Source organism: Lathyrus oleraceus, chromosome 7 (assembly GCF_024323335.1).
Source record: "Lathyrus oleraceus cultivar Zhongwan6 chromosome 7, CAAS_Psat_ZW6_1.0, whole genome shotgun sequence".
Lineage (NCBI taxonomy): Eukaryota > Viridiplantae > Streptophyta > Magnoliopsida > Fabales > Fabaceae > Lathyrus > Lathyrus oleraceus.
In genome coordinates, this window is record NC_066585.1 from 84,166,070 (window position 1) to 84,238,158 (window position 72,089).

Below are 72,089 nucleotides of genomic sequence, written 5' to 3' on the forward strand. Positions count from 1 at the left end.
CTGCTTTGACTGACAGTTGACTTTCTTTGACTTTTGACTGTCTGTGTGTGAACTGCCGACCTCTGAGCCTTCAACCCTTGACTTGAACACTTCAAATAGACCTCCAAGCCATGTGAACTTGTTGGACAAACCTCAAGGCCTTGATTCAATGAGAAATTCCTTTGCTTGCTTGGTTGACTGATCAGGAGATTAGTTTGACCTGATTCTTGATTGCTTGCTCTTGAGGCAACTGAGGGACGATGCAAATGCTATGCAATGGACCATGATATGCTATGACCTAGTATGAAAATGTATGTATAATGGTAGGTGCAAATTTGAGGTGCTACAATGTGCTTTATTTTATGGGGATTTTTAATAATATTGTGCACGGGTAGATTTTGAAAATGCTTAGGGTTTGCTTTGACATGTCATTTTGTGCACCATGCTCACTTTTTTGATCATAAAATGATGATGCTTCATTAGAAATTCATGAAATTTTTTGTGCTTAAACTAGACTTGTTCCTGGTCATTTTGGTATGTGGTTTGTATTTTTTGAGTTCCTGGATTGAGAGATCTGATGTAATCTTTGTGAGTGTGACAATGTGTGTCACATTAAGTTTTGTGCAACTTCTTGATTTTAATTACCATGCTTATTGAACTCAAAATGGTTTGAATTTTTACATGAGGATACTTATGAATGTTGGGAATGAATGTGAATTTTTCTGGAATTTTTGAATGCATTTTCTATTTTATTGAGATTTTCTCCTCTGCTTGACCAATTGTTGACTTCTTGTGAGACATGTTTTTATTTGATTTGTGAAATTCTGGTTATTAATTGGATGGACTTGGAATTTCGCATGTGTATTGTATACATTTTGAAGTTCACCATAGCTTTGGTCTCATTCATTTATCATGTTTGATTGCTGTTTTATGATTGGTTGAAGTTGATGCTTGTTTTGATGCCATGAATGAGCTTGCTTGAACTTGTGTTGACTTTATGAATTTCATTGACTTGCTTCCATTGACCCAAATGAGCTGAAATTTGGTATGATTGACATGTTATGGGTGATGTTTGATCATGAATTTTTTGAAGATTTATTGAAATGCTTTGGTATTGATTTGATTGTGATCATTCTGTTTGGTCCTTTGAGGTTGCAAATTGCATGTGTTGTGCCTTTTCCTTCATGAAATGATAATGATGAATGATATGAATGTGAAACCACTTGGTTTTGTTTCCTAATTGTTTGATATTAATTTTGGATAAGTTTCATGTTCTGTTTTGACCTTTTGATATCATTTTGACCCTAGTCTTGTACTAGTGGTTTGTGCTCTCACATTTGAGCTGTGTTTCAGGTTAATAGCACAATGGCCTATGCTTGATGATGCTTACTCAATTGGAGTTGACTTGTTGCTTGTTCATGACTAACTTTGACTTTGTTTTGTAGGTTTTAAAAATTGAGTTTGTGCCATATGGCTTGCACCCTTTGTGCATTGTGATTATTGTTTGCCTGTACAGATTAACTGTTGATCTTTGCTGTTTGGTTTTGGTTTGTCTGAGTACTGATTGTATTTGATTGATTTCAGGTACATTAGTTGCTTTAGTTCCATTGAGAACTTGCTTTGCTTTGCTTAAGAGCATTTGCATTGAGGTATAATATCCTAACTCCATGTAGTCTGGAAGACCTGGCCTGTTACTTGGCCAGGCACCTGTCTGAAGTCCTCCTTAAGAGGCAATGTTTGTGTTTGTTTACATTTGTCCTTGTACATATCCAAAGACCTCCTAAGTGAAGAGGCATTGGCAGATACCAGGGATGTGCAATCCATCCCCTGTTATTCTGTGTGTCATCTGCTTTGCTCACACTACTGTGTTGATGCATTGCAGATACTAGCCCAAGATCATTGTACATTGTGTCAGTCATATGTGTAGAAGGGTTCCCACCTTCTGAACCCACACATTCATGTCTTAAGCTATCCCAGGCCAGGGATAAGAGCTGTGAAGTCTCATCTTCACTCACCTTTCATCTGCTTCACCTTGACTCTCAATGTCAAGGTTAAGAGCTAACCTCACCCTGTTACAGTGGTTTGTTTGTCGAGGTTGACATGACCCCTCGACTAAAACCTAACCTTGATTGAGCCAACTGATTGCATATAGTGTGTGCTATTTGTGCTTGTGTGTTTGTTTTAGCTTGCTTCCTGTGCAAGTTAGGTTTAGTTTGGCTTGCTTCCTGTGCAAGTCATGTTTAGGATAGCTTGCTTCCTGTGCAAGTTAGCTAGAAACCTTAAATTAGGGATGATTTTGCATGATAACATCTAGGCTCGAGTCGTAGTCTCCCTAGTTGTGTCTCCCTCTGTTATCTGGTTAGGCTAGTCCTGTGTCCCTCCGTAGGGGAACTACGTCGCCCTGATCCTCATACCAGATGAGGTACGTAGGCAGGAGATGAGCTGATCTCTCCGGGCGCCCTTTTGTTTTGTCTTTGTGTGTGTCAGGAGATGGATGTAAGCCCAGCGATTGGCATTCCGTATCCTCTTGTTGTGTGCTTGGAGTCCGGTATAAGTCCATCAAGTGGCATCTGGTTTCCAGTGTGGGTGTGTTTGGTTCGGAATCTGATGTAAGTCCAGCGATTGGCATTCGGATTCCATGTTTGCCTTTGTGGTTTTGTGTGTGTGTTAGCCGAGCTACGGATGCTCTGATTCTTCTTTGTCCGAGAAGATACGTATGCATAGGATGCGACATCCTAGCGAGCATGTGTCCTCCCCAGGTCAAACTACTTTGACTCTGATGTCTATGCCTGATAGACTAAGTAGGCCCAGGATGCGAGATCCTGCCGAGTCAGTCTTGTTTGTTTTCTTGTGTCTCTTTCAGCCAGTTTGTTTGTTTGTGAGCAGTGTTTTAGCAACCATTTTCCTTCCTTTTGTGCGTGGATCCCGTCGAGTACGACGGATGCGTAGGGGTGCTAATACCTTCCCTTCGCATAACCGACTCCCGATCCCATTCTCTTTGGTCGCGAGACCATGTTTTTTTTCAGGTTTACTCTGAGCGTTTCCTTTCCTTTTTTTGGGATAAATAACGCACGGTGGCGGCTTTGTTGTTCTTGTTTCCCGCCGGTTTTTCGCGTAATGCGACAATCACCACCTTCACGTTCGAGGTTTTGGTATCCTTGATCGAGCCACTTCTCGTAATTTTAGTTTGACTTCTCATAAGGGGGATATACAAAATTGTACGAATTATAGGAGGATTAAATTTATGAGTTATACCACGGAGTTATGAGAAATAATGATTGAACGGAGACTAAAAAAATAGACTCAAGTCACTGAGAAACAATTTAGTTTTATTATTGGAAAATTGACCATGGAAGTAATCTATCTACTACGACGTGTGATGAAGTAATATCGGATGAACCGACAGAGTTTGCACGTAATTTTTATTGACTTGGAGAAAATGTATGATAGAGTACCTGAAGAGATTTTTTGAAAAGCTCTAGAGAAGAAAAAGTTTAATATTGCATATATTTGAGCTATCCAAGATATGTATGAATAAGTATCGACTAGTGTGCGAATATTGGATGACAAGACAAACAATTTTCCCATTACAATAGATTTGCATCAAGTTTCAACTCTAAGCCACCATCTTTTTACTTTAATTTTGAATGTATTCACAGAGCATCCAAGAACTAGCTCAAAGATGAAATCTTTTTGTAGATGATATATTTCTACTTGGAGATCCGAAGAAGAATTTAAATGAGAGGTTGGTGACGAGCTTTAGAAACACAAGACTTTCGTTTAAGCAGAAGTAAGACAAATAAGTGTTTCTAATTTAAATGTGAAAGTTCGAGAGCACGTTATCCTGTCACGCGGTTTAAGTTTGTTGGGTTAGTAAAACAAAACAACAAAGTAATAAAATTGGATGTAAACTATTGAATTCAAACTGAGTGACTGAAATGAAGGAGGACTTCAAAGATTTTATGTGACACAAAAATACCACTCAAATTGAAGGAAAAATTTATCGAACATCGATAAGTCTTGCGATGTTGTACAAGACAAATGTTGGACGGTTAAAAATCAACACAAAAATAAAGTGTAAAATTGATAAGGATGTTGTGTTGAATGTGTGATAACACTAGACATAATAAGATTAAAAATGACAATATTAAAGAGAGAATTTGTCTAACATTTATAATCGAAAAGATGATGAAAAATAAATCTAGGTGATTTAGACGTATAAAAAAAAGACTTACATATTTTATGGTAAAGAAGATAGATAAGATGGAGACGATTCAAACGGTAAAAGATAGAGAAAAATTTAGAAAAACTATGCAAAAAGTTATTAAAAAAGATATTAATATTGACTATTTAGATAGAAATATGATCTTGGTAGAACATCATCATGCAAATTAAATATATGTAACCAACCTAATTATTAAGATAGACTTAATTGTTATTGGTATCCTCTCATTTTTAAAATAAGAATTCATTAATTTAAAAGAAAACATTTTCTTTTATTTTAATAAAACATTAACTATTTTTATTTTCATATATATCATCTACTTAATGCAAGAACCATTATTTTTATGTTAATACATTTTACTTTTGTATGATAATAATATTTTAGTAAAATTACTATTATCATCCTCTTTCATTTATACTATTTCTTTGATATATACGGATTCATTATCTAAATCAACTATTTTAGGATAAAAGAAGTACAATTTTATCTCTTCTCATGTTTGTTTTTTATTAAAAAATTTAGTAATAAAATATAACTCACATACTATAAATTGAATAGTAATAGTTAATTAAATTTGAAATTGAATAATTAATTTATATTTAATTGTTTAATATAAATTTAATGAGTGAATAGTAAGAAGAAACCGACTTCAATAATCCATGAGAACCAATCGTGATTTGTTTTGTTGACTGAAAAGGAAAAGTTACCCATCTACACATAATGGTAGATTCTACTATAAATAAGAAAGTTTTTTTTACCAATAAAAGAGAAAGAAACGATTGAGAAGAAGATAGGAATATGTAATTAACAGTAATTAAAATCGTAAACGAAACAGCCACAATGATCCGTGTGTAGTCGAGTGTCACCAATTTCTTCATCTCGCCTCTTCCAATTCACTGTAAGACCCAAATTCTTCTCAACTCAATGTCATTATTCACTTTTGTTATTAACTTATTATCAATTCAATCTACGTTTTCGTTTTTGTTCAACTCAAATTCATGATTTCTCTTCAATTTTGTTCTTTTTATGGTCATTTAATAAAGGATTCTGTAATGTTCAATTAACATTCATGATTCAGGTTTATCAAGAACTAAATCTGCATTGCAGTGTTGTGCATTCTGTATTCTGCTGGAGAATGTGTGAACTCTGAATTCACCCTTCTAGAACTTTGATTGAAAGGCGTGCGGGTTTTTTGTTTCGTAATTCTTAGTGTAAAATCTTATTGGAACAGAATCTGTCAATAATCTGGAAGCTTAAATTGTTTGGTTGAGTGTAAATATATAATTGATCAGATGGGCAAGGAAAATGAGCCAGATATGAAAAAGGAAGAAGTTGGGGATGATGGTTCCTCGCGTGTGGAGACCGGGGATTTAGAATCTCGTTCTCGACTTAGTCTAGAGAGGGAAATGGGATTGCCGTGTTGTCGCGTGTGCCAGTGTGCTGAGTCTGATAAGCGGGGAGATGCTGCCCTAGAGTTTTTGGGCATTACACCGGTTATAGAAAGTAAGCGGGAAGTAAAGTTTGACGACAAGGGAATTCCAAAAGATACGGATCTTAACAGAAACTTCGAAAGCAAAGCGGGGACGATGGAATTTGTTGGCCCTGATGGGGAGGTTTTCGTATGTAAGAACGATTTGGAAAATGGTTTATCTCATGAAGATACGTTACTAGAACTTGGTTGTTCTTGTAAAAATGACCTTGCTTTGGTACACTATGCTTGTGCACTCAAGTGGTTTATCAACCATGGATCTACCATTTGTGAAATATGTGGACATGTAGCAAATAATATCAAAATATCTGACTTCAACAAGGTTGTTGGTTCTTTGAAAGAGTATGAAGCATTGAGGGAAAGAACTGTCAATGGAGATCCTGGTCCTGCACAAGATCGTCCAAATGCTAGTGTGGATCCTGATGCCGTGGCTGCTATCCGGAGGCAACGATTGAGTGAAATTGCACTATGGTTTTGTCCTCATAATAGCAGTAACTTTAACGACAATAGCAATGCGGACTCAGTTTCACAGCTTGTTTCTCAACAGCCTTTGAATATTTTTATCGAAGAAGCTGGACCCGAACAGAACACTGCAACTAAGTGGGCTGTAGAAGGTACCGGGATCCTGCTTGCTACAGGGCTGCTTACCATCACCCTTGCATGGCTTATAGCTCCTCGTGTTGGGAAGGTACATAAAATCAAATATTAATTAGGATATTTAACCAAACTTGCTAATATTTTCATATGAAGGGTTTTGCTTAGATAATCTTTCTCTTCCTACATGTGCCCTATTATGCATGCATGGACCTATAACAGCTTAAATTTTCAGAACATTATGATGATAGCGATACAGGCATTGAGCTAGGCGTGATGTTTTAAATCACTATCCTTCATTTTCCTACCCATTTCAACAAACTCCTTGACAAGGGGGGTCATTTACTAACACTTTCCTCCATCTAATTCTAACCACACCCTTAAGATTCGATCTAGAGCCTTATTTATGTATACTACGAAAGGGTTGATCATATTGAAATTGAATGGTCCGATCATGGTTGTGGTGTAGATTATGAAATATGTTCATTTTTATGCTTGCTACTACAAGGCATTCATTCATGTACCGTCTGAGTGATATCAACTAAAACAGATCTTGATTTCTGTTTTGTAACTTGCAAGAATGAGCTAGAGAAATTGATGCCATGCCAATCTAGCAATCATTAACTTACTCTAACTCTTGAGTATTTATTTCTTTTGTATTTGGTGATATAGTGGATTACATTTTGGGAGAACATTTTGGCTGGGAATGTTTATTCTTCGGAGGCCTTTCCTCCCCTTTATATTCCTCTACTTTGCTTTGCATTACCCTCCATTAGCTGCTTCTGTTCTATTCTATTCAGGGGTATGCTTTTCTAAGGATATCTGAATGACAGGGAAAATTGTGAACTTCATTCGTCTTTGTTCCTACTAGATTTTGTCTTTCAGTCAATTATGATAGGAGAGCTAAACTTTGGACTTCTATGCAGAGTTACTTCTTCAAGAGATACACATTTTATCCTTTCAAATTTTCCCTTTTGACAACCCTATTTGGAAGCCCAAATCTTCTATGAAGATAAGTCTTTTGATTGGACGGCAGTTCATATTAAATTAATACAAACACTTGCAATTTTGTTGGCCCGACATCCTTTTTTTGTGATATGTGCAAATCTAGTTAAGAAAAAATATGTCACTTGTTTCTGCAATGCAAGGCATGTTACTTTCCTTTGGAACTGCCTTTTTAAGCTTTGCGGGGCAGCGAATGTGGGGCTCAACCACAAAAGGCTAAAACAATTTTTTAATAGTTAACAATCAACTATAAAAGGTTGTTAATATTGCAAAGAATAAAAGTCTGAAGCGTGTCTTATTGGACTATCATTTAGTTTGTGTTGTAGGAGCAAAATGCTTGTATGTTTAAGGGTGTTTCTGACTCCAGAACAAGAGAGTTACTGTTTTGGACTGGAAAAGTGATCGCATGCTCATTCCCTATAGATTGTGTTTATAAGCACGTGCCTAATACTACTGCTTATATTTGTTGTCCAGAAAACTGCAAGAAGTGGTCTTCATATCCTACTTGGAGGTGTTTGTGCTTTAACAGTGGTGATTTTTTTCCGCTTCGTAAGTACTTCATGTACCTTTCTTTTGAGGCCCCTTGTTATACTTTTTGAAAGACGTTTGATTCAAATTGTTTTTGTTTAGCTGGATTAAAACTTGACCACGCTTTTAAAAATAGTTGAACATAAAAGAAGACTGTGATTATCTGTATCGGTTCATTGTTCAGTTTCAACCAGCACGAAACTTTTAATAATCAAATGAATCATTTTCAAAATTATGACAGCAGAAACTAGGAAACAAATACAGAAGATGCTCACATAATTGATCTGCAAATTTTTTCTTTCAATTCTCTGCTGCCAATCAAAATCTAATTGTTTCTCTCATGTAATTGGTTATTGCAGTTTGTGCTTACCAGAATCAAGTATGGACCTGCACGATATTGGGCAATATTGTTTGTTTTCTGGTTTCTTGTCTTTGGAATATGGGCTTCTCGGGCACACAGTGCCAATACAACATGATCCCTTGGTACAAAGCTTTACCATATTTGTTTAATTCTATCTCCCTATTTTCCCTCGGTACTCCCGGCTCCTGCCATTTGTTTTTTAACTCTTGTTTTATTTCCTCGCCGTCTTAAATTTTGTGATTATAGATATTCACTATGAAACTACTAAAGAGTCTATTTGGTAGATTTTCATTTTTGTGCAATGTAAAATAATAGTTATGTGTTCCTTAGCTAGATTTCAGGTCGTACATACACTCATAAATGGCTGAACATATGTATACTCTGTAAGTACGATTATGAAAAATATCCAGACCCAATTAATGGCAAACCACTGGTAAAATGAGTAGAGCAATGTAATCACTTGCCATTTGCCAATGTAACGAGCATCATGATACTGTGGCTGGGCCAGTGGATTAGAGACTAACGAGAATGATAAATTCCATGACATTTCTATCGAATGGCAGGTAATAAAGTGTCATTTGATAAGATTTATTGAATATACCAATGTATAAAATGATACATACATGGTGAGATTGAGTGTAAATTATGAATGTTAATACAAGCACCTGTGCTATGGCATGGTTCCATGAGCCTCATATAGAGATGATTTTTTTTTCTTATGGTTTTCATTAAAGTCGTACTTGAGATGGGCGACTTTCATCAAATCAGGTAGACCATCATTCTGTTCTAATCAGGTAGACCATATCACTGTGTACTGAATCATGACAAAACCTCCCTTAAATATAAATCTCCTACCTAAAGAGATAAAAAACTCTAAAAGTTCCTCAGCTTATAAATCTCCTACCTAAAGAGATAAAAAACTCTAAAAGTTCCTCAGCTTCTAGGAATAGGCAATTGAATCCCTAACCACTTAAGCATTCCATACTAAACACTAGAAGTTAGGCTACATGTAGTTCTTTTTATTTATAAAAAGAAACCTACTATTTATTTGTTTATTTGTTGTTGTTACAAATTATTATTTTTTATATTTTTTTTGGCTGAATTAAGAGCATCATAAAATCATTTAGAGATAAAGCTTCTCAACCTATAAATATACAAATAAAAGAAAATATGACAAGGGGAGACTACCTTATCTTGAACCAAAGAAACCTTTTTCATAAAAGGAGGAACAATATCTTACCACGCGGAAGATGCAATCGATTGATTATAATTCTCTAACTTGTCAGCACAAGAATTACATTCATGGTATATATGTGAGTGAAAAATATTTATCCAAAGCATCAAAAAGATTTTCAATTATTCCAAGGTATTATATTTCCCTCACGTTTCAAAACTTCAGCATGACATATGAGACGGGACACCACTTGAATGAGTATTATAAGGTTGATGACACTTCTTGATAATTTAGAATTTTTCTCTTTTTGTTACTTAGATACGTATGACGTAAAATTTTGCTCTTGTTTTTCCATTACCTTTCAAGCTTGTCTGATAGTTTGAATATCATTTTGTACTTCCAAAGGAAATTGAATATTATGCGTATATCAAATTATTATTTTCTCACTAGGATGGATGTTCAAAATTAAACTACCCTCTGATCTCTTGCTAACATTGGATGAACTCACTCCAAAAATTTCATTCAAATCTTCCATATGATTATCAGTATGTGAAGTATTTTAAATAACAAAAGTCTTAACATAATAAAAATCTTCGCTCCTATTATCCATGCCTATCACCCCAGTTTCACCATTTTCTAGATGTTTAAGAATTTGATCAACTTGTCTTTCTTCCTCATGAATATGAGCAACTTACTTAGGTGAAATAATTTGCTCCCCTCAAGGTGATTTGTTCAACTCTTCCTGCAATTTCTTATCTTGTTATTCTTATATACCACATTCTCCTTATGCAAAGTAAATGTGTTTTCCTTGATAATAGGCGTGCCCTTCTTCATAATAGGTGTGATTTTCTCGATAATAAGTGTGCTTTTCTTGTTAATATGTGTATTTTTCTTGATAATAGACGTGTCATCCTTGATAATAGGCGTGGCTTCCTTGATAATAGGATGACTTTGAAGAATTTGAATTCCTCCTATTTTCAATATACTTTATTTTGATTTGTGGCTTGCACTCATCATTTTATAGTTCGATTCACCTCCACATTATTCTTAGGGATCAACTTTTGCAAAGAGTTGACATAATGACCAATGGATTTACAATGAGCACACTATTCTGACACCTTCTCATACATTATCTCCATATAAAAAGCACATCCTTCTTGTTCCATCATGATTCCATCAAATAAGTGTTAAGAAAGATCAATGTCCATCAAAACCCTCGCATAGTGACCAAATGAACAATTTTTTATAGCTTCATCTAGCATGAGTGGTGTGCTTGCTCCTCCCGCAATCTTAAACAAAGCATGCAATCTCTAATACTCTTGAGGAAGCTCATAAATACACATCCATGATTGTACATGGGTTTGTCTTTGAGTATGAGCAAAAAAATTGATTCATAGTTTGATAATCGAAGGAAACCTAGTTTTAGGTTGTAAGTCCTTACCAAACGGGACAAGCTTTTAAGCTGTAAAATTCTTTCAAATCATTCTCATCTTAATCGATAAATCTTTGGTTGTCACTGACTTATTTCCTTTTCTCATGACTAATCATCAATGAAAATGGTTCTTGCAGTCTTCGATACCCTTTTGATACTCTTCTTGTGTGATTTTTATGTTAATTGAACCCCCATTTAAAATGAGGTTTCAGAAATTAACTGACAAACACTTCTTCTTCAGCGTTGCTTGCACATATGATTTCAGCGTAAATACGATGATCAAAGTAATTGTGGTTGTCATGCAACGTCATACTCATATTGGCAATTTGGATTCCATGCAAATCCTAATAGCGCATTAGATTTTTTTTCACATATCACACATAGATCTTTGTAATCTTTGTCACTAGTTAATGATTCTTAACAATATTTATTTTAGTTTGACTTAAAATATTTGTAAAACTATTATCATGGTCAACGTTCTTAAAAGTTATTAATTTATGGATGAATGTCTATTTTTGTCGAATAATAATTTTATTTTTAGCTCTTTTAAAAATATTTTAATTTTAGTTGTTGGGACATAACAATTAATTTATGTTTTTTTTAAATTATACTTAATTTATTTTTTCTAAAAATATTTTATTTATGTTTTCTAAAATTTGTATTACTTTTCAAAAGAGATAATAAGTCTAATATTTTTGTAAAAGTATTGAAAATGTCAAAAATGTTATTTCAATTTTTTATTTTATTTTGAATACATCAATACTTACCCATCTTTTAAATTATATGATTCACATGTTTTGCATCAAGAATAATAATCAGAGTCAAATCAAAATAATAATCCTCTCTTGATTACAATTACAAAACAACATCAATTTACACGAGATAATTCTATTTAAGTATTTACTCTCTTAGAACTAAAAGAATTTAAGTGAGTATGAAATTGAAAAAAGCAAGATAATGAGTATAAGAGAGGCTATTTTCAAACTTCTTTTGTGTTTTAAAATGCTCACAAATTCTTATTTTATTGTAAAATATTTAGAAAAAAAAGGTTTTAGGGTCGGATCCACACCATAATCAATCGGGTTCCGACCATAATCAATTATGACCTGCAAAATAAGAACTATTTTGCTAGATCCGAATCATAATCGATTAGAAGACTTCCTCAATCGATTAATGAGCGGGTTCTCTACATATTGATTAGAAAAGTGTCATAATCGTTTAAAGAGCAAATTTTTGTTGCATAATCGGTTAATCAAATTTTATAATCAATTAGGTTGCAGTTTTAAAAGACTTGTCCTTAAGTAAAAAAAATTAGAAGATGTTTTTGACAAACATTAGGCTTTGAAACACATTTTAAGTATATATGTGTGTGTGAGAGAGATACGACTTTAGTATTTTAAGAGCATGCACTTAATTTTATAATTTATCAAATAAAAAATAAATAAACAGACAAAACACAGGATCACATACGAGCTTTTCACAGTTGGCTTCATCTGTTGGTGAAGTTTTTAACCTTTTGTTTCTTTTGCATAAATCACCAAAAATCTCTCATTTTTTATTTGATTCACACTTAAACTTTGTTTGATGATTTTTAAGCTTGGTTAATAAATTAGGAAGATATTTTACACAAGTTAACTAGTTAAATCTATTTATAACGACTCATAATTGATTAAACGAGTTGTTAATTAATTAGGTGATGTCAAAACTCAAAATCTCCTTTTTGGTGTGATTAATCGGTTATCACATATAGTTAATCAATTAAAACATTAAAAACGACAATGGATTGTTTTCTTTTTGAACTATATTTTTTTTTGTATATAAATGTTTAAAACAATGTGATTGTAGGAGTATGGACAAACAATTTGATATCCTCGCACATTTGAGAGAACTCTTCTTTATGGGAAAAACAAATTAAGTAAATAACACTTTAGTGACAAACCATGATCATGGAAGTTACTTTATTGAACTATTCTCAACGAATCAGGTGAGTTTTGTGCTTCAAAGGTTGGCAACTTAATTTGAATAGGTGATTTAGCTGCCTTATTATTAATACCTTAAGTCTAAGTAATTTATGTAGTTAGCCGTGGAGTGGTTATAATATTTATGTCACTTGCAACATCTATTACCTTATATTTCTAATGTTGGATTAATTTTATGAACATCTAGCAATCGATTTTGATTATCATTAAAAAAATAATCAAATATATGATCATCTATTGTGATATTAAAGACATATTTTACTTTTTATCAAGATAAATTTGTGTCATTCCCATTTTTGGGCCTCAAAGAAAAACACAAATAACTATTTCCTTTCATGATTCCAGCTGTCAATATATTGTAGAATAAAAAAATGTATCATAAATTTCCTCCATGTTGATCATGAAAACTATGTGTCAATCTCTTCCTTGCCTAACATACTTCTTTTCTTTTTCTTTGATGAAATGTACAATGTGTACACCTCTTGAAGCTATTTTGTTCAGATAATGGCAAACTTATCCTACCAATTTTTCTATTAGTCGGAGATACATATCATAAATGGACATTGATGCATACTTTGCATTGTGAAATTGGATTGGACATTTCTAATATTATTTCTATATTGTATGTGAATTCTCTAACTAATTCATCCACTTGTTATTCAAAGTTCATTAATTAGCTGTCATAACTTCATGCAGAGGCCAATAAAACTGGTCATGGAAACACCTTTTTAAGTTTGCCTATAACTTTGTATTGAGTTTGGTGGTAAAAAGGAATACCACAAACAATGTTCTTGTCACCACAATATGCATTAAACCTTCCAATGTGCACCACAACCGGATTTTCATATGTATCTTAAGTCGTATCCTAAAATACCTCTTCATAGTATCAACTATGAGGTTGAGATCCAACAATTGTCATCCAAGAGGTCTCACATCGAATGCATACAATTGGTGTTACATGTTCTCACAAGGGGACATGGTTTGAAAACCTTGTTGGAATTGATCATGGGGTGGATGATTCCCCCTTTACCTCCCTTAATTAACTTCACATTATTTTTCATGGGAGTTCTAGATGCCACTGTTGCGTTATTTTGGTAAAGTTGATTAACAATCCATTATTTCTCACAAACATGATCATTAGTTGGTATTGATGTGGTCAAACTTAATGGGGGTGGGAACATGCACATTAGATCTTGGAAAATATGTTTTTTTGATTAACCGAGAAAAAATGATAATAACCTTATTACCGGCGAGTCAGATAATCAGCAATCGACTTTTTTGTTTTATCTACTAGGCCAAAAGTTTTTTCTTCAATTTAGAACATGTTGTTCTCTTGCAAAGTGTTGGCATAAGAAAAAACTTGCGGCATACCAATTTTTCCACCTTCTTAAGACATCCTTTTTGTCATATGTACCTGCCTAATTTTAAGATTATCCCAATTTAACGTATCATTTTCCATTAGGTGCTCCCCAAGGTTTGCCGTGGCAAAAGTACTTGGCAGAGAATTTGAAGGAATAAAAGGTTCCCTATGTATAGGAATCATATAAACTTGTAAAGGTCCCTCCATCGCAAATATTGGATGGATTTTAGTAACAATGCTTGTTTAACCTTAGTTCTCTTGAACTCTTCGATATAGAGAAGTGACATAATTGCCACTATAATTGGCTTGTTTCACCTCTATCTCTTTGACTTGTTGAACCTCATTGTGAACCATGAGTTTAATAATGTTAATGAGTTGTTGAGAGACTTTATTTGTGGTACCAAATATTCCATGTCTATTTTTCGTGTAATGAAAGACATTAGCATTATCACTAGTGTTTCAGGTGGATCAATGAATATTTCTCCATAAGCATTTGGAGGATCCAAGGATGTTAGAGTTCTCACGTTTATTAGGTATTTGTTGGCATAAACTCTTAGACTCTGATCAAATTGATTGATTCACGTTATTGAATTTTTTCCCTAAATGGAGGTGCATGCATCAAACATAGCATGACTTGAAGAATTGAATTTTTCAATGGTATTGGTTGTACTGCTCTCCTGGATGTGTCAAAGTTATTGCTCTCCTGGATGTGTCAAAGTTATTGTTAAAGTGAACAATTGATAGAAGTATCACATACTAACTATCAATAGTGATTCCCTTTTCTTTAAGTGATTATATTGAGGAAAAAACTATGTCCCTCAACTGTGAGTTCATAAATCACTTAAAAGAATGTAAGTACAATGTTTTGGGTGTTTGAGATTTTAAATTAAGAATACATAAATTGTAAAACAAAGACAAAAAGACTAAATGATATAAATTCGTTTAATAACTTGTTTGAATGTGTTGACATTTTTGACAAGTTCAATATTGATAGGAAAACATTATAATCCTACTTGATAAAACTATGTGACCTACATAATTTAATCTGATTGATTATTTATGCGAGTGATGTATGAGTCTTCCTGCTTCAAAGAGGTATGCGGGGCTTTAAATTTGGCTTGATTCTCTAATTTTGTAGTATTTTCCGTTTCTTATTAATCACACATACATAACTCCCTAAAAAAACAGTTTATTGTTTTAAACTTTCTTTCGGTTAATAGTCCTATATACATGGAACACAAGAAAATTGTCTGATTATCAATTCCTGTTAAATTTATTAAATTTGATTGATTCTAACCCTTGAAGGAACTTTGTACACTTTAATAGACTTGTGAAAGATTTGATCTTCGTATATTAAAATATATCTATACTCGCTTAATATTTGGTGGTTGAAAGAACATCAATTGATACTAACTTGTCTATGTATCAATTTTGGTTAACAAATTATTTATTTTTAGATGTTATATTACAAGTCTTTCAAATTAAAAATGAAGAAATTATTGAAAAAAATAAAGAAATTATTGAAGCGATGAGATATAGTTAATGAAGAATTGAATTGGGGTATTTAAAAATGAAGTTGTGATTATTGAGAGATTGAATTTTTGTTTTATGATATTTTATAGGCTATTCATGTATTTTCATAATTTTAAAGCAATTAGGTAAACATTCAAAGAAATCTATTAAATAAAGACTAAATAGTGGAATGAAAAAATAATAACATAAACTTGTGATCACTACTAAAAAAAAATATATGAAATTTTGGTCACAATTATAAATCAAATTTGACTACTACTTTTAAGATATTTAATGTAGGGTCTTATTAGTATACTTTTTATTTATAGGTCATGCTAATTTATGCTCTAAGAGTTAATGTTAATACATAATTTTTAAGATAATTTTTTTTCATTTAATCCTTAACTAATTATATATTTTTAATAATATTAATATACAATTTTTAAGATAGATTTTTTTCTTTTAGTTTTTAATTTGTGCTCTTAGGATACAAATTATCATTACCTTTTATTTAATTTAAAAATATTTAATAAAAATATTTAATTTAGTAAATATCAATAAAAATAGTTTAGTGGGTGAGTGAGATAACTCAAATGATATGTGTTTGTTGAGTAAAAATAGTAGTATTAACGACTGCTCTAGAGTTTAATCCCTAACCGTAACATTTATTTATATTTATTTATTCATTTAAATAATCAATTGATATTTATAAATCAATTTTTTTAAATTATTATTTTTTTGAAGAAAATAAGGTTGAAGCCTAAAAAGAAAATATTCCATAACAATCAATCTAGAAGGAGATACTCTAATACAATCAACTAATAAAAGAAGAGAACTTTGAGCAGAAACTCGATCATTAGACATCAAATTAGGACCTGAATCACACCCCATATTGACAAGTGCGTCTAAACAAGTATTATACTCATGATAAATATGACAAACCCGATCCTCTCAATCTTGTTTGAGGAATTATTGAATTTGTTGTGCCAATCACATTTCAACTATACTACTTGTCCCAAATCCAAAATATTTTGAACAACAAATTTGGAATCTATATGAAGCTCAATAGATCGAAATCCAATCTCTTTTGCTAATCTTAATTCTTCTAGCACACCCAAAGTTCAACAATATATGTTACAAGCTCTAAGGGTTGGGAGTCTGGAAATTGATTCATTTTCAAGCACATGTGATTCAAAAAATGTGAAATGAAGTATGGTGTGTATGTGCAACATACCTCTAATGGAAATGTGATTCTGATGTATCTTTATGTAGATGACATATTGCTGACAGGGATCTGTACTTCTAAAGGGTGGAGATTTTGCACCCTGATAAGGGAATGTGTACCAACTGAAATATGCAATTGAGTTGCTGAAGAGATTTGAGCTGATGAATTATAAGTCAATAGTCACACATGTTGAGACAAACCATAAACTGTATTCTGATGCTAATGGTGAGGATATAGATGCTACAACCTTAAAATAGTTGGTTGACTTTCTAAGATATCTGTGTAACACCATGTATGGCATATGTTATGCTGTTGGAATGGTACGTAGACTTATGAGTAAGCCAAAGTGGTCACATTATCAAGCTGCAGTCAGGATACTAATGTATGTAAAATAGACTCTGAGGTATGGTAGTTGTTTTCCATATGGAGTGTCAGATGATGCTGAGTTGATACACTATTCAGACTCAGAATGACACGAGAATAAAGTAGACAGAAGAAGCACTATGAGATACATGTTTATGTATGTAGGAGCTCCCATTTTATGGTACTCCAAGAGGCAACCAATGGTTGCACTGTCAACATGTGAGGCAGAGTACATAACTGGTATTTTGTCAGTGTATTAGGTTGTTTGGCTTATGAATTTGTTACATGAACTAAAGTTCAAGGTGAGCAAATCAGTCGGGTTGATGATAGACAACAAATCATCCATAAGTCTTGCAAATAATCCAGTGTTGCATGGAAGAACCAAACACATTGATACTAAGTATCACTTTCTGCGCAATCAAGTTTAGAATGGAGTGCTTGAGGTTGTTCACTACAGCACTCCGAAACAACTTTCAGATGTGTTGAACAAGGTGATCAAAACTGAATATGAGTTAAGGGGTGATCTTAAATGTAATTCAAATTCAAGTTGTTAGTTTCAGTTTCATTTGAATTTGGGTTAGTATATAAAACCCATAGTTAGTTACAAGTAGTAGAAGATTGAAGTGAGAGAAATTGAGTTTATTGATAAAGTTAGTTACAATATTTTCTTCTCCCTCTCTCTACCATTCTTTCAATTGTCCATCATCATTTTTTTCTTCTTGTGCATCAATGGAGTTTCGTTGTTAACTCCAACACTATTATTCATTCACTTTTAAAATTGAATTATTTAGCTTTTGCTCGATAAACATTACGAAACAACATGATTAAAATGGGATGATGATCAGAGAAACTCACACAGGCAAAAACTTTGACATACACATCCAAAAAATTAAGCCTCAAATTATCATTACGAAAATTTCTATCAAGCTTTTCAAATATCCAATTACCACCATGGAAAATAGAACTTGTTCATATATATTTAGAGCCAACTGATCCCATATCAATAAGGTTGCAAGCATTAAACCTTCCTACAAATTTACCACATATACAAGCATAAACATGAGCTCCTCATTTTTTCCGACGATATGCACAATCATTAAAATCTCTTGCGACCAACCACATACTTAGCATAAAATACTGCAATAGTTAATTTTTTTAATCATTACTACCTCCATTTTAAAATGATTGTAGTTTAAGACTTTGCACACAAATTAACAAATACAATGATATTGTCAGAAAATGTTATATTTTTACTAAAGAAAAATACTAACGAGTATCCATTTTTTAAGAGATTAAAAATGTAAGTATTTCTGAAAATGTATATTAAAGGTATTATAAATTAAAATAATTAACTTTTAAAAAAAATATTTTATTTATTTATAATCCTTAAAAATGTTCCATAAACCCTCATTAGCATATTGATATATTAGAAGTAGTGTAAAAAATAATAATTAAATAATATAATTAAAAAAATAAATTATTTTTATATTAAAAAATGAGAATAACATTTATTTTAAAATAATTTTTTCTCCGTTAAAACTAATAATTTTGAAGCGGAGGAAAAATAATATTAGTTATTTTTGTTTACAATAATCACCCATTGTTTAAAGAGCTTAAAAACCATTTTGTAAATGAATCAGACCGTTTACGATTGTCGCCACTCGGCCAAATATCCTTTTGACACATACAAGATGTGAAAGCACAAACTTCCTTTTCTAACAGTTTTGTCTCCACCTGACTCGGAATTGCACAATATTTTCTAATTAGCCGTCCCTATCCATTTTTTTCAGTTATTTTATCGACCCACGTGTACCACAAAAATTCTAGCCTCCACTCTTTTCCACAAACCATATTACTTTTCGTCTCTTAATTCGCATGAGTAAAGTTAGGTCATCAAGGTTCGCCTCATTTTCACCAACAGAGTTAAATGCAAGTCATGCAAATTCCATGTTAGTAATTTCTACTTTGATATAAAACAACAATTTTATGACCACCTACCTCTCAAGTTGTTACCATGAAAACCCTCTCTCTTTCGCCGTTGCTTGCTCCTACTCCTAGGTACATTTTTTCTTCTTCTTCTTTCCAATTCTCTACTTTCTTTACTTCTATTTCTAATTCATGGTGATTAACAGTGCCCTAGTTGGTAGCAGAGCTTTTGCAAACGCTTTAACTTTAACCGCAAAGTGTTTTCCCAAGCAACTTCAATTCCACTCTCGATGTGTTGTTTTCTCTACTCACTCGTAAGGACTCTCTATCTTTCTCTTCGCATTTTCATCCTCATGCTTCAATTGTATTTGCTTGGTTTATAGGGCTTTATTTTGTGTTGTGAAGGAGTTCCACAACTCTATCTGTGGAATCACAAGTAGAAAAGAAGCGGGTTTTTGATGGAGATAAGGCTTCTTTGCTTGTTACGGAGCTCAGAAAGAATTTTGATTCAGGCAAGACTAAGAGTTACGAATGGCGGATTTCGCAATTGGAGGCCATAGCTAAGATGTTGGTAGAGAAAGAGGAGGAAATTATTGATGCTCTTGTTAAGGACCTTTCTAAACCTAGAATGGAAGCATATATAACTGAGGTGTTCAATCAAATTCTTCCGTTGTTTGTTTATATTTTTATGTTCTAAATTGTGCTAATATAAGAATTGTTGAGGTCTCCACATCCGCATTGCAAGCAAATGCCACATTTTTCTGTTCACAAATTCAAATCAAAGACCTTTGGCAATGGATGGATCCATTTATAACTGTTATTTTGTAGAATTGTTTCCATTTGTGGCAAATGCTAATAATTCTATGAAAGTTATTGTTAACAGAATTCAAAGTGGCATAAGAATGCTCTCCGATATTTCTTGTCATGATGACATTTAGTTTATGTTTCAATTTGTATGGTAATCATCTTAGACTTGCCATCATTTTAAACGCAGATTTTCCAGGCGAAATCTGCATGCAATGAAGCACTTCAAGACCTGAAACACTGGATGAAGCCTGAAAAGGTAATAGCAAAGAATAAGAATGATTGTGACTCAACTTGGCTTCATTTGTAAATGATTGTGACTCTACTTGGCTACTTTTGTAATACATTTTCTTTTCCCCCGTCTTTTAGGTGAGCACTTCAATCACAACATTTCCATCATCAGCAGAGATTGTTTCAGAACCACTGGGAGTTGTGTTGATCATATCAACATGGAACTTTCCTATGTGTATGTAGAACATGTTCATCTTTCGTGCAATCAACATTGATCTTCACCTCAATAACTGTAATCTAGCATGTTTAGATTAATGTCCCAAATATTGGAACTCTAGTTAGCTCCACTCTATTTTGCTAAATAATTGATGTTTGATTGCTCTGAATCAGAATTGATTTATCTTAAACGAGTTCTCAGTTACTAGGAATGCTTATATTGCTAACTTGTTGATTTTTTTCGTCTTCTTTGTATCCTTTACTGTCCATTGATAAAGATTTTATCTCCTACCTTCAGTATTATCATTGGATCCGGTCATTGGAGCCATTGCAGCAGGTAACACAGTGGTTTTGAAACCATCAGAAATTTCTCCCGCAACATCATCCCTGCTTGCGAATTTGCTAGAAAGTTATCTAGACAATTCTGCCGTAAGAGTTGTTGAAGGTGCTGTTCCTGAAACAACTTCGCTCTTGGAGCAGAAGTGGGATAAGATACTTTATACAGGTAATTTCTTCAATACCCTATGAAATCATCGTCATTATTAGTGGCTTTTCACCGATTACCAACTTTAAATTTATAATAAAAACTGATTAGCAACTTTAAATTTATAGTAAAAAGTCAGACATGTATTTGGTCCAATTACAACTAGCATGCAACTTCGCTATAAGGTTTTATGCATAATAGACAAATTTTACTCAGGTAGTGCTCGAGTAGGTCGCATTGTTATGGCTGCTGCTGCAAAGCATCTTACTCCAGTGATTCTGGAGCTTGGAGGAAAATGTCCAGCTGTTGTTGATTCAAATATCAATTTACAAGTAACATAATCTCTTGAGCTTGTTATTTACAAATCCAAAATAACATATTCTCATATAATGTAGTCATTTGAAATTTCAGGTCACTGCTAGGAGGATCATAGCTGGCAAATGGGGATGCAATAGTGGACAAGCATGCATTTCTGTTGATTATATCATCACAAGAAGAGACTTTGCCCCAACACTTGTAAAATTCGCTCTATTATACAAAATTCAGTGTGTTGTTAAAATATATCACTCTTTGATATGTTATCATTTAAACAGATAACTGCTTTAAAAAATGAGTTGGAGGAATTTTTTGGGAAAGATCCGATCGAATCCAAAGGCATGTCTCGTATTGTGTCTCCTACTCAATTTGCAAGACTCGTGAGACTCTTGGATGAGGATAAGGCATCTGATAAAATTGTTTTAGGAGGTCAGAGAGATGAGAAGACATTGTGAGTTAGCATTCCCATCTTGGTTATTAAGATTATATGTAATCACTTATAACAATTCCATAACATCAATTCTGCCCTCTATATTGCAGAAAGATAGCTCCAACTATCTTATTGGATGTTCCGGAAGAAGCTATGGTTATGCAAGAGGAGATATTTGGGCCAATATTACCAATTATTACTGTTAGTACTAAATCATAATGGAAAGTGCATGTTATGTTTCTTATTTTTCGGATAAATCAAAGTCTTTTTATCTTTTCCTCGCATTTTTACAGGTAGACAGCATAGAAGATAGCTTCAGTATAATAAAATCAAGGCCAAAACCTCTTGCTGCATATCTCTTCACAAACAATGAGCAGCTGAAGAAGGATTATGTTGATAAGATATCTTCTGGAGGAATGCTCATCAACGATGCTGTTGTGCATGTAGTTACTCTCTTTCTAAAATTTATAGTACATAAAAGTTTATTGAATTCTAACATTCTTTTATTTTATAAATATGATCCTATTTTCATAAATCTATTCATGTATCGGCCACCAGACACGTCTCCAATCTGTAGTATCAGTGCTACATCTCATTCATGTATGGCTCTCCCAGACGGGAGATATAGACATGCGTGATGATGACATTAGACTGACTAGTACAACAATGTTGGTGCAGGTTGCAACTCGTGGATTGCCTTTTGGAGGAGTTGGAGAAAGTGGAATGGGCGCTTACCATGGAAAGTTCTCTTTTGATAGTTTCAGCCATAAGAAGTCAGTTTTATATAAAGGTTTTGATTCAGATCCATCCATAAGGTATCCACCATACACGCCTGAGAAGGCGAAATTGTTGAGGGCCATTTTAGATGGTAGTATTTTTCACATTATTCTTGCTTTGCTTGGATGGTCTAAATAATGATGATATGGAAGGGAAATGTAAATGTAACAATGTTCTTGTTCCCCCCAGTCTCTGATATGTGTCCTGCTCCTGCATTTTTTTATATGGTGGAGGGCCAGAGGCCCAATAACTGTGAATAAACTTATCAAAAATCACTTGTAAAACAAGTGAAAAGAATTTTACAATAGTTCTATATTTAAATAATAATTTTCCTTATGCAAGAATCATGCTGTCAAAAAGAAAACTATGTAAGAGTCATGGCATCATGCACAGTGTGGATTAATTATTGAGAAAAAGCAGGTCAGATTTGTAAGACGAATATTTTCAAGAGGAGTAACGCCGAATGGTACCAAACAAATTGACCATGAAATGCCCAACTAATACCTACCGAGCTCATATATTTGGATGCTCATAACTCTCCAACACCTATTTAACAATTTATTTTTTATATGTATTTCCCACTTTCTATTTCATCACCAATCTATCACATCATTCTATTTCTTTTTTTTTCTTCAAGATGTTTGTTTCAGTTTTTCTTTTCCATAAATGATTTTATAATATAATATATTTTTGTTAAAATAAAATTTATAGATATTTATTATTAAATTTTTTATATCATAGATGAGAGTGAATTGATTGTGACCGGTCGAAGAAGAAGGCGGTGATGGCGATGGTAAGAGCGGTTTCTCCATCATCTAACTCTTGATTGAATGATGAAAACACAAGCATAAATGGATCTAGTACTCTGGAAAAAAAAACCTAACGCTCAAAGTCAAGAAACAAAGGAGACGTCGAAATCAAAGCAGACACCGGAACTAATCATTGAAGAGAGGGCAGCGAAAGAGGAGCACAGATCTAAGGAGGAAGAATAACTACAACCAAAACTATGGATAGACGTTCTAACACTCCAATTCTTGATTTATCGAATCATTTGAATTATTATGATTTAAGTTAATTATTCTGTGTGATAATTGATTTAATATGAGTGTTAGGGGTGTGTGACCTTGAGGTGAGAGTGTAGAGAGTGATTTGAGATTGATAAAGATGAGTTATAATTATTAGAGTCCAATTTTAATAATTAAATAATAATATTTTAATTGAATTATTTAATTAAAATGAGAAAATAGAATAATAGAAAATAAAGAGTATTAGTAGTATTTTTATCAAAATAAAAATTAGAGATGATAAGGGCATTTTTGGTGAATATGGGGATAAGTGAGGGTAATGTTGGAAGTCTCTAATTGAGGACTTATGTTACTGATAAAAAAGCTAGCAAGGAGTTGTAAGAGGTTTCATACCTAAAAATTAGAATTTTAAAAGAAAGAGGAAGAGGCTAGGGCTAGGGCATAGAAAAAACATCAATTGAAAGATGTTTGAAGAATTTTGTTGGAAAAATCCAAGGTAATGGGAAGAATAACCTTCGATAAAGGTTTATGCATGAGGAGTATGGTAGAAAAGTTCTTAACCTCCAATAGGGATGATGATTGTGATAATTTCTGTGTGTTCTTGAGGAGTGATATTCTCCTGATTATCTTGATGAGTATTTCGTATGAATTGATGTTTGAAATTCTGAATTGTGTATATATTGTGTTTTTCACCATTGTTGCAATAATGAAGGTTTTAGAGATGTGATTTGATGAAATGGTGATTGAATTCGTATGTTAATTGGTAGAATTAGGGATTAATAAGAGGGGTTTTAATATGAGAAAATAGATGTTTGAAATAAGTTATTTTGTTGTTAGGAAGTGTTTGAATGATTTTATAACAGTAAAAGACTTTCAAAATACATTAACAACTATTTTTTTAAGGAAAAAACACCAGGTTTTCGAAAAAAAAACTCCACAGTATGTAGCGCTACATAGGTGTTAGGAGCAACTACATAAATGCTATGTATCGACTCCAAGCTGGCATAATGTTTGTTGTATTGTTCGACGATTTTGACCATACCTTTCGTTCCATAAGTCCGAATGAGACGCCGTTCAAAGTTTTGGGAAGCTAACGCGCAAAGCTACCTCATGAACTACTTGACGATGTTTTTATAATGGTGTTATCGTGTGATGATGTCATTATAGTTGAGGTGGTATTTATGACTATTGTGTTGTTGCATGTATTAATAAAAATATAATTGAGGAGATTGATTGAATACTTGAGTTGCACTAAATTATATGTTGTTATGACGAGGTGTTAAGCGTTAAAAAGAAGTATGAAATATGGGAGTATCGCGAATATGGATTATTTTGAGTGATGTTTGTTGTATTGTTGTATGTTTGAAATATAATTGTGTTGAGATGAATTACTAGCATGCTTGTGTTGCATTGTTGATTGATAATGTGCATTTTGTGAATTTGGTGTGATGTATTTCAGAGAGGGGATTACTAGAGTTGTTAGTGCATTATGTTAGGATCAGAGGGGGGTATTAACACATTGATTTAATGATATGCTCATGCATCATAAGAGTTGTGTCAAGAGGCATGTCTGCTAGTTTAGAGAGGGGACTATTGATTTGTCCCAAGCTTAGAGAGGGGGCTCGAGGTTCACAGAGATTGGAATCCGGTTCGTATGAAGAACCAAATGGGCAAATTTGGAAGTCATAATGAAAGAAATGAACTTTCCTCCAAAATACATAAAATGGATCATGATATGTGTCACAACTATCTCATACAAATATGTAATCAAGGGCCAAAATAGTGATTTTATGAAAGAAAAGAAGGGGATCAGACAGGGGGATCCAGTATCACCCATACTATTTGTCCTAATCATGGAGTACTTGTATAGATCATTGAAGAACTTGCATAAAAGACCAGACTTCAACTTTCACCCAAAGTGTGAAAATTACATATTACTAATATTTATTTTGCAGATGATTTGATCATGCTCACACGAGGAGATGAAACATCAATAAAACTTATGTTGAGGGAGTTCCAAACATTTTCTGATTCGACAGGTTTGAAGACAAACCCTGCAAAGTGTAAGGTGTACTTTGAAGGTGTACTAGATCAGGAACAACAAAAGATACTCACTACTACTGGATTTGTTGCTGGAACATTACCATTCGAGTATCTATGAGTGCCTCTATCAAGCAAAAATCTCACAATTCTTCAATGCCAACCTCTCATTGATAAAATAGTGAATATAATCCTCATTTGATGGCTAAAGTCTTGAGCTATGCAAGAAGATACTGGTTAATTAGAAATGTTTAATTTGCTGTGACTTCCTATTAGGTGCAGATATTTCCAATGCCTAAAAAAGTTATTAAACACATTGAAGCAATATGTAAAAGCTTCCTTTGGAGTGGGAAGGAGGAAATAAGCAAAAAAGCACTTGTGGCTTGGGAAAATATTTGTGACATCATTGGTAGAGTGGAACCAAACCACCATTTCCAATAGGCCAAAACTGACAAACTTTGGGTGAAGTGGATAAGAGCATACTATCTCAAAACACAAGATACTATGAGATGGCAAGAACCTCACAAATGCTCATGGATATTCAAGAGGATTTTTAAGTATAGAGAAATGGTGGTACAATCTCGATATTGGGAGGAGGTAATACAACAAGGCAAATACAAAACCTCTACCATGTTCAAAGAGTTGAGAGGAGAAAAGGAACAGGTGAGCTGGAATAGAATATTCTTCACCAATTATGCAAGACCACAAGCCACATTTACTATTTGGTTAACTTTCGTGGTCTGACTGCCTACTAAGGATATCTTAGCTCGCATTGGAGTATTAACTTCTGGACTAAAGAACAAGGAAAAACATCGAGGGTGTATTAACACATTGTATGTTTTGAGTCCCAATAATTTTATAACATTTGTATAAATGCATTGGAGGCATTCTCATCTCAAGTTAATGATAATATTCTTCTCACCCCCCCCCCCCCCCCCTCTCTCTCTCTCTCTCTCTTTCACACACACACACACACACACACACACACACACAAACACACACACACACACACACACACACACACACACAATTTTCCTCTTTCACTCCAATTTTCTCTATCATTGTTCACTAATCTTGTGGTTCAAAAGTTCCTTAATGCTTTTTTCCCGAAGCCATAAAATAAGGGAATCAGATGCATACCTGTGTTGAGGTAGTTTTTTTGGATTTCTTCTTTTTCTTAAGTTTGGTGGTCGTTGGGGAGTCTGGATTACGTTTTCCATTCTGAAGGAAAATGGAATGTTAGAGTCACTTCAAAATTAGCTATTGTACAGATGGAGAAAAAGCTTACCTTTTTCTTTGGAGGTTCTTCTTCTTTCTTGACCTCGGGTGCATTGGAGGGGTTCTCGATATTGGTCTCATCTTTTGTTTCCGTTTCACCTACAACAAAAATATAAATGAAGTTGAAGGAACAAAGAAGGGAGAAATAATAAAAATAATAAGTGATTGGTATGTACATGCTTTCTTCTTAGGATTTTCTTGCAAGGTGGAGAAGGCGGTCAATAGTCTTTTTCGAAAGTTTTCTTCAAAAAAACTACTTTGAAAGTGGTTCGACCACCAACCATTGAACTCCACTGTGGAGTAGAAAGAGGGTTAGTATTGAAATGTAGGCAATTTTAGGACTTGTTGTCGAGTGAACGTCATGAAATCCCTGTACTCCAGAGCAAAAAATTTCCTTTTCGACCAAGAGATGACGTTCTCCCAGGTATAGAGCGCGACCTTGGCAGCATTTGGCTGAGACCGAATTTGCCTAGCCACTGAATTGGGTTGGTAGCCAATGAATCCAAAGCCAGTTGTCCCCGTCTCAATTCGAGTGGATAGAAGTGTAAGAGTTAGAAAGGTTGCCCAAACAGAGTTCGACATTTCAATAGCCGAGGGAGTTACGCCAAGAAAACTGTTTTGAAACCAAGTTGGGACAACACATTTATCCATAAAGGGGGACATGGTTGAAACAAAGGTTTTTGATTCAAGGAACATGTTAATGTACTTCATGCAGTTATTTATGAGGGAATATCATATGGGGTAGTTAAAGCAAGTCTAGTGCATTCGATGCTCCTGCAGTCATTCTCTTCCATCAAGGCTTTCGACATGGTTATCTAGAGCTTTGGTTCGAATGTGGCATTCAACCAAAACTGTAAAATCCAGAAGTTACCAAAAAGAAGGTATTTTTTATTAGTTTAAGGGAGTTGTTTGAGTTTGTAGGAAGCGCTGCCTATAAATTGATACAAAGTGGCTAAGAGTAACTTAGTAAGGGAGATCCTTCGATCCTCATGGAGTTGGATTGCTAAGGGGACATATTTTTTTGGCTATTTGTAACGAACTGGAACAAAATAAAAAGTAAGAAAAGCTATACGTACTTGGTCGGAGACTTCTTTAGTCTTTTTTTACGATGATCAACGGTGTAGTTTTTAAAGTTGGGACGTTCGAAGACGAACACATTATTAGTTTCTATTATGGGGGGGGGATAAAGGATTCACCTATAGGGTTAAGCCCCATGATAGCTGATATGTCGAACAAAGTCGGCATAAGCATTCCACAAGGAAATTGAAATGTGTTGCTCGAACCTTCCCAAAAGAAGATCAACGCAAGCAACATGACATGGTTATACCTAGGGCCAGTTCTATAAATTTGGATTACGTCGAAGATACCTAGGTCTTCCCATTGTTTTTTCCTACTGTTTTGGACCTTGTCGAGCCAAGCTATATACTCTTTATTTTGAGATGAGGGTGCTAATTGGAAAACACACAAAAGTGTTTCCGTGAAGGATGGGTCGAGGGGGGTAACACGGGAATAAGTCTTTTACCTTCCCAGGTTGTGACTTAGCCGTCAGAAACAATCCTAAGAACGCCAAAAGTTTATCAGAAATGGAGAAAGGGATGAGTACCTGTTTAGCCTAGATGGCGATTTTTTCCTTGGCCATTGGTGGTTTAGGTACGAAATCTATTCCATTGTTATCTTCTGATGCCTGAATCATAAATGCCAAAAGATTTTTGTCGGTGTCTAGTTTAGAGGATAAAGTGGAAGTTGCCATTTCTGAGTTTGAGAAGCTTGATACGAGATAAATTCTTTCTATGTTTAAAGTAATGAAGTGAGAGTGAAGAAGATGGAAAGAAAGCATGAATGGAGTGCTTATAGAAGTGGTGATCCTTCCATTAACAAACACATGTTAGACGCGTGTTTGAGGTAATACATTTTGTTTCTCAAGAAGTGGGAGAGTTGACAAAAGTTGAGAAATTGTTGAAATCGTGCAAACCCATGATCTCATAGAAATATGAGTAATGATGAAATTCCGAGAAAATATTTTAGAAAATGACAACTTGCATTAAAGATGTAATGATGACACCGACGTCAGTCATCTCCTTTTGATCAAAAGGAAAGTCGAAACATGACATTTTGGGGGAGAATTTGTTACCTCGAATTTTTGACACAAGCTTTTATTAAGATTTAATAATTTTGAATATTTTTTAATAATTTAAGTATTCAACTTAGGTTGAAATGATTATTCGACCATGAAGTCAGAATTAGCATTCTTCGACGAGGCATCTTCATCGAATGACATTAATGACCTTGGTCGAGATTCCAACCAGTTAGTTAAAGATCGAAGATTGTTAGTTTTTGGACTTAGTGAAATTTTAGAGTTCTAAAATATTTATTCTTCATGCAATCGAATGAGGTGTAAGTGGATAAGATGAGACAATTATTTGAGAACATGTGGAAGTCTGTCGAAGATGAAGACTGGATGAAGACGAAGACGTGACATAATTTGTTTAGTCGACCGTTGCAAACGATTAAGTTAGGACTAGTATATACGTATCGTTCACTTATAGTTTTAAGGATCCACAATTGTACACAAATTCTGTAAACTCAAATATCTGTGCTCGGTGAGAAAAGAGTTGCGATAATGTATATATATGTGTTCCATTTTATGAATTAAAGTATTTCTTTTCAAGTCATTCATTACTATCCAAAGTTGTTTTTATATTTTCGGTCTATTTCGACTTTAATGTTAAATTTATTTCAAACTTATATTTCGCACAATATGTCTTATGATCTTTTCGAGTTTAATTCCTTAAATAAAATCAAACTTGTCTTTATTTACTAAATTTCACCATAAACAAAATGTTGTCTCACAAATATGAGCTTGAGAATGGTTTAACGCAATAGAGTGAAAAGAAACCTTTCACTTGACGGAGAGATTTTCAACTTATCAAAAAATACATTAATTCAAACTTAACCTATTTATTTGGCAACTTGGAGGGTTGTATATAATGGTGATGCATTGTTGTTTTGACACGATCCTTGCCTGATAGATAGACGATCTTTTAGAAAATAGATTCAATTAATTACTCCATATGTCTCGTTAAAATACGTTATTTTTAAGAAAATGATTAAATATATTAATTTTGATTATAAAATTAATATCATTTATTAAAATATTTTTATTAATTATAATTAATAGAATAATTGAATAAAATAAAAAATTAATAAATAAAAATATAATAAAAAAAATAAATAAATATTAATTAAAATTGTAAAGAAACATTTATTTTGAAAAAGAAAAAAAAATACAAATAAGATACTTTTACAATTTGTCTGGATGTTAAGTATTGGTTGATCAATCCACTCGTTAATGTTTTTTTTTTATGGCTAAGTTTTTTATTATTATTATTATTATTTTAACGATTTTGCATTCACTCTTTTCTATTCTTCCCACGTCTTATCCTAATAGAATAGTTATTTGATAATTTTCATTTTGGCTTTTTCAAAGAAAAACTCCATAAAACTTATTTCATTTTTTATTACTTGTTTTGTTGTTTTTTGCGGCAATCATTTTCACAGGGGACATTGAAGGAGTAGGGAAGAAGTTTCTAGGAAATAAACAATCACACAAAAACCTCAACACTTGCCCATAAGCCATTGTTTTCACCTCCACTTTTTTTCTTCACATACTCTCCCAATTATATTTATTTTTTCTTTTATTTTTCTACCATATCAATTCAAAGAGTGCTCATAACATGTAGAATCTATGCTAGATTCATGTGTAAAATTAAGAAAGGGATAAAAAAAACATAGCAAAGAAAGCAATCCCACTTTCTAATGTTGAGTTTATTCTTTCCTTTCCTTCATGAATAGCACAACCAATTATTTCCAACAAGAATCATTAATTTAAATATTTAAACTCAACCACACCATTCTTCAATTTTTTCCATCCATACATTATTAAAGATAAAGCAAAATAAATAAATAAAATAGTTTGTTTTTTTCTTTTTCTTTTTCATTACTAGAGATCAGAGAAGCAAAAGATGAAAGTAGATAAGGTGAGATTGAGGTTGATGTTGGTGGTTACAGTGATGATGTTAAACTTGTCTTGTTGTTCAGCTTGGTTTGGTAATAAACGCAAAAGTGGAAGAAACATAAATTTACCAGGTGAATCCATGTCTTCAAGGACAAGTCTCATGAACCATGCTGCTGCTGGTTCCTCAATTGTGTTCCCCATTTATGGCAATGTTTATCCTGTTGGGTATGATAACAATTCACTTCTTTCTAGGTTTCTTATTCTTTCTCATGTTTTGTGATTTCATTTTTATCATGTTTTTCACTTTTTGCAGATTCTATAATGTTACTCTCAACATAGGTCAACCACCAAGGCCTTATTTTCTTGATGTTGACACCGGTAGCGAACTCACATGGCTCCAATGTGATGCCCCTTGTTCTCAATGTTCTGAGGTAACATTACACTGAAAAATCTCGCAACTATTGCTCCTAATGTCGTGTCGATTTGAATTTTCTGATAAAATTTTCAGACACCTCATCCACTTTACAAACCTAGCAACGACTTTGTGCCGTGCAAGGATCCGCTCTGCGCATCCTTGCAGCCCAGTGATGACTACACATGTGAAGATCCTAATCAATGCGACTACGAAATTAAGTATGCTGATCAGTACTCAACTCTTGGTGTGCTTCTCAATGATGTCTACCTTCTCAACTTCACCAACGGAGTCCAACTTAGAGTTCGGATGGCGCTCGGGTTTGTTTACTTTGCAAACTATTCGGTTGCATGATCTGCTATTTGACATATGCATCGGCATATTATCATTGTTTAGATGTTGACGAAGCTTATCTAATGCGCCTAATTCGTTTATACAGATGTGGATATGATCAGATTTTTTCACCTTCTTCTTATCATCCCTTAGACGGAGTACTTGGACTAGGAAGGGGAAAGGCGAGCTTGGTTTCACAGCTGAATAGTCAGGGCTTGGTGCGAAATGTGATCGGACACTGCTTAAGCTCGCGAGGAGGAGGATATATCTTCTTTGGAAATGCTTATGATTCTTCTCAAATGAGTTGGACTCCGATTTCGTCTATCCATTCGTTAGTACACCATTCTCATTTCACATGATCCACGCATAATTATACCAGTGACTCATAATTTTGTGTTATCAGGGGAAAACACTACTCGGCAGGACCAGCTGAGCTTGTTTTCGGAGGAAGGAAGACCGGTGTGGGAAGTTTGGATATTATTTTCGATACCGGAAGTTCCTATACTTACTTCAACTCTCAGGCTTACCATGCATTGATTTCTTTGGTCAGTTAAAATCATTTTTCACTAATACTTAGAATTAATGTAAACAAGTAACTATGGTTTATATAGTTCAATTTTCCAAATGCAGGTGAACAAGGAACTACATAGAAAGCCATTAAAAGTAGCACCTGATGACCAGACTTTACCAATGTGTTGGCATGGTAAAACACCTTTCAGAAGCATAAATGAAGTGAAGAAATACTTCAAGCCACTAGTACTTAGTTTCAGCAATGGTGGAAAAGTTAGATCTCAGTTTGAGATCCCTCCCGAAGCTTATTTAATAATATCAGTGAGTTCTATAACTTTCCTACATTTTCTATGTTTGTTAACTGCTATAGGAACATTTCATGTGTGAATGCTAACATTTTGTTTCTGCCAGAAAAAGGGAAATGTTTGTCTAGGAATTCTAAACGGTCCTGAAGTAGGATTGGGTGAAGTGAACCTAATTGGAGGTATGAATTTAGTTACATTGTTACTATTTAATTCTGGATAGTATTCTATGAAGCACGACACTAATACTAACGCATTGGAAAAAAAGAAAGTAGTCACATGTGTCGGACACCCGACTCGATCTGTTCCGTGGTATCTATTTATTTAAGTGATTGATGAACTCTGCATTCTGTTATGCAGACATATCCATGCTAGACAAAGTGATGGTTTTCGACAACGAGAAAGAGTTGATTGGATGGGGACCATCTGCAGATTGCAATGGTGTTCCAAAATCCAGAGATGTCAGTTTATGATCATAAAAACTACCTAATTCAAGCATTCATATGTCAGTAGAAAATAAATTAATGTAGTTTATAGAGCTGGTGATGGTAAAGTGTAAACTAGTAATATATTGGGGCAGGGTATTCTGTAGATTAGCTTCTGATAATTACAGAAGTTATTATATATTTAGGGTCATTTCATATAAGCATGGTTATGCAGCTATTTGTAGCCAATATAATCCTTCTAGAACAGAAGTGAAAATACATTAGATTATAAAATGAATACTATATATATATAACAAACATATTAAAAAAATTCTACTACAATAATAAGAATGGAACAAGAATTTTCTACATGAAGCCTTACATGTTAACACTACCATATACCCCTAATATGACTAACTGGATCTAGAATTGAGATCATTGTGCTTATTGTTTTAGTTACAAAAATGACCCCATTTTCTTAGAACTTGAACCATACAACAACAAATGAATATCAGCCCAAATAGAACAATCCCTAGTAATTACCTACCCAAGAAAACACACATGCACCATTAGCATCTCCACTTGAAGTTGCAGTTAGTAGTTGTTTTGTTTGGTAGGTGTGAATGTGAATGTGATTTTTTTGTCTACAACCAATTTAAAATACCCATGGGACCCCTCTTTTTAGGATCCCCATCCTTTAACACCCCACGACCATGACCTATTTTCATCACTACTCAAAATAACAAAACAAAATTACTTGGGTAGGTACGTAAACACATCTTGCCAACCAGAAAGTTGATTCATTTGATACTGAACCTGAGGGGCAAAAGGGTCATCTTCCCCATCGTCCATAAAATTCAACTGAAAATCAAAGGCCGACACTGGATCAGGCCCCAGAACAAATTCGTTCCATTTTGGCTCACTCTGAACCTCCTTATCGCACGTGACATCCGGCGAAACCACGTGCTCTGAACCGCTTGAATCCGTGTGAAACCGTGGCACCGAATCTGACGTGTCAGTATATAACTGCTCGTTCATAATCCCGAAATCATCTTGACCGTTCGTTTCAATCTTAGGCTTCGTCTCATTCTCAAATTGAACTTCCTCAGAAAACATTGATGATTCTTTTGTACTATTTCCATCGTTGTATTTCTCAATCTTCCCTTTCTTGTTGTATATTCGACACAACACCCAGTCATCAAGCTGTAATTAATTTCCAAAAACAAAATAAATAAGAAAATTATTTCATTCACACCATCAAAATAAAGTTAATTTCATATAATGTATTATTATTATTATTACATACTCTTAAATTGTGGTTATTTTTCGAAGCGGATCTATCAACGTTTGCAAGACGATATTCATGCATGATCCAATTCGTTTTAACTCCTTTAGGAGCTTTCCCGGCGTAGAAAACAAGTGCTTTCTTAATCCCAAGCGCCTTCGGCTTTCCAATCGGCTTATCGGCTCCCGTGGCTTTCCAGTAACCGGTTCCGGCCGCCCGGTTCGGCCTTGAACCGTTTGGGTATTTCCGGTCCCTGGGAGAGAAAAAATACCATTCTTTCTCACCGTAAAGAGCCATTTCTGTTTACAAAACCAAAAAAGTAAAAAAATAAAATTAGTATCAAAACTTATTAATCTTTTTTATAAAAAATAACGGTGTTGAAAAGTAAATTACCTGGAAGGTGCCATGGATCAAACTTATACAAATCAATTTCTTTGATAATAGGAACAGAGATTGGGAGAGAAGCACACTTTCTACATAAATAATGATTCACAAGCTCATCATCAGTAGGATGAAATCTGAAGCCAGGTGGTAACTCTAATGCACCTTGCATTCGTGAATTTCTGTTTAATAGGAGTATCTTGTTGTTGTTGTTGATGATGTTGGTGATGGTTGATATTCGATTTCGAAGTTCGAAGTTGTAAGAGAGGAAGAAGTAATGGTTTTATAGGAAGTAGAAGAGAAGAGTCAAAAAGGTTGATTAAAAAATACACGTGGGATTAGTGAAGTCGGGGGAAGGTGTATTATAGAGCAAGTGTAACTCACAAGAAGAGAAAGTCCTCGAACTTCGAAGTTCGAACCATGTTTTTTCGTTGATAAAGGTGAATGCAGACATCACGGCACGTGGCGAGACGTGACTGGAGGGTAGGACACGTGCGAGGGACTTTTTTTGTGTGTCACTGCTTGCGTCACTGACTTAGCCCGGTTTTGGTAAAATGGTTGACTGTTGTCGTAGTGGCTGTGTTTATTTTTGGAGTCGACAGATTGTTGTACCTTATTTAATTCTCCTAATGCTCTGCATCTCGTCGCGCTCTGTCCAAATCTTCCCTCCACCACATGGAACATATTTTGACCGTTTATTTTAATTTTAACAAGATTTGTGTTATTTAAACACATGATATATATATATATATATATATATATATATATATATATATATATATATATATATATATATATATAATATATATATATATATATATATATATATATATATATATATATATATATATATATATATATATTATATATATATATATATATATATATATATATATATATATATATATATATATATATATATATATATATCAAATGATACCAGAATGTCAAATTTAATAATATAACATTTTCGATGATTCTTTATCATATATTTGTATGACAAAATCCACAAATTAAATTAAAAATTATTATCATATAGATCATATTTATAGAATTTAATATCAATCAGAAAGAGACATGTTAACGAGATACATATAAACTAACGTCTTACAATGATAATAACTTTCAATCTATAGCGATATGAGTTATAATAAAAATAATAATATTAATGATAAAAATAATGATGAAAATATTATTAAAGGACGAGGTGAAGGAATTTTAATTTTTACCGCAGTACCCTCATTTTCAAAATATATTTCCAATATACCCCACTTTGAAAATTAATTCCCAAAATGCCTTATTTTTTGTTTCGTCTCGTCCATTGAAATGACGAGGAGGTGAAGGAATTTTTTCAACGTGTAGGTTCGGCCAATGGTTGCCCGAGTTAATGATGGGTCTTTTTTTATATTTAATTTAAATACAATATTATAATTTAAATACATTATTAGGATTATTAATAAATGGTTTTTTAATTATTTTTATATTTAAGTAATATAAATTAAATTTTTTTATAATAATATTTTTTTATAATGAGGCATATAACTAATTATAATAAATAATAATTATTTTATTGATATACATGGACGAAATACATTTTATTTATAGTGACCGCCTGTTCCACATTTTGTGCCAACTTTTTTGCGTTTTCCCTTGCCTAAGTCTTCTGGTCTTTGTCTTGGGGGAGATGGAGACGAGTCGGAAGACAGCTGTGATGTATTTGGAGGCATATCCATACCGTCGAGTTCTTGAATGGAAAAAGTAGGCATATTCAGTAGATGCTCATCAGTGAAGTCAAAGTCGGGTATTGAATGTGTTAGTTATGTGAAGGTGTTGGGTTGGGTGTGTTGGATATGAGGATAGTAAACATCATCAGGGTTGTATGTAGAAGTGGATTGTGCGAATGTAGTGTTAAATGTTTGGGGTTGAGAATGGGGTTTGAGTTATCAAAGTTGGGTTGAGAATGGGGTTTGAGTTATCAAAGTTGGGTTGAGGAATTGGAGTGTATTGTATGGGTGGGCGTAGGTTGGTTTGTTGTTGATATTGTTGGTTGTAAATGTAGTTTGTTTGAGGGAATGGAGTGTGAGGATTTTGGTGTTGGGTTGAGGTGGCACAAAATGTGTGTTGTTGGGTGGTCTGGGTGTGTTGATAAGTTTGTTGAGCTGATGAAGATGGTTTGACCCTAAATTGGGATGTGTACGTGTGGGGAATGTCTTGATGTAAGGGTGATCTAGTTTGTTGGGTTGAAGAAGAGACATGTTGACGGGGATCATTCAAAAATTGGGTCAGAGCAACGTGCGTAAAAGGAATTGACAAAAATCAATTCATGTATTCTCTACCCGACTTAGACTCACCAAGTACCGAGTTACCTTGTAATACCAAATGTCTTCTCTTTTTCCATTCTTTGATCTCTTTTTTGTTTAAATCTTGCCAATGTTTATCCCAAGCTTGGACCATAGTCATATTATGATGTTCACTTAGACATCTTGGCTGAGACGGGATGTGTTGTTCGAATTCAAATTGGAGTTTGACCCGATCCGTCTGATGCATCTCAACGGTAAAGAAACATATTATATATGTTGTTGCACTCCAGACTCGGCTGTCACTATAATCAGGCACTGGGTATTGTATGTACGACCTCCATATAAACTGTTATAAGTAATATAATTATTATAATGTAAAAAAGAAGTTTAGATAAGTTGAATATTGTAATTAACCATACTTACATCATTTTCTTCCATGTGTTCAATTGCAACTCAGTATCCACGTAGATGATGACGAGGATTATTTCCGTAATGCATACCTCGTTTGCACCATCTTGCATTGAAAAAAAATATTAACGTGATGTATAACTTATTTTGAGAAAAATAAAGTGCATTCAATGAAAATGAGCACCTTAATGCATACGGATGTGATGGAACCTCGGTACTAACTGGGGAAAATAACGGTATACGTGTGAATGCCCAGATACTTTGTAATACAACACAGCCTTTTATGCTCTTCATTCCTTTATGGACTACCTTGCACATATGTCTATATAATGTTGCCAGACAAGCAGAACCCCAACTATATGTGTTACATTTTTCCAGGTCTCCTTCTAGAGGTAACCAAGAAGAATGCAATAAATTGTGACTCTTATCTGACATTAAGAAAGTAGCAATTAATAGTAAAATATAAAATTTTGCATGGAGAATATTTTCCACTTCCGTCGGGGAAGAGTTATTTTTTATCTGTGTTAATAGAGCTTCTAACCAAACAATTTTGACAGAAGCCCCATTTTTATCTGAAACGGCCGGTTCGACGCCTAAATTCTCCATGTAAACATCGCTAGTTACATTTGTTGGGTCATTAACATCTTTACCGTTAATTCGGAGACCGAGTAACATACTCACATCCTCCAGTGTGATAGTACATTCACTAGTTGGTAAATGAAAAGTATATGTCTTGGGTTTCCATCTCTCTAACAAAGCAACAACTAGTTTTAGAGTTTACTTTTAAGCTTACTATCTTGGCTACATTAGCAAAACCCGCTAGTTCTAAATACGGTATTATAATCGCACTTGGTTGAATGTAAGTATGGGAATGGACTCGGAACCTAGTGTCTTCCTGAAATTTAGATAAAAATGATAATGAATATTTTTTGTGATGAGAAGCTGAATTTAAAAAAAAAGTAGTGAATACACAGACTTACATATTTGGCAATGTTCACTACTGTTCCACGGTGTGATTCGCCCATCCACAACAAAGACATTTTTTAGATGTGAAATAGAAGAAAATTTGATGTGAGAAACCTAATTTGTTTGAAGATTGAAAAGATTTTGATGAAAATTATTTGATGATGAAAGGCTAATTTATAGGGTTGGAAAAATATTTAAAAAATTGATGATAATAGTGCAGGTTGATTCAACACAACACTACATGCATGCAAAAAACTGTGTCGAGTATTCCCTTCAATAATTCCCTGGTTGATTAGATGGTGAACTGCGAAATATGCATGCGTTCAGACACGCCCAATGAATGGCCGAGCCAGGTCTGCAACTGTGTTGACTCGTCCAACCAATGGACGAGCTATGTCTACACGCGTGTTGTCTCGTCCAACGAAAGGGCAAGTTATGCCTGTCAGCCTTTTTAGCCGTCCAATCAATGGTTGAGTTAGGGTTTAGGGTTTTGTATCCTTGGAAATCATTTTTTGACTATAAAATAGGTTTTTAATGGTATTCTTTGTCAACATTCCAACTCTCCTACATTCATATCTATATCCAAATGGCTCAAAGAAATTTAGTTGTGTCTATCCATTCTAACGGGTCAATTTTCACATATGTTAATGAGGGATTCTCATTTAGCAATACAAATATGCATTTATTCAAAATCCACATCAATTCTGACTTCCATCCTCTAAAAGATCGAATTGAAAGAAAGTTACAAAGTTGTGTTGAAGACATTATTTATCGCCATCCATTAATTAATGGAGACGATGGTACTGTCTTTTATGTAATGACACCTATTGAGAATGATGAAGATGTCAAGTCAATGTTTCAATGTCATATAACATTTTCTCAATTGCCCACCATTGAGATATATGTTCGTCTACTTGAAAATCTTGAAACATATCCAACGCAATCCATACACTCACACCAGTACGGAATGAGTCAAACCATTGACGAAGAACCGACTCAAAATAATGAACCTTTCACACCGAATGAAGAGGTTGGCGACAATAGTGAGGATGACCAAGAAGAGGTCTGGTTTGAAGATCTATTTGGTGCTAGCAATGACGATGGCAATGAAGATATCATCGACACACCGACCGTAGCAGTAACAAATCAATCGATTAGTTTGTACAATCCACCTATTCACATGAAAAATATAAGTTTGGATGATGCTGAACCAATCTCTATTTTTGGGGTTTTCACACCAATTCACAATGCTGACGAAATAGAGGAGGGAATGGAGTTTGAAAATAAGGAAGTGTTTGTTGTTGCGTTGTAATAATGGTATATAAAATGTAGTCTAGATTATTCAGTGACTAAATATGACAATGTACGTTACGTCATCAAATGTCAAAATTCGGCATGCAATTTCAAATGCAAGGTTTCTTTGCATAAGGGCAACTCAAAGTGGAAAGTTGGTAACTCTGGTGGGCCTCATACATGCACAACCACTTCTATGTCACAAGACCATAGAAAACTCAATTCAGAAATGATTAGTAAGAGCATAATAGAGCTTGTTAATCGCGACGCTTCTCTTAAGGTGAAGGTGATCATCGCTCATGTTGCGGAGAAATACAGGTATATAATATACTACAAAAAGGCATGGATTGCAAAGTGTAAGGCAATTGAGTCGTTGTATGGAAATTGGGAGACATCTTACAACGATCTGCCGTAGTGGATACTGGTAATAAAAACATATCTTCCAGGTACTATTATAGAATTGCAATCCTTACCTGTGATTTCAAATGATGGATCACACTTGGGTGACCAAAGGATCTTCCATCGTCATTTTGGGGCGTTTCGACCATGTATACGTGGTTTCACATATTGTAAACCTATTGTGCAGGTTGATGGGACATGATTATATGGCAAGTATAGAGGGACTCTGTTGATGGCTGTGGCACAGGATGGGAACGAGAATATTTTTTCAATAGCGTTCACATTGGTTGAAGGTGAGACAAAGGATGCTTGGAGTTTCTTTCTTAAGAATTTGAGAATACACGTTACTCCATAAGAAAATTTGTGTCTAATATCAGACAGACATGAATCAATAAATAGTGCATATAATAATCCTGAAAATGGATGGCAATATCCTCCGTCTTCACACGTCTATTGCATTAGACACGTTGTAAAAAACTTCATGCGTGAGATTAAAGACAAGGAACTGTGCAAAATAGTTGTTAACATGGGTTATGTGTTGATAGAGGCGAAATTTAACTACTATCGGGGGGAAATCCGAAGAACAACCAATGACGCTTTATCATGGATAGACAACATCCCTCGGGAGAAGTGGGCAAGGGCATTTGACGGAGGGCAACGCTGGGGTCACATGACAACTAATCTGGCATAAGCAATAAACTCCATACTCAAAGAAACCCGAAACTTTCCAATCACCGCATTGGTCAAATCAACGTACTATCGATTAGGATCACTATTTGGTAAAAGAGGCCATCAATGGACAAAAATGTTAGCCTCTGGGTAAGTTTTCACTGATAACTGCAACAAGGGGATGCCTGAGGAAGTCGGTAAAGCTAACACACATAACGTCATGCAATTTGATTGCGAGAGATTCTATTTCATGGTCCATGAGAAGATTAATCAGAATGATGGTCGACCAACCGATACATTCAGTGTTGATCTTAGGAAACAACATTGCGATTGTGGGAAACTTCAGGCATTTCACTTACCTTGCTCCCATGTAATCGCATCATGTTAGAGTATACACCAGGACTACTCCATTCACATACCATACATGTTCAAAATTCTTAACGTCTTCAAGGTCTATAAGGAGAGTTTATTAGGACTTCCCCATGAGGAAAATTGGCCACAATATGAAGGATTTACTCTTTGCCATGACAACTCTGAGAAGGAGGAAGAAAGGGCGCCCAAACAGCATCCAGATTAGAACCGAGATGAACAATGTTGAAAAGGAAAAGAGAAGGTGTGGGATTTGCCCTGAAATAAGACACATGCATAGGAAATGTCCAAATGTTGCAGGACCCTCTAGATGATTATGTTGTTTTTTTATTATCAACTATTATGCACGTACTATATATCAACTGTTGTGTATTAATAATGTCTTTTGGAAACAAATGTTATGGAATACATTTGATAATCAAAGGCTTCTGGTTACAAAGTACAATCATAACAACTTAAATTCATAGAGGTTATTAACTAACTAATCAACAACAACAACAACCAACATAAGTGGACCTTTAACTCCTCAGTTAACTTCACCACTATGTGCCGAAAACATACACTGAACATCTTCATCGTTTTCTATATGATCCAGGTAATACATGTACGTACCATCAGGGCTTGTATCACTCAACGTTATGTATGGAAAACGATACTCTATTTTTCTCACCTTCATACGACTCCCGCCCAATTGTCGAAAGCCAGTGTGGATGGCTGCAATCAGTGTTCTGAAATTCCATTACAGATCGAGGCAAACACTGATTTTTTCCAACTTGTCCATAAATTGCAAGACCCCAAACAAGCATTCATACCAAAATAATTTGATGTGTGATCTGAATTACATTTCTACAAGTCCTGCTATTTATAGAAAATTAATACATGAATATTCGGCCAACCATTAACCGAGACAGTACAAACACGAAGCAATTTCTCGGTCATTGAAAGTCATTGGTGATAACTATATCATTTAAAAACAATATTAATTGATTAAATCTATTAAACTAATTTAAAAAACAAAAAACAAAACCACTTCATTCACTCGGCCATCCATTGGTCGAGTTCATGCATGGCGAAAAGGTGTTGGCAGGACTCGTCCAACCAATAGGCGAGTCAACACTAGACAATTTTGACATTCAGCAACTCGTCCTTTCAATGGGCGAGACAAAGGTATAAAGTAGGGCATTATGGGAATTAATTTTCAGAGTGGGGTATATTGGGAATAAAGTTTAAAAAATAGGGCAAGGCAGTAAAAAAGTCTCTCGTCACGCTCTGTTCAAATCTTCCCTCCACCACATGTAACATATTTTGACAGTTTATTCTAATTTTAACAAGATTTGTGTTATTTAACCAAATGATATAGATCATATTTATAGAATTTAAATTGAAACTTAATAACATGACATCTCCGATGATTCTTTATCACATATTCGTATAACAAAATCCACCATTAAATTGAAAGTTATTATCATATAAATCATGTTTATAGAATTTAATATCAATCAGAAATTATTTGACATGTCAACGAGATACATATAAACTGACGTCTTACGATGATAATAGCTTTTAGTCTATAGCAATATGAGTTATAATAAAAATAATAATATTAATGATAAAAATAATGATGAAAATATTATTAAAGATAAAGATAATAGTATTGGAAAAGATAATTATAGGAGTAAAGTAATATGCGGAAGACAAATTGAAATATTAAAAGGCATGCTTTTATTTATGAAAAATACTTATAAAGGATGACAAATCAAGAATTTTAAGTTCTAAGATTGAAAACTCAAATGTCTTTCACAACACACAAATGATCCTTTTAGGCAAGGATCCACACAGACTTGAAACTAAAATAAACTAAGCATAAACTTTTATAAAAGGTAATGTCCCACATGGCCCGAATAACTGATATACAACAAGTTTTTTTAAAATAAAAGTAGAGTCAATAATTCAAAAGCAATTTTGAGTGGAAGATAATTGAAGCCAGCAAAAGGGGGTCTTTGTTGTCTTTAACTTCTTATCTTCACCATAATTGATTTTATCTTCAAAATAATGTTAACAAGAGAAATCTTCATAATCTTATCTTCACCATAATTGAACTTATCTTCAAAATAATTGAATGTAGGATTCTGTCTTTTAAAGGTCTATGATTCCATAAAAATCATCTTCATTATTATTTTCAGAAGTGCTAGAAGCACTACCACTTTCAGATAAAATAGTCATACCTTCTTTAATCTAGCTTAAGAACTCTTTATGGCTGGAAGCAACAGATAAAAAGGCAAGTAATTTTGATCTATCTTACAAGAAAGATGACCCTTCCCATGATAGTTCAGATGAAAAGGTCCAGGATGAAATCCACGTAATTTCAAAAACAACACAAAAACATAATAAAGACTTGTAATCAGGACAAGTAGTTTTTTTTGTAAAATTGTTAAATGCCTTTGAGGCATAATAAGGAAATATTTCTAAAATTGACCCAACAGTTCCAAACTAATGGATAAATCAATTAGGGAAGCTAAGTGAAATATCCTTGTTGACCCATATAAATAAGGTGTGGTTGAAAGGTTCAACAGACAAAAAATTGAACCAAGCGTCCATGTAATCAAAGCAAGAATAGTATTGTGTAGTAAAGGTTCTAGAAAAAGATTTTAATTCTGATGGAGTTTGTTTCCAACCAGAAGGAAATAATACCTTATTAATTTTGAATTTAGAGAACTTAATTTTAGATTTATCATTCTGATATGTTCTGGGTGTTAGCTGAGATTTTCGATAAGGGAAAATGCCTCAGCAAACAGGTCAGAATAAAGACATGTCGACTTTTTAATGATTTGTGCATAGTGTTGGGTTCCAAATGAAGAGAAATTGGGACTTAACAATTTTTGAGAATGTTATGGAGACATCTCGACAACAGAGATCTCGACAGCGACAAATGCGTCGAGGAGGCGGTTATTTGGGCGCGCAGACTTCACGTTCAAATATGATAACTGTTTTTTGGAGTTATGTTTAAAGGAACACGTGGAGGAAATGTAAGGAGAAAGACATGCATGCGTTCATGTGGCGAAAGCTAAAGATCTGAACGTTATAGAGCAGTCATTCCTTACTTGTATATATATAGGGATTTCATTTGTAGAATTATAGATGTTCATTTTACTACAAAATCTTATTTGTACTCAAAGTATCAGCGTCAAGAGAAAAGAGTTTTCATTGAGAGAATGTGAGGAATATGAAACACCAATCCTTACTTTAATGATAAAGTCTTTCTATTCAATTTACCTTTTCTAGTGCAATTACTTTCATTTATACATAATTCAATATTGTATCTTTATTTTTGCTTTACTACAACAACTTACTTTATTTCCTGTTGAAATTGCATTTTTACATTGTTAACATAACTATTTCAACCAAGTCGAGATAGAGCCCTTTCCTAAGAGGTAAATCACAAACTAAGAATGTTAGCATAATATCCTAGGATTCACTAGTCGGTCTTGTTCGTAACCTTTGATTAAGAGATTAGCAGTTGTTTGTGAAGTTTTAGCGTAAACAAATTGGCACACCTGGTGAGACAATTTAAAGAAAATAAAAAAGAAGGAGAAAGTCGCTTACATTAAGGCAAACAATTATTTGTCTGATAGAGGCGATGAGTATCTCGAAGAAAACGAGGTGAATGTGGCTGACCTTAAGCCCGAGCCTCCCTAAGTTGTTGAATTCGTCGAAAAGGAAAAATCATGTCGAGCACAAAAAGAGTAAAAAAATTATCGCTAAAACTTACACTTTCGAAATAACAAAATGCGATGAAATATTTGATTTGTTAGTTACATATGGACATATCATAGTGCCTCAAGGCTTAAAAACTCCTTCATTGGAACAAATAAAATAGAGAGGTTTTTGTAAGTACCATGATTTTTTGGAACATAAAACGTATAAATGTATTATTTTCAAGGATCTGGTTCAAAAAGCTTTGAATGACGGCAAACTCCAGTTCGACGAAAAGCCAAATTCAGCAATGAAGGTCGACTCCGACCCTATACAGACAAAAAATGCTCACTATGTTGATCCCATGGAGATTATGATGGTTGAAGCCACCGAGGGCTTTAATATGAAAGTTGAAAAGGGTGAGCAGATATCTGCTATTGCTGATTCTAAGATGTAGACGATCTACCCCCAAGCTGAAGAGGGGATGGTCGACTTTTTGGAGTGCCGCAAGCTCAACAACTCCAAAACCATGATGTTCCCAAGGTGTAGTGTTGTTTTCTATGAAGAAGCAGGGAAGAAAATGAAGGGTACCAGGAGGTACGATCCTAGAAGAGGAAGCCAAGCTGCAAGGTTCTCCTCAACGAATATAGGTGGCCCTCGCAGAAACGAAGAATACATGAGGAGTTTCAAACAAGATCATTAGAGGATATTTCACACACCAACAAATATGCCTAAAAATAAGTGGGCGAAGCCCCTAAATGAGAAAGGGAGCGAACCAGCCCAAATGGAAAGAGATCGACCCCAAGGTGGGGGTGCCAAATCAGAACAACCAGAAAATTCCAAAGGGAAAATCTCACATTCCCCCAACTTACAAAGGAAACAACCCAATAACGCATACTCAGTGGTGGCATCATCAGAGAAAAAAAGGCCTAAAAAGAAGCCTTTGCTAACAGAAACCAAGCCCCTGACTTAAAACTCCCCTCAGCTGTGTCGAAGGATCAAAGGAAGCATTATTAAAAGAAACCAATCGAGGAGGACATAAGGGTGAACAACCAAAGGCCATCTATAGTAGTGGCGCAACGCGCCAAGGACGACTACAAGGCAAGGGAAGAAATGCCTGAGTATTCTCCTCAAACGGAGGATGAGACTCCAGAGTAAACTCCTTAGTCTGAGGAGGAAGTACCCCATTATACACCTCAATCTGAAGATAAGAAATGGGAGTACACACCTCAATCGTACAATGAAATGGTCGAAAATAATTTCGACTTGGGGTCAGAAGATGATATGTAGATCAATTGCGACATAGTCTTAGTATTGTCTGCTGAATATGATAGTGTCTCAGAGGTATCTGAGGCCGAGGAGGACTATGTACATGACGAGGCTGCTAATAAGAAGCCTATTTTCTACTATGTCATGATCAACAGTGTCATTGAAGAACAACAAGGTATCTTCGAAAGGCCTGGCCCTAGAATGATGTACCATCTAAAGCCATTATTCATCAGGGAAAAGGTAGACAATATACCCGTCAATAAAGTTTTCGTTGATGGCGGCGCGACAGTCATCCTGGTGCCACATTCATTATTCAAAAATATGGGGAAGACTGACGAGGACCTAGGATCCCATCACATGGTTTTGTCGAACTACGAGGGCAAGACCAATCACATTCTAGGTGTGATTCAAGTCGACTTATCAGTTGGCTCTACTTCAAGGCCACCATTATTTATGGTGATAACATCCAACACCAACTACAACTTACTCCTCGACCGTGAATGGATTCACGAGATAGGTGTGATACCTTAGACTTTGCACCATATGGTGGTCGTCTGGCGAGAAGATGGCACTATTGAGAATATAGAAGCCGACCAGAGTTACTATAAAGGTGAAGTTGGTAAGGTCGGAAGAAAGGATTTCGATAGGAACCTGACGAAGATTCCTTCATGCTACGTAGCAAAGGAGGTTTATACCTCTAAGAAGTACTCTATTTATTCCCTGAACCTACAGCCTGACAATGGGTTTATTTGGGACAAAGAGCAAGCGAGGAGTCATCCTGTCGAAGAAGAAGGTTTTCCATTACAGGGTGGACGATGGTCAATGAAAATGACTGTTGAGTCAAGATCATTGGCTCGAATTTAGGCTTACATGGCAAAAAAGTATATTTAAATCGGCCCTAGAGGATGAGAGTTTCCAGAATATGGCTTGTGAAGCCAATGTTGAAAGCTCTGAGAATCTTAGAGGTGGCCTAAATGTCAAAACAATAACTTCAGAAAGTTGGAGACTCGATTGCATATATGACAACGAGGCTTTAGGGTTTGAAAAAGACCCACTAGAAACTAAAAAGAAAATGCAGGCCCATGTGTAACACCCCGATAAAAATAAGATAATTATTTAATTTAAGTTAATATTATATTTATTAATTTAATTAAATAATTGGAATTATTGGAATATTATTATTATTATTATTATTATTATTGGAATAATAATTATTGGAAAATATATATAAGTTGGAAATAAGGAAAAAAGAGTTCCATTTTGGTAAAAAGAGTTTTCACGTGAAAGCAGAGAAGCGGCTGAAAAGAGGAAAAGGGCAAAGAGGCAGAGCAAGAGGAAGAAGGTTGGAGAAGAGAAGAGCTTGAGGCTAAAAGATTCGCCGGATTAACTCAGGTAAGGGGGGTTTATCGTCGGTTAATGGGTATTATGGGTTAACATGTAATGGGTAGTGATAAGCCGTTGATTTGACCCTAATTGGATTATGAATGTTGAAAAATTGTGATGAATAGATGATGTGAAAACTGTAATTGAATCTGTATTTGTGTGAGTTGTGATTTCCCGAACGTATAGCTTTTTACGGAATCGGAATCGGAGGTCCGGAAGTCCTCCAACGGCGGAAAATGCGGAGAATTCTGCATTCTGCTTCGTGTTAGCGCAGGAACAGCTTTCTGTCTTGCGTTAACCGGTTAACCCAGGGTGTTAACCGGTTAACACTGTTATGAACTGTGAAAATATTGCTGTTTTGCTTGCGTTAACCGGTTAACCCAGGGCGTTAACCGGTTAACACTGTTGTGATTTCTGAGAAATTGTTGTTCTGTTTGCGTTAACCGGTTAACCCAGGGCGTTAACCGGTTAACACTGTTGAGTTTTGCCAGAAAGCGTGTTCTGTGTTGCGTTAACCGGTTAACCCAGGGCGTTAACCGGTTAACACTGTTGGAAATTGGAAAAAATTAATATTTGAATAATGTGTGCATAATTGGTGTTTGGCCTATATTGGCGTATGATGTAATAGGGATTAATTTCCGCTGTTTTGAGCAGTATAGGTATTAGTGGAGTGTGCTAATACTGTGATTGATTAATTGGCATGACATGATATGATTATGTGATAAATATACTGATGATGTGTGAAAATATGCATAATGTTGTGAATGTATATATTATGCATGTGTTGGTGAATGGACTGTTTTATGGCTTAGAGTATGAGCATATGTCCATTGTGGATTGTTGTTAATGATGTTGCATTGCTAGGTGAATTAGCATGCATATTGTGGCCTTTATGGTGGTAGCTAATTCCCATGGTGAGGAATTAGTGAGTAAATCATTGTGGATTATTGTTGATGATTTTGCATTGCTAGGTGATTTAGCATGCATATTGTAGTCTGTATGGTGGTAGCTAATTCCCATAGTGAGGAATTAGTGAGTTGGTGGTAGCTAATTTCCGTGGTGAGGAATTAGTGAGTGAGTCACTAGGTCTCAAATGAGTGGGACTAGTGGGCTTGGTAGCCGTATCTGGATTTGATCGGTGAGGTGAACTATATGTTCACGAATAGTCGGTACCGCATGCATGGAGTCTCATTGCATAATGTATGTATTGTGTATAATATGAATGGATGTGTTCCAATATTATACGTGTGTTTTGATGTTTATGTTGAGTATGATTATGAGTATGAGTTAATGTTTCCGTTACTGAATGTGTGATGTAATTAGGGTGATTAATGTGTTATTTACTTAGCATTACATGATATTTTATAATGCTTTTTATATCGATTGAGGAACTCACCCTTACAACTATTTTTCAGGTAACGAGCAGTGATTGAGTAGAAGCTAGTGCTTGGAGTCTAGTGTAGTCTCCTTAGGGGGTCATGCTCTGATAGATGTAACATCGGGACGGGATGTTTTACCTTGTTGAATAATTTTACATGTAATGTGTTACATGTTTTGCATGATTGATTTGATTTCTATCCGCTGCGTATTGTGCAAATGCTTTATGTTTTGAATTAATAAAAGAGCATGACAGTTATTTGGTGAATGGTGTGAAATGATTGTGTGACACCCTTAATTGCATAATTACTCTGATTGATATATTGCTATTTTAATTAAATATTTGGGGTATTTTAGAAGGGTGTTACATTAGTGGTATCAGAGCATAGTCGGTCGAGTCGAGTCGTAATTATTCTGTTTTCCCTGTACGGGATAGGTGTTGTGTAACCCTATAAGTACTTATTGTTTTAGCTTGATTGGGTTTTCAGAATAGAGATGGCTGGAAGAGGTAGAGACGATGCTGCGATTGCTGAGGCTCTGGGTATGCTAGCTGGAGTACTTGGAGGAAATCCGAATGTTGTGGGAATGGGAGCTGCTCGTCAACTGAGTGAGTTCCAGAAGAACAATCCTCCAATGTTCAAGGGAGCATACGATCCAGATGGTGCTCAGAAGTGGTTGAAGGAGATTGAGAGGATCTTCCGAGTGACTGAGTGTGCTGATAACCAGAAGGTCAGGTTCGGTACGCATATGCTGTCAGAAGAAGCAGATGATTGGTGGGTTGCTACCCGCACTGAGTTGGAATCTGCTGGGAATGCTGAGATCACTTGGGCTGTGTTCAGAGAGAGATTCCTGAGGAAGTACTTTCCAGAGGATGTCAGAGGAAAGAAAGAGATAGAGTTCTTGGAATTGAAGCAGGGCAACCGGTCTGTTACTGAGTATGCTGCTAAGTTCACAGAGCTGTCGAAGTATTACACTCCCTATGATGAGGCTACTGGGGAATTTTCAAAATGTGTGAAGTTTGAGAACGGGTTGCGTCCCGAGATCAAGCAGGCTATTGGATATCAGCGGATTAGAGTGTTTTCTGATTTGGTTGACTGTTGCAGGATTTTTGAACAGGATACCAAGGCCAGAGCGGAAAGCTATCAGCAGAGGGTTGATAGGAAAGGCAAGAATCAGAATGATCGTGGGAAACCGTATGCAGCTGGCAAAGGTTTCCAGAGACAGAGTGGAATGAAGAGGCCTAGTGGGGGAGACTCTAGTGCCCCTGCTAAGTGTTACAGATGTGGTCAGGCTGGACATCGTGTCCATGAGTGTACCAGTGCTGAGAGGAAGTGTTTCAAGTGTGGCAAAGGTGGTCATTTGGCTGCAGAGTGCCGGTCGAAGACTGTGACTTTTTTCAACTGTGGAGAGTTGGGTCATATTAGCCCACAGTGTCCTAAACCGAAGAGAGAGAACCAGTCGGGAGGCAAGGTCTTTGCTTTATCGGGTTCTGAGACTTCTGCAGATGATCGTTTGATCCGAGGTACGTGTTATATTAATGGCTTTCCTCTTGTAGCTATTATTGACACAGGTGCGACTCATTCCTTTATATCTTTGGATTGTGCTGTGAAACTTAAGTTAGAGATATCTGAGATGCATGGAAGTATGGTGATTGATACTCCTGCGAAGGGTTCAGTGACTACTACTTCAGTTTGTTTAAATTGTCCTTTGAGTATTTTTGGTAGAGACTTTGGAATAGACCTAGTGTGTCTTCCACTAGTGCAGATTGATGTTATTCTGGGTATGAACTGGTTGGTGGGTAACCGAGTTTATATCAACTGTTTTGATAAGACTGTGATCTTTCCTGAGATTGAGGAAGGAAAGGATTTGTTTCTATCAGCGAGGCAGGTGAATGAGGCAGTAGAAGATGGGGCAAAGTTGTTTATGCTGTTAGCGACTTTGGAGGCTAAAGATAAACTGGTGATTTGCGACCTAGCTGTGGTGTGTGATTTTCCTGATGTGTTCCTGGAAGAAGTGAATGAATTACCGCCAGAGCGTGAAGTTGAGTTCTCGATTGATTTGGTACCTGGTACTAGGCCGGTGTCGATGGCTCCGTACCGTATGTCTGCTGTTGAGTTAACTGAACTGAAGAGTCAGTTGGAAGATCTGTTGGATAAGAAATTTATTCGTCCGAGTGTGTCACCGTGGGGTGCACCAGTGTTATTGGTTAAGAAGAAAGAAGGTACTATGAGGTTGTATGTGGACTACAGGCAACTGAATAAAGTGACGATCAAGAATCGGTATCCTTTGCCGAGGATTGATGATTTGATGGATCAGTTGGTTGGTGCGAGTGTGTTCAGCAAAATAGATTTGAGATCTGGGTATCATCAGATACGTGTGAAAACTGAGGATATTCAGAAGACTGCTTTCAGAACAAGGTATGGACATTATGAGTATTCTGTAATGCCTTTTGGTGTGACTAATGCGCCTGGAGTATTTATGGAGTATATGAATAGGATTTTCCATCCGTATCTAGACAAGTTTGTTGTGGTGTTTATTGACGATATTTTGGTGTATTCGAAATCGGAAGAAGAGCATGCTGAGCATTTGAGAATGGTTTTAGGAGTTCTACGAGAAAAGAAGTTATTTGCTAAACTGTCCAAGTGTGAATTTTGGTTAGAAGAGGTTAGTTTTCTTGGTCATGTGATTTCAAGAGATGGTGTTGCTGTTGATCCTTCTAAGATAGAAGCGGTATCTAAGTGGGAAGCTCCGAAGTCAGTTTCTGAGATAAGGAGTTTTCTTGGTTTGGCTGGTTATTATAGGAAATTCATTGAGGGATTTTCTAAGTTGGCGTTACCGTTGACGATGTTGACTAGAAAGGGGCAAGCGTTTGTTTGGGACTCAAAATGTGAAGAAGGTTTCCAAGAGTTAAAGAGAAGGTTGACTACTGCTCCTATTCTGATATTACCGAGTTCGTCGGAATCATTTGAGGTTTACTGTGATGCTTCATTGTTGGGCTTGGGTGGTGTGTTGATGCAGAATAAGCAGGTTATAGCTTATGCTTCGAGACAACTGAGGGTTCATGAGAGGAACTATCCGACACACGATTTAGAGTTGGCAGCTGTGGTATTTGTTCTGAAGTTATGGAGGCATTACTTGTACGGGTCAAGATTTGAGGTTTTCAGTGACCATAAAAGTTTAAAGTATTTGTTTGATCAGAAAGAGCTGAATATGAGACAGAGGAGATGGTTAGAGTTTCTGAAGGATTATGACTTTGGTTTGAATTACCATCCGGGTAAAGCAAACGTAGTGGCTGATGCATTGAGTCGGAAATCATTGCATATGTCTATGTTAATGGTTAAGGAATTGGATTTAATTGAGCAGTTTAGAGACTTGAGTTTGGTGTGTGAGAGTACTCACAATAGTGTTAAACTGGGAATGTTGAAGTTAACGAGTGGTATTCTGGATGAGATTAGAGAGGGTCAGAAATTCGATGTGCTTTTGGTTGATAAGTTGACTCTAGTGAATCAAGATCAAGGTGGTGAATTCAGAGTTGATGAGAATGGTGTTTTGAAATTTGGTAATCGGGTGTGTATTCCGGATGTTACCGAACTTAAGAAGAGTATTCTTGAGGAAGGACATCGTAGTGGCCTGAGTATTCATCCTGGGGCTACGAAGATGTATCATGATTTGAAAAAATTATTTTGGTGGCCGGGAATGAAAAGAGAAATTGCGAGTTTTGTTTATTCTTGTTTGACTTGTCAGAAGTCGAAGATTGAGCATCAGAAGCCGTCTGGGCTAATGCAACCGTTGGCTATTCCAGAGTGGAAGTGGGATAGTATCAGTATGGATTTTGTTTCTGGTTTACCGAGGACAAGTAAGAATTTTGAAGCTATTTGGGTGATTGTAGATAGATTGACGAAATCGGCTCATTTCATTCCGATCAGAATGGATTATCCGTTAGAGAGATTAGCCGAGTTGTATATTGAGAAGATTGTAAGTTTGCATGGTATTCCGTCGAGTATTGTTTCGGACAGAGATCCTAGATTTACATCGAAGTTTTGGGAAGGTTTGCAGAAGGCTTTGGGAACTAAGCTGAGATTGAGTTCTGCATATCATCCGCAGACTGATGGTCAGACTGAGAGGACGATTCAGTCACTGGAGGATCTTTTGAGGGCTTGTGTTTTGGAAAAGGGAGGTACTTGGGATTGTTATTTTCCAATAACAATAGTTTTCATTCGAGCATTGGTATGGCACCGTTTGAAGCCTTGTATGGTAGGAGATGTCGGACGCCTTTATGTTGGTATGAGTCCGGTGAGAGTGTTGTGGTTGGACCGGAGATTGTTCAACAGACTACGGAAAAGATTAAGATGATTCAGGAGAAGATGAGAATTGCTCAGAGTCGTCAGAAGAGTTATCACGACAAGAGGAGGAAGTCACTTGAGTTTCAAGAGGGAGATCATGTGTTTCTTCGTGTTACTCCGATAACTGGGGTTGGTCGAGCTTTGAAGTCGAAGAAGTTGACACCTCGATTTATTGGTCCTTATCAGATTTTGGAGAGGATAGGGGAGGTAGCCTATCGTATCGCTTTACCGCCGTCACTTGCGAATTTGCATGAGGTTTTTCATGTGTCTCAGTTGAGGAGGTACATTCCTGATCCGTCGCATGTAGTCCAAATAGATGATGTACAGGTGAGAGATAACCTGACTGTTGAAACATCACCTATGAGGATCGAGGATCGAGAATTGAAGCAGTTGCGGGGTAAAGAGATTGTTTTGGTAAAGGTAGCTTGGGGAGGACCAGCAGGTGGCAATGTGACTTGGGAACTTGAGAGTCAGATGAAGGAGTCTTATCCGGAGTTATTCGCTTGAGGTATGTTTTCGAGGACGAAAACTCTTTTAGTGGGGGAGAGTTGTAACACCCCGATAAAAATAAGATAATTATTTAATTTAAGTTAATATTATATTTATTAATTTAATTAAATAATTGGAATTATTGGAATATTATTATTATTATTATTATTATTGGAATAATAATTATTGAAAAATATATATAAGTTGGAAATAAGGAAAAAAGAGTTCCATTTTGGTAAAAAGAGTTTTCACGTGAAAGCAGAGAAGCGGCTGAAAAGAGGAAAAGGGCAAAGAGGCAGAGCAAGAGGAAGAAGGTTGGAGAAGAGAAGAGCTTGAGGCTAAAAGATTCGCCGGATTAACTCAGGTAAGGGGGTTTATCGTCGGTTAATGGGTATTATGGGTTAACATGTAATGGGTAGTGATAAGCCGTTGATTTGACCCTAATTGGATTATGAATGTTGAAAAATTGTGATGAATAGATGATGTGAAAACTGTAATTGAATCTGTATTTGTGTGAGTTGTGATTTCCCGAATGTATAGCTTTTTACGGAATCGGAATCGGAGGTCCGGAAGTCCTCCAACGGCGGAAAATGCGGAGAATTCTGCATTCTGCTTCGTGTTAGCGCAGGAACAGCTTTCTGTCTTGCGTTAACCGGTTAACCCAGGGTGTTAACCGGTTAACACTGTTATGAACTGTGAAAATATTGCTGTTTTGCTTGCGTTAACCGGTTAACCCAGGGCGTTAACCGGTTAACACTGTTGTGATTTCTGAGAAATTGTTGTTCTGTCTGCGTTAACCGGTTAACCTAGGGCGTTAACCGGTTAACACTGTTGAGTTTTGCCAGAAAGCGTGTTTTGTGTTGCGTTAACCGGTTAACCCAGGGCGTTAACCGGTTAACACTGTTGGAAATTGGAAAAAATTAATATTTGAATAATGTGTGCATAATTGGTGTTTGGCCTATATTGGCGTATGATGTAATAGGGATTAATTCCCGCTGTTTTGAGCAGTATAGGTATTAGTGGAGTGTGCTAATACTGTGATTGATTAATTGGCATGACATGATATGATTATGTGATAAATATACTGATGATGTGTGAAAATATGCATAATGTTGTGAATGTATATATTATGCATGTGTTGGTGAATGGACTGTTTTATGGCTTAGAGTGTGAGCATATGTCCATTGTGGATTGTTGTTAATGATGTTGCATTGCTAGGTGAATTAGCATGCATATTGTGGCCTTTATGGTGGTAGCTAATTCCCATGGTGAGGAATTAGTGAGTAAATCATTGTGGATTATTGTTGATGATTTTGCATTGCTAGGTGATTTAGCATGCATATTGTAGTCTGTATGGTGGTAGCTAATTCCCATAGTGAGGAATTAGTGAGTTGGTGGTAGCTAATTTCCGTGGTGAGGAATTAGTGAGTGAGTCACTAGGTCTCAAATGAGTGGGACTAGTGGGCTTGGTAGCCGTATCTGGATTTGATCGGTGAGGTGAACTATATGTTCACGAATAGTCGGTACCGCATGCATGGAGTCTCATTGCATAATGTATGTATTGTGTATAATATGAATGGATGTGTTCCAATATTATACGTGTGTTTTGATGTTTATGTTGAGTATGATTATGAGTATGAGTTAATGTTTCCGTTACTGAATGTGTGATGTAATTAGGGTGATTAATGTGTTATTTACTTAGCATTACATGATATTTTATAATGCTTTTTATATCGATTGAGGAACTCACCCTTACAACTATTTTTCAGGTAACGAGCAGTGATTGAGTAGAAGCTAGTGCTTGGAGTCTAGTGTAGTCTCCTTAGTGGATCATGCTCTGATAGATGTAACATCGGGACGGGATGTTTTACCTTGTTGAATAATTTTACATGTAATGTGTTACATGTTTTGCATGATTGATTTGATTTCTATCCGCTGCGTATTGTGCAAATGCTTTATGTTTTGAATTAATAAAAGAGCATGACAGTTATTTGGTGAATGGTGTGAAATGATTGTGTGACACCCTTAATTGCATAATTACTCTGATTGATATATTACTATTTTAATTAAATATTTGGGGTATTTTAGAAGGGTGTTACACCATGACCCCCTAGAAGAGGTAGATTTGGACGACAGAGCAGTAAAGAGGCCAACATACATCAACGCCAAGATAGAACGGGCATGAAGAAGGAAGTGGTCGAGATGCTCAAAGAATTTAAAGAATGTTTCTCCCGGGACTATGATGGAGTTGAAGCTATAAATTCGGCCAAGCAAGAAGCCGGTGAAATAACTGCCAATGAGGTTCGCACCAGAGATATTATCGAAGATCAAGGAGGAGATCGAGAGGCTGCTCACAAGTAAGTTCATAAAAACGTCCAGGTATGACGAATGGTTAGCTAATATCATTTGAGTTATAGAGAAGAATGGAACTCTTAGAGTTTGTACAGATTTTAGGGATTTAAATAGTGCTACACCTAAAGACGAGTACCCAATGCATGTGGCAGAAATGCTAGTAGATTCAGCCGTAAGCCATGAGTATTTAGATGGGTACTATGGATATAATCTTATCTTTATAGCTGAAGAAGACGTACCGAAGACAGAGTTTCGATGCCCATGTGTATTAGGAACTTATGAATGGATTGTGATGCCCTTTGGTCTAAAAAATGTTGGAGTGACTTACCAAAGAGCTATGAATTCTATGTTTCATGACTTCATCGAGACTTTCGTGCAAGTTTACATCGATGATATAGTTATAAAATCCTCGTTAGAAAATGGTCATTTAGGCCATTTTTCGACAGACCTTTCAAAGGATGAGGAAATATGGATTTTGAAAATGAATCCATTAAAATGTGCTTTCTATGTTCGTGCAAAGGATTTCTTGGGATTCATGGTGCATAAAAAAGGCATAGAGATCAATCAAAATAAGACAAAAACAATTATCGACCTCAAGCCTCCCTCAATGAAGAAGCAACTCCAATATTTGTTGGGGAAAATATATATTTTTAGAAGATTTATCTCCAATTTAAATGGCAAGACTCAATCTTTTTCGCCATTGCTTCGACTCAAAAAAGACAACGACTTCGTTTGGGGAATGAGCAGCAAAAGGCTTTTGACAATATCAAATAATATCTGATGAAGCCTCCAGTTTTATTACCTCCAAGTAGAAATAAGAGCATGAAATTGTACATAGCTACGTTAGATTCGACCTAGGAAGTATGTTAAACCAAGAGAATGATAATGGTGCTGAAAGATCCATTTATTACCTTGGTCGAATTTTGATAGACGCAAAGACTAAGTATAACTCAATTGAAAAATTATGTTTGTGCCTATACTTCTCATGTACTAAACTAAAGCATTATATAAGACCTGTGGAAGTTTATATCTACTCTCATTTCGATGTTATTAAACATATATTATCAAAGCCTATATTGCATAGTAGAGTAGGAAAGTGAGCCTTAGCGCTTGGAAGTTAGTAAAAGGAAAAATTGTTGCAGACTTCATTGTCGACCATTCAGTGGTCGAATAAATAGAATCATATGTAGGAACTAGGCCTTGGAAGTTATACTTCGACGGTTCCAAACATAAAAATGGAACCGGGGTAGGAGTATTTATCATTTCTCCATAAAACATACCAACTAGTTAAAGTTAAAGATCGAAGGGCCATGTTCTAACAACGAGGTTGAATATGAAGCTTTGATAATAAGCCTTTAGATTTGACTAGACTTAGGAGCAAGAGACGTCGAAGTAAAGGGAAATTTGGAGTCGGTGGTCAAAAAATTGAAGAAAGAGTATAAACGCGTCAAAGAAAATCTGACGTTGTACTTTATTAGAGACAACTCTTTACTGAAACGTTTTGACCATGTTTCAATCGACCACATCCCTCGATTGGAGAATCAGGAGGAAAATAACTTGGTTACGATTTCCTTAGGATATGAAATATCTAAAGAAAGGTTAGAAGATTTAGTCGAGATAGAGGATTTTTTTCCAAAATAGAAATGTTGAAGACAACAGAGGAAAAGCTAAGGAAATTCCATTTATAGTGAATAAGAAAAAAGACTCTTCAGTCTTTACACTTGGCAAATGCACGAAGTAGGTGGCACTTGTCATTTCCTTAGAGGAAGGATCAAAACGATTTAATACACATAGTCATGCCACCCTACAAAGGCTAAGCCATGATGAACAAAGGTATGTGGTAGTGGAAAACACACGTTTTTGAGGTGACTGTTGAGAGAAATGTCATGATGATTATGACATCAACCCACTAGCGGAATAGTGTTTGAGAAATTAATAAATGCCCATATCTCCTAGTTCGTCGAAAAACTCCTTTTGGGGGGGCAATTTGTTAGCTGGAATTTTCGACAAGAGCAAAAACCTCAACACAAGTCAAAGTTAAAGATACATGGACTTTAGATGGCGTATTTGTGGTCTAGGTCTCTAGTGAAGCAAGTTGGAACTTAGTATTTTTTGAGAATATTATGGGAATATTTTGATAACAAAGTTCTCGACAGCATAAAATGCGTCGAAGAAGCGATTATTTAGGCACGCAGATAGCAAATTCAAATACAAATAACTACTTTTGAGTTCCATTCTAAAGGACACATGGAGAGGGTGCTAAAGCGGAAGGCATGCAGGCTTCTACGTGGCGAAAGTTGAAGATGTGAATGTTGGAAGCAGTTATTTCGTTCTAGTATAAATAGGAATTTCATTTGTAGAACCCAAGGTGTTCATTTCATTACAAAATCTCACTTACACTCGAAGTACCAACGCTAAGAGAGAAGATTTTTCATTGAGAATAATGTATGAACCTTGAAATACACCACTTTTTAATTTAATGCAAAGTCTTTCAATTCAATTTATGTTTCTTGTCCAGTTACTTTCATCCATACTTTGATAACATTTTATTTTTACTTTTATTTTACTCTAACATTCTTGTTTTATTATTGTCGAGACTGTATCTCTTCACCTTATTCACAACGTTTTCGACCAAGTTGAAACCATACCTTTTTTAACGGAAAACTATAAACAAAAAATTTAGCAACGTGTCCTGAGATTCACTAGTCGATCCTGTCAGTAACCTTTAATAAGAGACTAATGATTGTTTACCAATTTTTGGTGTAAATAGTTTTATCCTTTAATTCTTCTGGAATTTTATTAATAAATTCCTAAGACCTACTAATGGGGGTATATATACCTTGGTAAATATCAAAACCCAAAAATCTTACTTTAGATTGAAATATTTTAAGTTCTTTTCATACAAGACTAACACATTCTCTTTAATTATCTCATGAAATTGGTTCAGATGTTGTATATGCTGAATTATAGAATATAAAAATACTAATATGTCATCTAAATAGACTATGATGAAGTGAGAGTAATCATTAAATATTGTGTTCATAATCTTTTGGAACTCAGAATAAGCATTTTTTAATCTTAATGGCATGGCATTCCATTCATAGTGACCAAAGGACACCACAAAAACAATTTTATATTTATCTCATTCTTTTAATTGTATTTGATAATATCCATATTTAAGATCAAACTTTGAAAATATACTTTTATTATGTAATATGTTTATCAAATTCTTTTTATTAGGTATGAGATACCTAATCCATTATAATGCTTTGTTTAAAGGTTTGAAATTTATTACCAATCGACAACTTCCTCTTTCTAGCTCAAAAGTATTATTTTTTTACATAAAAAGAGGAGAAACTCCAAGGAAACTTACTAGGCCTAATCAATCCATTGCCCAATAAATCTTTTATTTCTTTTTTATAGTAATCTAGATATTTTTTATTCATTTGTATTAACCTGACTTTAGTAGGGATATTTTCTTCCTTAAAGTCGGGTTCATAGGATAAAGAGATAGTGTACACTTTTCTTAGAACTTCCTAAGATTATCTTAACTCTGCTAAGAGTAAGGTTATGTAATTTATTAATCAAATTAACAATAAACGAAAACAAATTAATTTTATTAATAAGGAAATACACTATAAAAGGTAGAAGATCAACTTTAATCTCCAAGTATTCAAGAAAAAATTAAATATATACAAAAAATATATAAAAGATCTTTGTTAAGAACAACCTAATGCTTTCTGGAAAAAAATGCACATTATCTCTTTACCCTATGAACTTGACTTCAAGGAAGAAAATATTCCTACTAAAGTCAGGTCAATACAAATGAATAAACAACATTTAGATTACTGTAAAAAAGAAATAAAATATTTCTTGAATAAGGGATTGATTAGGCCTAGTAAGTCTCCTTGGAGTTGCTTCGCTTTTTATGTTATTAATATTTCTGAGCTAGAAAGAGGAAGTCCTCGGTTTGTAATAAATTACAAACCTCTAAACAAAGCATTACAATGGATTAGGTATCCCATACCTAATAAAAAGGATTTAATAAACATATTACATAATAAAAGTATGTTTTCAAATTTTGATCTTAAATATGGATTTATCAAATACAATTAAAAGAAGAAGAAAAATATAAAATCGCTTTTGTGGTGCCCTTTGGTCACTATGAATGAAATGGCATGCCATTATGATTAAAAAGTGATCCTTTTAAGTTCCAAAGTATTGGGAACACTATATTTAATGATTACTCTCACTTCATCATAGTCTATTTAGATGACAAATTAGTACTTTCAGATTCTATAAATCAACATTTACAACATATAAACCAATTTTATGAGATAATTAAAGAGAATGGGTTAGTCTTGTCTGAAAATAAACTTAAAATATTTCAATCTAAAGTAAGATTTTTGAGTTTTGATATTTCCCAAGGTATTTATACCTTCGTTAGTAGGTCTTTGGAATTTATTAATAAATTTCCAGACAAATTAAAGGACAAAACCTAGTTGCAAAGATTCTTAGGTTGTACTCATAAATTATGTGGCTGACTTCATACACAACTTAAGAATCATTTGTATACCATTATTAAAGAGACTTAGGAAGAATCCTCTTTCTTGAGATGATTCAATGACCAAAAGTGTTTTGCAATTAAAGCAAATAGTTAAAAAAAATTACCCTGTTTAGGAATACTTGATCCTAGAGCCAACCTTATTGTTGAAACTGATGCCACAAACATAGGCTTTGGGGGAGTTCTAAAAAAAATTCTTCTGGGCATGGAAAAGTAACCTTATTGTTGAGATGGTTCAGAGATGATTATAATCCTCCCATTAAAGATAAGGAAATAATTATAGGTTCCCCATCTTTTATTTCCAAAGTTACCTCTCTTATTACAGCTACTCCCCTCACCAATATTAAGGCTACTTTATTAACTCTATTAGTGTTTACCTCTCAAATTTCCAGCCAATTATCTATCAAGAAAACTCACCCCTCTTAATATCTCATTCTGATTGGAAATAACCTCCATCAAAATTAAAATATTTATCTAGAACCTTTACTCCACAATACTATTCATACTTTGATTACATGGATGCTTGATTCAATTTTTTGTCTGTTGAACCTTTCAACCACACCTGGTTTATATGGTTCAACAATGATATTTCACTTAACTTCCCTAATTGGTTTATCCAGAGGTTCATAATTGTTGGGTCAATTATATAGATATTTCCTTATTACGCCTCAAAGGTATTTAACGATTTTACCGAAAAAAACTACTTGTCCTGATTACAAGTCTTTATTATGTTTCTGTACTATTTTTGGAATTACGTGGATTTCATCCTAGACCTTTTCAACTGAACCATTATACAAATGATCCTCTTCTACTCAATTAGTCAAGAAATTTCATGTTAAATGATGGTCAAAGTTTAGTCCATATTTTCTTTCTCCATCAAGATTAGATTCTTGATTCAAGTCCCGTCCCGGTTTTTGCAAACAAAAGGCCATCTCTCCAGAAGATACATCTTTCTTGTTATATTGATCAAAACTACTTGCCTATTTATCTGTTGCTTCCAGCCATAAAGAATTTTTAAGCAAGGTTAAAGAAGTTATGACTACTTTATCTAAAAGTGATAGTGCTTCTAGCACTTCTGAAAATAATAATGAAGATGATTGTTATAGAATCATAGACCTTTAAACGACAGAATCCTACATTCAATTATTTCGAAGATAAGTTCAATTATGATGAAGTTAAGATTATGAAGATTTCTCTTGTCAATATTATTTTGAAGATAAAACCAATTATCGTGAAGATAAGAAGTTAAAGACAACAACGACCCTCTTTGCTAGCTTCAATTATCTTCCACTCAAATTTGCTTTTAAATTATTGACTCTACTTTATTAAAGTTTTTTTTTTGTTTTTTTTCAATTATTCAGGCCATGTGGGCCATTACCTTTTATAAAACTTTAGGCTTAGTTTATTTTAGTTTCAAGTCTGTGTGGATCCTTGCCTATAAAATGATCATTTGTGTGTTGTGAAAGACATTCGAGTTTTCAATCTTAGAAATTGGAATTCTTGATTTTCCATCCTTTGTAAGTATTTTTTATAAATAAAATCATGTCATTTATTATTTTCAACGTGTCTTCCGCATATTACTTTACTCTTATAATTATCTTTAGCAAAAATATTATCATTATCTTTAATAATATTCAATCGTTATGTTTACTTTCATTATAACCCCTACCACTCTGGTATTAGAGTCAGATTGGTGGTGAGATAGTTACTTGCATTATCTTTTAATATATTTTTCTGTAAAAAAATGGTTATCAACGTTTAATCCAGATTTGCTTTCTCCATTAAGATTAGATTCTTCATTCAAATCTCATCTCAATCTTGGCAAAGAAAATACCATCTCTCCAGAAGATACATCTTTCTTGTGAGATGGATCAAAACTACTTACCTCTTTATCTGCTGCTCCGACAATAAAGAATTTTTAAACGAGATTAAAGAAGTTATGACTGCTTTATCTGAAAGTGATAGTGGTTATATATATATATATATATATATATATATATATATATATATATATATATATATATATATATATATATATATATATATATATATATATATATGTGTGTGTGTGTGTGTGTGAGTGTGTGTGTGTGTGTGTGTGTGTGTGTGTGTGTGTGTGTGTCTATGTGTGTGTGTGTGTCTGTGTGTGTTTTCTTCTAAAAATACTAAAAGTTTGACTTCCTCGATTTTAGTCAGGGAGAGCCTCAAATGATTAGATCAGTGTCTGTCAAAATGCTTTTTTCCAGTTCCCCATTTTTCTTGCTTCTCCATGTCCTTTATATAGGCTCTGACAACCATGAAGAGCCCTTTCCTCTTCCTTTCTGCATTCAAAGTCTCAAGTTCATCATTCATTTTCCCCTCTTAATGTCTGGCAACACTCGTTTCATTATGGTGTCATTATAACCTTTCATCTTTTGAAATCGTTCCCTGATGGTGACCCTTCGTCTGACCACTATCCCGACTTATTCAGGCTTCATTCCCATCGATACGAGACTCATCATCTCGACCATTAGGACCTTCGACCCAATAAAATGATGACTTCACAGGCCGAGCTATACCTTACATTTTTTTAGGCAAGTCTCTGTTCTGGCTCTAAATATCACTCGACTTTCCTCCAAACTATCCCTACTTCATCACTGACCTCTTCTGATTTTACACATCAACTGGTCAACATAAATTTTCGGGATGTACATAAGCCCCTCGAGTATGAAATTTGAAAGAGATAAATGTTCGGACAAAAGAAGCCCATAACATTTCTTGTCTAATATAGGGTCGAAGGTATACCTCGGACCTAAGATATTGGTGTCTGTTTTATATACCTAACCTAATAACGTAGGCAATCACGACAGACGTGGGATCATACCTTTGCTATATTTTCTCTTTCTTATGTAATGATGACTTTTATGGGGAATTTATTTTCTCCAGAAATCTCAAAAGTCTCAAAAGTCTCCCTTTATTAAAGTCATCTCTTCCTCTTCTTGCTAATCCTCCACTGAATTAACTTATTCCTCTTTCAAGATGATTTCTGAACTTCCATTCGTTCTTCAATCTCAGGTACTTTTACTTTTATCTCTTTATCCACTTTACTCTTTCTTCAGAAATGATTATTGTACATGAACGTGATGATGAAGAAAATGCAATAAAAACTCTAAATATCCAAGAAAAGAAAGATCTCTGGGACTTACGCCTGAAAGAAGGTAAGGATTCCCTAGGCCAATATGAATTTGATTGTATTGTAAAGGAATTTTACAACAATATTAACTCCTCTTTTAGCAATACTGATTCGGAATCTTCCTCATTAGGTTCATCACTAGAAGTGTTGATAGAGATTGACGACTCCTTTGATCAAGTGGTTATAAGCTATGATCATATATCCATTGATGAAGTAGATATTGCTAAACTCCGGTCTTTGATGAATATCTCATGTACTGTAAACGAGGATGACGTTGTATTGGATCCATGCATCCCAGGGGAACATGTTGGTATAACCTGTCCTAGTTGAGTGAAAGATGAGTATTTCCACTTCTACATTGGTGAATTAGATGATTTTAAAATCCATTTACCCTTTAGCAGTTTCAAATTTGACCTGTTAAGAACCCTAAACACTTATCCTTTCCAACTCCACCCCAATAGCTGGGGGTTTATAAAAGCTTTTGAGATAGTTTGTGAGGCCATAAGCATAGATCCCACCATAGGCTTATTTGTCTCTCTCTTTTTTTTAAATCAATGTTGTTAATAAAGGTGGATGGGTCACAATTAGTGGCCTTCCCGACAAGAGTTTTCTTCAAGTTTACACTACTAATTATAAAGGCTTTAAGGACCAGTTTCTCCGAGTTAGATATGGACTGAGATGTCCTCAGGTATTGTATGTGTTAGACATATCCCACCGTGTTCCCATCTATTGGACTGGAAACCCATTTCTGATATCTGGGTTTGATTTTGATAAATTAAATGCTCTAGAAATCCACTCTTTGGCCATATTAGATGCATTTCACATGATGAAAGTTTGTGATCTATTGTCGTTACTTGAGGAACATGTCCTTCCTTTTCTGGGTAATACTCATCTATTTTCTTTTTGCATTATTCGTCGCACTACATTTTATATTCCTAATCCCTTTCCAATTTGTTTTGCAGACAAAAATGACTGACTTGTCTGTGTAGGAACAAAAAAGAATGATATTGGAAGCCTGAGCGATAAGAAGATGAGTTGGTCAGTCCGCTGCCAAGTTGGACCTGACCGATTTAGAAACATGAATATTAAAGAAGAGAAAAGTAGCAACTAGTAAGACAACCCCATGCATTTCCAAGTATCAACATTCCCGCCACCGGAGGACTCTCGTCCAAATTCCCTAAAGAAGATGAAAACTTTGATGAGTGACGAGGTTTACAGAAACGATTGGGAAATTTCCTCTTTGATGCAAGAGGCCAGTGGAAGAGACCAAACCAGACCATCCAACGAATTTAAATTATGGGGTAACAACTTTGACCGATTGAAATTCCTCTACGACTATCTGAATGCTACAGAAGATGTGAACAAGGTGAAGACAATTGGTCAGCAAAACTGACCCAAAACATCATCTCCTATCTGATGAGGTGCGATGTCCTAAACCGAGGCTTATTTGAATCCGGGGATGATTATGAGAAGAACAAGATCAAGCTCAACCAAGAGATCAATCAACTGAAGGAACAATGGAAGATAAAATATTTGACCTGGATAAATAATTGCTGGAGGAGAAGACAAAGAGGGAAAAGTTGAAGGCTAAGAATCAAGGATTACAGTCTACTATCACCAAGCAATCTGAGGAGATGAAATCAACTCAGGAATCGAATGACCAATTGCATAAAACCTTGTAAAAAGCTAAAATCGACGTTCTTGACGTAAGTGATGATGCTTTTGATAGGGAAAATGCTCAAGTCTCGTGCCTCCACCCAGGTCTCGATTTGTCCGAGCTGGATTTTTTCAAAGTTGTGGTGGATGGCCACCTCATGGATATGGAAGAAATCAAGCCTTCTTCTGCTGATAATTATACAAAGGAAGACCATGCTAATGAAACCAACCTCAGAGTTGTTAATAAGGATAAGAATGAAGAATAATCTTGTTAATTATTCCCATTTTCGTTATTCATTCCCTATGATGCGTTTCATAATGTGTTTTAAGAATATTGTCCATTTTCCTTTTCTGTACCCGGATCCTGCTGTGATCTGTAACATCTATGGCAATCTCATGTCTGGTTTCGTATTACTGATTGTCTCCCTTTCATAATTTATTTTTATAATTGGTTCTCGTAAGTGGTTCTTTATAGAAGCCCAAAATATTAAATTGTTTTAAATATAGGCTTACCAATTGAGGGTAAGTGTATATTAAGCCAATTCATATATTTCTAATTTGATAGACCACTTGGGTACCTCTATGAAGTTGGATCACACTCGCAATACAACTCTACCATGATAAGCATACCCCGACTAAAGATTCCTCTTTATAATTCATTCAGACCCAATTTCGCCAGAGGTTTCTATCGACTTAGCCTGACTGGAAATGATTATGCTAGAGGTTTCAATTAACTTGGACTTTAGTTAGGCCAGAGATTTTAGTTTACTTAGACCGACCACAACCGATTATGCTAGAGGTTTCAATTAACTTGGGCTTCAGTTAAGCCAAAGGTTTCAATTTACTTAGCCTGACCATAACTGATTATGCCAAAGATTTCAATTAACTTGGACTTCAGTTAGGCTAGAGGTTTCAATTTAGTTAGCCCAACCGCAACCGATTATGCCAAAGGTTTAAATTAACTTGGACTTCAGTTAGGCCATAGGTTTCAATTTACTTAGCCTGACCGCAACCGATTATGCCAGAGGTTTCAACTAACTTGAACTTCAGTTAGGCCAGAGGTTTCAATTTACTTAGCCCGGTCGCAACCGATTATGCCAAAGGTTTCAATTAACTTGGACTTCAGTTAGGCCATACGTTTCAGTTTACTTAGCCCGACCGCAACCGATTATGCCAGAGGTTTCAATTAACTTAGACTTTAGTTAGGATAGAGGTTTCAATTTACTTAGCCCTGCCGCAACCGATTAGGTGGAAAGTTTCGGTCTTTAGATGATTACTCACTGGCTCCGGACTTAATCCGGATTATGTCCTAGGACCATTTTATCTGCTTTATAAATTTATAATACAATTGTTTTAACTATGGGTGCCTCATTAAAAACCTTAGCCATTGCAAGGGAAAAAAGTGAATTCCCACAATTTTATTCATGATGTGTATTACCTAGTTTAGCTGAAATAAAATTTAAGGTTGGTTACATTCCAGACCCTAGGTATTTCAACACCCTCTAAATTTTCTAACTTATAAGCCCCATTATTTAACCTCTAGCGTATATGAAAAGGTCCTTCCCAATTTGGAGCTAGTTTTCCCTTTTTATTAGGGTCAGTCACTCTCTTCAATACCAAATCTCCTTTGTGAAATCTTCTTTGACTTAATTTAATATTAAATATCCTGGCAATTCTTTGTTTGACAACGAACTCCCTTATGTGGCATGTTTCCCTGACTACATCCAACAGATCTGCAGAATTGTCCAAACCGTCTAAGTTGGGGTTTTCATCAAAAGAAAATATGCCTCCAAGTCGGAGTATTGATTTCTACCGGCAACATTGCATTGGCTCCATAAACCATCTTGAAAGGAGTTTCATGAGTATATGAGGGGTGGTATGCTAAGACCATAATATCTCGTGTAAGTACTAGCCATAACCCTTTAGCCTCATCCAATTTCTTTTTCATCCCGAATTAAATAATCTTGTTCGCTTCCTCTGTTTAACCATTTGGTTGAGGATTCTCTACCGAAATAAATCTATTTTGTATCCCCAAATCCTTATGAAAGTCTACTACTGCCGAACTAGAAAATTGCATGCCGTTGTCTGAAATAATGACCCCGGGAAGACCGAAAAAACATATTATATTTCTCTAGTAGAATCAACGTACCCTTTCCGCTGTGATTTGCGACGTTGCTTCTTCCTCCACTCATTTAGTGAAGTAATCAATAACTACTATCAAGAATTTCATCTGCCCGGCTGCAACAGGAAATGGGCCAAAAATGTCTGACCCTCATTGATAAAATGGCCATGGAGAAAATACTGAATGTAATAATTCTGCAAAAGAATGGATGAAGGGAGTGAATACTTGATATTTTTCACATCGGCTTACAAACTGCGCACAATCTTGAAGCATAATCGGCCAGTAATATCCTTCTCGAAGTATTTTTCTCAACAACGCTCTTCCTCCAATGTGACTCTCACATACCCCTTTATGGGATTCTTTCATGACCAACACAATGTCTTCTTTAGAAATGCATCTTAACATAGGAGATGATATTCCCATCTTATATAAATGATCAACAACGATGAGGTATCTGACATATATCCTTTTAATGCGTCTAACCTCAATCTCGTCTTTTGGAAACTCATTATGGGTCAAATACCGAATGATAGGTACCACCTAGCCTCTTGCAATATTCAATGTCATAACTTTCTCAGCCTCTACGCTCAGTGCTTCCAGGGTTTCTTGAATTACCATCTTGTATAAACCGGAACCTTTAGTGCTTGCTAATTGGGCTAAGAGGTTGGCTCTGGCATTCTCCTCCCTGGCAATGTGGTTTATCTCGAATTCCAAAAAAAGTTGAGACATCTTGAGAGCTTTTTTCAAGTATCTGATTAACGATGGATCCTTTGTTTGATACTTTCCTCTGACCTGACTGGCGATTAAATGAGAATCATTCTAAACAAGCAAGTGTGTTACTCCAACCACATTTGCTAATATCATTCCTGCAACCAAAGCTTTGTATGTCGCCTGGTTATTGCTAGCCTAAAAATTTAAGCACGGAATATTCTAAAACCAGGTCGCTCGTGCCCTCAAATACTATCTTGGCTCCACTTCCTTTTAGATTAGAGGATCCATCCACAAATAACGTTTGTCTACAAGATGACTCTTCCAAGGCTGGAGCACTCAATTCAACCAAGAAATCAACAAGCACTTAAGATTTGATGCTACTCCGAGGTACATACACTATATCATACTCTGACAATTCTACTAGCCAGAATACCATTCTTCCTGCCAAGTCCAGCTTCTCCAAGACCTGCTTGATTGGATAATTGGTTTTGATAATGATAGGGTGTCCTTATAAATAGTATATCAACTTCTGATTTGTAATTACTACGACCAACACAAGACGGTTGATCTTCTGATAACACAATTTCACTCATCTTAGCCCCTTACTAACGAAATATTCTGACTTCTCTCCTTTCTCCATCTCCTGGACTAATACGGAACTCATAGCCTTGTCTAAAATGGCTAGGTACAAGATGAGAGGCTGGTTCTCCTTTGGTCGTATCAGGACGGGAGGTGCAGATAGGAAGCATTTTACTTCTATAGTACATGTTCATAAATTTACTACAAATAATAAGGTTTCAATTGAGTTTGGTTTGTTTTCTTTTTCTGTAAAGGATTTTCAGGTTGCGATGACTCTAATGAGATGTGAGAGTCGAGGCGATATCTATCCTATTACCACCTATACTACTTTTATAAATAAAGTTGATCCCACATCTTCTTTTGCAGCTGTATCATCCTACCTTTGGCATGATCGTTTAGGTCATCCAGGAGAACATGTTTAAATAGTCTTAGACAAAATAAATTGATTGAATGCAATAAATATAGAAAACTACGTTCTTGTTTTTTTTCATTCTCTTCCTCTTGGTAAACCTATCGAATTGACATTCATGAATTCTCATAATTATAGTTTGTTGGCATTTGATATTTTACATAGTGACGTGTAGACATATCTCATTTTAATCTCATTAGATCACAAATACTATGTTCTTTTTTTGTAATTATTCAAATTTACTATGGACTTTTATAATTTCACAAAAATCTCAAGTATATCCATGTTTTCAAAAAATCCGAGCAAACATAAACACACAATTTCAATGGAAAATTAAAACCATTCAAAGTGACAATGATCATGAATATTTCAATAGTAATTTTTGAAAAATATGTGAAATTAATGGAGTTTCTTTTTGTTTGTCTTTTCCCTCTGCCTATTCTCGAAATGATAAATCTAAACAAAAAATATGTTCCATTAACAATATTTTCCATATGTTATTTATTCAAGCATCTTTACCCCAATCCTTTTGGCATCATATCTTTTGAACATTTTACCAAGAAAAACTATCAAGTTTGAGTCACCCCTTAAGAAGTTGTATCAAAAAGACCCCTCTTATTCATATTTACGAGTATTTGGATGTTTGTAGTATCCATTTTTTCCATCTATTATGATACACAAATTTCAACCTCACTCCACACCATTGTCTTTCTTGGGTATCTATCAAATTCTTACCACATCCTTTAATGCTCCTAAAAAATCTATCATTTCACTTCTCAGTTCTGAGTTTTCTATGTAAGATTCGGGACACCTGAGCTACTTCATGAGCACTGCAGTCACTCACCACCAAAAAGGTTTATTTCTCTCATAGAAAAGTATGTCGAAGAAATTTTTACATGCGTTGAAATGTATTCTTGCAAATCATGTCCAACATTGCTAGATACAAAACTGAAGATAAGTGTCGCGCATTGCACTCCATATGAGGATCCATATCTGTAACATAGCCTTTTCGATTCCCTTCAATGTCTCACTTTTAATTGACCATAAATTTCATATGTGGTACAAAAAATATGTCTTTTAACGCACAACTCGATGGAAGATCACATGCAAGCTCTATGACATATCATGTGCTACATTCAAGGCATGTGACATTATGGTTTACATATTTATCCCTTGTCTACTACCTCCTTAATTTCATATACAAATTTTGGTTTGAGAGGGCTCCATAATACCCCACGATCCATCTTTGGTTATTGTGTGTCTCTTGGTGATAACTTGCTCTCTTGGTCGTCCAAATGACAACCTACATTATCTCACTCTAGTGTTGAATTCGAATATCATGGTGTTGTCAATGTGATATCTGAATCATGCTGGTTACTTAACCTTCTTCTTGTGTTACAATTTCTCGTTCATAAGGCCACCATGGTCTAATGTGACATTGTTAGTGAAATCTATCTCTCGGGTACCCCTACTTCAACATCAACGAACAAAACACATTGATATGGATATTCATTTTATTCACAAAAAGGTGGCTTGAGGTCACGTCCATGTTCATTGCGTTCCCTCACGATATGAAATTGTTGTGAGTACAACTTCCCGTTAGATGTATTTTGTATGATGTCAAAACTAGGATACTTTGGAGTTTATGTATATTGGATGGTATCCTCTGAGTCTTAATGTGAATCTTAGCATTAGGATGCATAATTTTTTTTAAATGATTTAGAAAAGGTTTCATGCATTAAAAATAAGTTTTTATGTGAAAACAGGTCTATATGTCGACACATACACGCTATGAGTCAACACATGTGGATCGTTTTTAAAGGTTGTAGCTTTTGTTTGATGAGTCAATACATAAATCATTTCAGGTCGACACATAGAAGAAAAATTCTTTTATCAGTCGACACATATGAGTTATGAGTCGATCTAGTTCATTTTTTAAAGCCTGTAGCTTCTGTTTGATGTGTCGATTATGGAAGGGTTTCAGGTCGACACATAAAAGGAAAGTTTCCTCTATGAGTCGACATGTGACCTGTACAGATCGACACATGCTTCGAATATGTCGGCACATGACTTACATATGTCGACACATACAACACATTTTTCCAAAAATTCATGATTTTTTCAAATCGTTTGCATTTCTTTTGCCTCCAACTTTCACACATATATATACTTCACACATGCATCATTTTATTTTGGTGGTTTTGAGAAAACCATATATGAAACCAGGAATATACAAAGATTTCTCTTCATAGTTAACCTATGTTCTATGCATACAAACAAATTACACATAATCATTTTTTATTTGGGTTCCATCTAGAATCAGTGTTGATAACGTCCAATTTAAGTTGTTGAATTGTAAATTGGTTTGAGGATCTTTGGGGGTTTCAAATAAGAAAACCAAGTTGGGGTTTTCCTTTAAGATCAATTGGGGATTTGAAGGTTTTGGACAAGATTACGCAAGTTGGATTCGATCGAGTGAAATCTTTGAAGAACGAGGGTTTCTTGCAAAGGAGTAGCGTGAGACGATGGATCATCTCGGTAAATCTTGGGTGACAATAATTCTCAATTTGGATTCTATCGAGTGAAAGCTTTGAAGAACGGGGGTTTCTTGCAAAGGAGTAGTGTGAGACGGTGAATAAAATTGGTATTATTGGGTGACTTGATCAAGCTCAGATCAAGGGAAGAGAAAGTGTTAGAATCAACATCAAACATAAGGTTTATGGGGTTGTATTTATGCATTTCTCTTGTAAACTATTTTTACAAAGTAAGGTTAATTTTCACTATCTCAATTCGAGTTCAAATTAAGGACAAATGTACCCATAGTAAGACCGATTGGGGAAATTCCTAAACAAATCTTTGTGTACTCTCTCTCTCTCTAGTTAAACTTTTAGTTAAACTTTTGAAAAAGGTTTGTGGAGTTGATCACAATCTATTAGACTGTGGTTGGATTTGCAAATCAACAAAATCATACAGAATTCTAAACAAAAGTGATTGCACACAAGGTGTTCGATAATTTGTTCATATTTTTTTTTTTTTTTGTATTTTGTCATTGAAAAAAATATTAGAATATATTTATACTCATTAGCTATTAATTATATTCAATAACTATTAATTAGCTATTATCTCTCCGATATGTTCAATTTATAAGAGA

The 72,089-nt window shown here is 35.0% G+C and overlaps 4 protein-coding genes across 5 annotated transcripts; 3 read left to right on the plus strand and 1 right to left on the minus strand.

Moving 5' to 3' along the window:
* The first annotated feature begins 4,898 nt into the window (after window positions 1–4,898).
* On the plus strand, window positions 4,899–8,608 carry LOC127104193 (uncharacterized). 2 transcript variants are annotated; one of them, XM_051041394.1, is made up of 4 exons: window positions 4,899–5,102; window positions 5,283–6,381; window positions 7,767–7,841; window positions 8,180–8,608. In XM_051041394.1, the coding sequence occupies exons 2-4, from the start codon at window positions 5,497–5,499 to the stop codon at window positions 8,294–8,296; spliced, it is 1,077 nt and encodes a 358-aa protein (XP_050897351.1). In that variant the 5' UTR covers window positions 4,899–5,102; window positions 5,283–5,496; the 3' UTR covers window positions 8,297–8,608. The 2 variants fall into 2 exon arrangements, with proteins under 2 accessions (XP_050897351.1, XP_050897352.1); XM_051041395.1 differs by lacking the exon at window positions 8,180–8,608 and having other exon boundaries at window positions 7,214–7,845.
* Window positions 8,609–19,026: 10,418 nt separating this feature from the next.
* LOC127105093 (aldehyde dehydrogenase family 3 member H1) lies at window positions 19,027–22,753 on the plus strand. Its single transcript, XM_051042258.1, has 12 exons — window positions 19,027–19,284; window positions 19,359–19,466; window positions 19,558–19,801; window positions 20,147–20,215; window positions 20,326–20,422; window positions 20,702–20,908; window positions 21,104–21,219; window positions 21,299–21,403; window positions 21,481–21,653; window positions 21,743–21,833; window positions 21,926–22,075; window positions 22,311–22,753. Exons 1-12 carry the CDS (start codon window positions 19,241–19,243, stop codon window positions 22,545–22,547), a joined length of 1,641 nt encoding a protein of 546 aa, XP_050898215.1. The 5' UTR covers window positions 19,027–19,240; the 3' UTR covers window positions 22,548–22,753.
* Window positions 22,754–30,341: 7,588 nt separating this feature from the next.
* Window positions 30,342–33,047, plus strand: LOC127108466 (aspartic proteinase Asp1). The gene is made up of 8 exons (XM_051045936.1): window positions 30,342–30,992; window positions 31,081–31,198; window positions 31,276–31,499; window positions 31,619–31,843; window positions 31,916–32,057; window positions 32,143–32,343; window positions 32,434–32,506; window positions 32,685–33,047. Exons 1-8 carry the CDS (start codon window positions 30,775–30,777, stop codon window positions 32,795–32,797), a joined length of 1,314 nt encoding a protein of 437 aa, XP_050901893.1. The 5' UTR covers window positions 30,342–30,774; the 3' UTR covers window positions 32,798–33,047.
* A 24-nt stretch (window positions 33,048–33,071) lies between these two features.
* On the minus strand, window positions 33,072–35,009 carry LOC127108467 (protein ATAF2). Its single transcript, XM_051045937.1, has 3 exons — window positions 34,428–35,009; window positions 34,056–34,333; window positions 33,072–33,952 (listed from the first exon to the last, which is right to left on the minus strand). Exons 1-3 carry the CDS (start codon window positions 34,585–34,587, stop codon window positions 33,503–33,505), a joined length of 888 nt encoding a protein of 295 aa, XP_050901894.1. The 5' UTR covers window positions 34,588–35,009; the 3' UTR covers window positions 33,072–33,502.
* Between the last annotated feature and the right edge of the window lie 37,080 nt (window positions 35,010–72,089).

Excerpts from the sequence above, each read along its gene's own strand:
- LOC127104193 (XM_051041394.1), top strand. The coding sequence starts at position 5,497 with ATGGGCAAGGAAAATGAGCCAGATATGAAAAAGGAAGAAGTTGGGGAT. Across the intron at positions 6,382-7,766 it reads TAGCTCCTCGTGTTGGGAAG|AAAACTGCAAGAAGTGGTCT; the intron begins GTACATAAAATC and ends TTTGTTGTCCAG. Across the intron at positions 7,842-8,179 it reads TGGTGATTTTTTTCCGCTTC|TTTGTGCTTACCAGAATCAA; the intron begins GTAAGTACTTCA and ends TGGTTATTGCAG.
- LOC127105093 (XM_051042258.1), top strand. The coding sequence starts at position 19,241 with ATGAAAACCCTCTCTCTTTCGCCGTTGCTTGCTCCTACTCCTAG. Across the intron at positions 20,909-21,103 it reads GGATAAGATACTTTATACAG|GTAGTGCTCGAGTAGGTCGC; the intron begins GTAATTTCTTCA and ends AATTTTACTCAG. Across the intron at positions 21,220-21,298 it reads ATTCAAATATCAATTTACAA|GTCACTGCTAGGAGGATCAT; the intron begins GTAACATAATCT and ends TTGAAATTTCAG.
- LOC127108466 (XM_051045936.1), top strand. The coding sequence starts at position 30,775 with ATGAAAGTAGATAAGGTGAGATTGAGGTTGATGTTGGTGGTTACAGTG. Across the intron at positions 30,993-31,080 it reads GGCAATGTTTATCCTGTTGG|ATTCTATAATGTTACTCTCA; the intron begins GTATGATAACAA and ends CACTTTTTGCAG. Across the intron at positions 31,844-31,915 it reads CCGATTTCGTCTATCCATTC|GGGAAAACACTACTCGGCAG; the intron begins GTTAGTACACCA and ends TTGTGTTATCAG.
- LOC127108467 (XM_051045937.1), bottom strand. The coding sequence starts at position 34,587 with ATGCAAGGTGCATTAGAGTTACCACCTGGCTTCAGATTTCATCCTACT. Across the intron at positions 34,334-34,427 it reads TGATCCATGGCACCTTCCAG|AAATGGCTCTTTACGGTGAG; the intron begins GTAATTTACTTT and ends TTTTGTAAACAG. Across the intron at positions 33,953-34,055 it reads AAAATAACCACAATTTAAGA|CTTGATGACTGGGTGTTGTG; the intron begins GTATGTAATAAT and ends AATTAATTACAG.